This window comes from Electrona antarctica, assembly GCF_951216825.1.
Source record: "Electrona antarctica genome assembly, chromosome: 13".
Taxonomy (NCBI): Eukaryota; Metazoa; Chordata; class Actinopteri; order Myctophiformes; family Myctophidae; genus Electrona; species Electrona antarctica.
In genome coordinates, this window is record NC_136794.1 from 6,422,911 (window position 1) to 6,494,999 (window position 72,089).

The window sequence follows — 72,089 nt, forward strand, 5'->3', positions numbered from 1 at the left end:
TTCAAAGTTGGCCTGTGTTTTTGTTATAATCTACATAAATGTACGGCGCGATGTGCTTGAACGATGATTTTAAGTGTTGTTTGGTACACCGAGGAGCGACGGACGGCCGTGCGGGCGACGGGCGTGTGGTCTCGGCTCCTACAAAAGTGGAGCTCCGTGTCTCGGCGTGGTGGAGGACCAGACAACAACCGAGCGACACGTGTAATGTGTCCAACTATTATAGCAACATATTTCTATATTTCCGACCACATGGAGGTTGTTAAGACTCCCCTGCTTATAGTTTTTTGTACAATAATGGCCTAGCATTTGGCCTTTCGACGTGAGTGAAGCCTCGCCCTCGAGTTGGCTAACGTTAGCACTTAAAGCACACTGTAAACTGTCCCAGACGGCCAATGATGAGTCGAGGCTGAAGCGGCCCTTCCATTTCAAACTGCTTTGTACTACATTGTTATTACACATTATACACAATAACATACAGCAATCCAAACTATTCTCGAATGCTTTGTAGTAGCATCACATGTGAATATATATATATATATATATATATATATATATATATATATATATTATATTATATTTTTATATATTGATTTGTATATATATATATATATATATATATATATATATATACACATATATTTTATATTATATATATTTTTATATATTGATTTGATTGATTGATTGAAATATTAACAGTTTGCAGAATTACAGTACATTTCAAGCACAACTCAATACAAAGACTGTTAACTGTGAGTGGATGACCCAATAAAGCATTACACTTGTTTACAAGAGGCTCCACCTTGTTCAATTCATTACATTTTCAGGACAGCATTATCATTTATATGCAGACTCTATCACATATAATATTTTATTACCTTTTTAATTGATACCCAGATGATGTTTATTGATATCAATCTGTTTTTGCAAATTAGTTCCCCGTAATCCACAGCATCATTCAGTGTAGTGGAATTGATAGAAGGCAGAGTATGTTTGTTTTTATTTCAAGTGCCTTTCATGTGTTAAATGTTTACTTGTTTCAACCTTTGCTGTTTTGGGTTCAGTTTTGTCCGTTATGATTATTGAATGATAATGACATATTTAACATTCTCACCTTTCTACAACAGCTTGCCTCTTGGGCGCCTAAAAGAAAATGTCTAAAAGCGAGACCGAAGAGATGATAGAGATTGAGATTGATGGCCAGGATAAACAGGAGTGCCTGGAGGAAGGGTGAGCATTATGAAATTAGAATATGCATAGTCCATACAGGATTCCCATTATTTGAAATAAACCTTTTCCCCTCTAAATATATGCACTCCTTCTGTTATTTCCCATTTAGTGTTGAAGAACATACCATCACTGCTGCAGATTTGATCCAGCAAGATATTGACATCAATGAGCCAATCGGCAACTTGAAGAAGCTCCTAGAGCCCCGTATCCAGGTGTCACTTGATGCATATGAGATCTGCCTACAAGACATACAGGTAGCAAACAAATGCAGAACGGAATATCTGCCAGACAGTTTTCCCTTTGTGTAACTAAAGTTGTAAACTGATTTTTATTTTCAAAGAAAGATTTTCTTGTGTTATGGATGATTTAAAAGAATGCAAATATCACCTCTCATTCACCTCTTCCTATATTTTTTTAGTTGCATCCTGATCACAGCCTCTTTGATCAGGGAGTGAAGACTGATGGCACCGTGCAACTCAGCCTGCAAATCATAACCAAACCAGGTATAGATTTGCTTAACTACCATAATATATGGTAGTTTTCCTTCTTTATCTAATAGTGACAAAAGGAAATATGCAAGCTTTAAAATAAGTATAAAACCACTCCCGTATGCTTATCTTCTTGCCCAGGTGAGGAGAAGTTGAACATCCTGGAAATCGTGAAGCCGGTGGAGACGGTGGAGGTGGTGATCGATCCGGATGCGGCGGGCGAGGATGGGACTATGATGGAGGAGGGACAGCTCATTGCCGTGGAGCGCTCTGCCCTGAATGACGACACCTCGGAACAGGTCACCCGCTGGGCTGCAGCCCTAGAAGGCTACCGCAAGGAGCAGGTCCGCCTGGGAATACCATATGGTAAGGAACCCACGCAGGATTATTGCACAGTAAAATCTTCAGTGTTCATTTATCCATTTGAAACTCTTGAGAGTGTACTAACATTTATAGGGGTCCGTTACATTTATACACTCAGGGTTTTATGAACACTCCGTATTCTGACTGTGTATACAGTATACCACAATGAGAGATAAAGATCTGCTCTGAATGTTTTGTATTCAAGTGTGAATTTGTGCTTTTTATCCATTCTTCAGACCCAGTTCTGTGGTCAGCTGACCAGGTGATCCACTGGGCTGTGTGGGTCATGAAGGAGTTTAATATTGACGAGATGGAGGTAGGGGGAATCCACATCCCCGGACGAGACCTCTGCTCATTCAGCCAGGATGAATTCCTTCAAAAAGTACCCAATGGAGAGATACTCTGGAGCCACCTTGAACTGCTACGCAAATGTAAGTCAGAAGGGTTTGGGTTTTTTAATGGGCCTCAAGAAACTGAACTGAACTTGGTCAACATGAACTTGAGATGGGCTTTGACCTTATCGTTTTCGTCTTTATTTCAGATGTGTTGGCCAGCCAGGACCAGGTTGGACAGGATGGTGCTGTCACCATTGATCAACGTAAGGCCCTTCCCAAAAATGAAATGAGTTGATATGATATGATTCATAGTATCCCTTTTATAAGACACATTTGTGAGGCATTTCATTTTCTGACTTTTATTATTTATTTTGGTCTGTTTTTGAACGTGAAAAGTAGCCAGATTAAAGCTTAAAACAAATAGCCTAATTCATCATTTAAATATAGGTCAAGGTCAAGTTTATTTGCATGTCCCAAATTGGGCCCAAATTGGGCTAGGCTCTAAAAACTCAGTTAAACATACAAAAGACAAGAACAGACAAATACAGAGTACTTATAGTAAACTTGTATTATGAAGATAAAGACATTGCTGTTGAACATTTCTTCTGATTGGAAATTATTGTAATAATTCTGATCCAGAAATGTACAAATAGTTTTGAATGTTAAAATACTATACATTTGCTTTGGTTCTGTCTGTATGTGGCTCCAGCTGTGCAGATAATCCCAGCCCCAGTTCAACCTATTATAAAGGTGTTGAAGCAGAACCGTGCCCCCAGAACTCCTCGCATCTCAGGTGGTGAGGAGCGCAGCTCACCTGGCAACCGCACAGGTACTCGTAATAAACAATAACACTTTATACAGAACACGGAACACTCTATACAGTGCAATATGCATACACTGTGTGTGTGTGTGTGTGTGTGTGTGTGTGTGTGTGTGTGTGTGTGTGTGTGTGTGTGTGTGTGTGTGTGTGTGTGTGTGTGTGTGTGTGTGTGTGTGTGTGTGTGTGTGTGTGTGTGTGTGAGAGATAATGCAATTCTGGCAGAAATATTAAACGTTCCAACTTTTGCATAGTATGTGTATATAATGTGTGCATATGTGTGCCGTCTAAGTACAATATGGTGTCATTTTGTTGAGGGTGTGTGAGGGGTGTCATGTACAATTGTGTGTATATAGCTGCCTCTGTGTATGTACTGTAGTAGGCAAATAGTTGGATATTTAATTTTACTGGATCTTTTTGCCATTTAGCATGCTACCACAAACTGCTGTTTTCAGGGAATCTAGGAATATAATACATAGTACATTTTAGAAAGAAAAAAACCCCCACTATACAACTATACTTCAAAATGTTTTTTATAAAAGGTATAATTTTGCCTGAGACAGGCAATAACTCAAGGCTCACAGTTTGTAAAAAGTAAAAGCCCATGTACGTGAGGTACGTACTGCATGCTAAATAATGCAAATGTTTCAGCAAAGTGATGCCATTCTAGGGATGAAATGTCAGTATTAATATCTCATATTAATACTAGATGTATTTCACCGTTACTAGGTAACAACGGTCAAATTCAGCTATGGCAGTTTCTGCTGGAGCTGCTGACCGACAAGGATTCAAGAGACTGCATCTCCTGGGTGGGTGAGGAAGGGGAGTTCAAACTCAACCAGCCAGAGCTTGTGGCTCAGAAATGGGGCCAGCGTAAGAACAAGCCCACCATGAATTACGAGAAACTCAGCAGAGCCCTCAGGTTTGTGTAATATTTGGTCTCCATTTGTGTTAAAAAATTGGCTTGTAAGTAAAACATTTTGTTTTCTCAAACAATCTTTAATATTTTCAATAGAGGGTATGCGCATGACATCATCATCATACCAGGAAGTTATGCAGGATGGCTACTGAGTGGCAAAAAACTACTTTCTGGCCTTGACAGCCCATACATCCAAACAGAAAAGTTCTGTTTCATTGCATGAAATGACTTTTAACAACATTAAATTCACGTTGTCACTCACTTTGCCACTCGGTCTGTCATTCAATATATGCATGCACATACTCTATATACTATCACTTCTCACATTCATGCGTTTGTTTTGACATAATGTATATAACCTATACAATTTTTATTTATATGTATAATAAATGGAGACTCCATACAACAGAGTACTTGTAGCAATTTATCATGCCTCGTATGTGTGGTAATTCTTGTTATTCCATATTCTTACCCAGGTATTACTACGATGGAGACATGATCAGCAAGGTACAAGGCAAGCGCTTTGTGTACAAGTTTGTGTGTGACCTGAGGACTCTGATTGGCTACAGTGCTGCGGAGCTCAACACATTAGTGACAGAGTGTGAACAGAAGAAGATGGCTCGGATGCAACTGCATGGGCTCGGAGCGCTCGGTCAGCCCATCACTACAGTGACGCTGTCCACCACTGCAATGGACAAGGACAGTTGAAGGAAGCAGGGCACAACAGCGCTCTTTGACTGCTCTGGGCATAGTAGGTTGCCGTCTCCCACTCATCAGCAAATTGGTTGACTCGTTCCTGTAAGGCAATGATCTCTAATCCTTGAGAAGAGTGGATTGACAACTTAGAAGAGTGGGGCGGAGGCAAGCGGAGTGCGCCTTTAAGTTGCTTTTTCTGTTCTTTTATTCTTTCTTTTTTGTTTGTTTTTTCTAACCCCAAGGAGAGAATCTTGTTCAGGAGAGAATGCATGTGACGTGAGATGTTTCGAGATGAGAAACCTCACTATTGTACGTGTGTCTGGATGTTTGAATGTGAATCGACAACCCAACTTTGAGCTCTGCATCATATGTTCCGTCTGTAGCTTAGCTTTGTTTCCATTGTATATACCGGTACTCCATGTTTTTGATAGCCACATGGGCAATTGTATTTTCATATTTTCCATTCATAGAGGATCTGTTTTTGTATTTTTATTTGGTGTCTTTTCCCTATATTGTGGACCCTTTTTGTCCACCAGGGGGAATAAAGTGGAGAGCATTTTTCTTAATGACTAGGATTCTATTCATTCAATGTTATAAAGTAGCTTTACTAGCTATTAAGAGGTGCCACGCGCACGCACACTCTCACACACTTATAATTTATTTTTCCTCCAATAAATCCCTAGTAATAACTTAGGAAAACCAGAAAAAGTGCATCTTGGAGCACATGTCTCCACCAGGTCAGGTAGGTTATTGTGGGCCAGCAATGTTCAGAAATCAATGATATGGAATATGAATCGGACACATCCGTCTTGATTACATGGCTATAAAGATGTGTATAATTTTGCATGATGTTTGGTCAAAATCTAGGAGTAATATCTAAAAATCAAGCCTCCTGGTGGTGCTATAACGGGACAATGTGAAAAGGGTGGCATTTCTTCCTCGGCCTAGTGGGAATGTGAGTGCAAAGTTTCCCAGCAATTTCACAGCTGTGTTTATGATTGAGACATTTTGTTCAAAATGAGCCACTCCAAACTTGGATCAAAGTCATATGATTTGTCACACGTTACCGCAGTGAAAATTGTTCTCCGCATTTGACCCATCTCTTGGAGCGGTGAGCTGCAGCTGTGCCGCGCTCGGGAATCATTTGATTAGTAGATTTGACCCCCCAATCCAACCCTTTGATGCTGAGTGTCAAGCAGGGAGGCATTGGGTCCCATTTTTACCCGGCCGGGGATCGAACCCCAACCTCCCAGTTTCAGGGCGGACACTCTAACCACAAGGCCACTGAGCTGGTCTTGTCAATCAGGGTGGAAAAATCTGACTGATCTGTGTTGATCACCTGTCTGTGGAGATAATGTGTACTGATTTGCGTGGTTTGGACAAGATTTGTAGGAGTAATATAAAAAAAAGTATTTTGCAAAAATGGCCTCCTGGTGGCGCAATAACAGGCTGAGGTGAAAAATGTGGGGCAGACGTTCGGCCATCCAGGGAGTGTGTGCAGTTTCACATAAATTCATATCGGGCCAACCGTTCCGGAGATTAGCCGTTTACGGGCGGACAGGGTGCACAACATAGTCTCGGCCTGGCGGAGATAAAGTACAGAGCCAGATGGTTATATGTACATTCAAAATTTTATTCATGGGATAGTGAGTGTCGAAACCTTTTCTCACGTCTAAGCAAATGGTTCATTTAGATACTCGGGGAGAGAAAAGTGACTGGAGAAGAAAAAGAAATACTACCCTCCAAAGGATACCCAGAATGAGAATCCACACAAAATTTAAACATTCACCTGATTAAGAGCTTCAGTTAGTGTCTTGTGTATGTACATGTAAGTGGAAAGGGGGTGTGAAGGTGATGAGTGAAGTGCATGTGTCATCATTGCACAATATGCATGTCACATTCATGTTTATTGGAGGCGGTCGGTAATCTGGCCATTTTGGGGAGAAGGAAATGGCTCGTCTCAATATACTGCTCAGATATGTGCTTCCAAACTTTAGAGAAGCCATTCATTTGGTGGTGATGCTTTACTTAACCCTACATGATGTCTAAATACTGGCATACAAGTAACATTAGTGTTAGCCTCCATTTTAACACAAAAGGCCTGAGACTTGAAAAGAGACAACAAATACTAGGCAAGCAAGGGATATCCACCACAGACAGACACTGTACATGTATAAACAACCTAAGAAATATAGAAAAATAGAATGTGTTTGTGCAACATGGAGAAGGGAATGTGAGACATAGTAATGTATTGAGTGTAAAAGGGAAGGGCCAAGGCAGAGAATGTTGGTTTGACACATTATAATCTCTAAACTAAGACATAAGTCCCATCTCCTAATCAAATTCTTGCACTGCCTCCAGGGTGCTGCACTGCACAGTGCTGCTGACGCAGCTAAAACAGAGGAGATGGGTTGTGGGGGGGGAATGGGGGATCATTCAGAATATTCGGAGCAAGATCGAGGAGAACAGAAAACGAATGAGAGATGGAGAGTTAAGAGTTTGATATTGAAAATGAGCTATTTTCATCTGGAATGTATGTATGATCCAAATATTTACAGGCAAGGTGTGGAATGTTGATTCTGGAATGATTGGAGGAAGAACGCAGAATGGCAATGTCATAAAAAAACAACAAAAGAAAACAGAGAAATGGAACATCTTCAGACTTTCTAAATGAAATTTGGAGTGCATAGAACGCAAACAGTAACACAACTGACTTCCTTTCGGACACTATCACACTTCATAATATTATATTACAATATAGATAAGAGCATTCTGCCCATGCAGCGAACACAGAGTGAGTCATGGAGACAAACTTAAAAAGAGCAAAGAGATTCAGTTAAAGCACGTCTCTGTGTGACAACAAAGCAGACCAGATTCTAAATACTCTTTTTTTCTTTTTTTCCTTCTTCATATCACAAGATCACAAAGAAGACACTAGAAATGTACAATCCTGCTAAAACGTCTAGTACGATGAGGGCCGCAGTCTCACGGGTGGAGCCGAGGACCTCAATGTACAGAATACTGTATCTGTCATCAATATTGCCATGCACTACATGTACTTACAGCTAATCTCTGTCTTAAATTCAATACATTACACAAATTAAAAAATAAAATAAGAAAACAAAACATTCAATATTTTTTCAACTTTTACATATTCGGATGATGTGTAGATATACTGTATGCATTTTTTCCCCCCGTCGTTCTCCTTTCTTTGAAAAAAAACAAACCTGTAACGCTTGGGGGTATCTTAATCCTGCAGAGAGACGCTCAGAGAGCCCCTCCTCCCATTGCCAGCTCTAAAGAGCTCGTTATGTCACCAAACACAGCACAGCTGTTATCTGAGGGAACGGGAATGCGTGGGAGAGATGGAGGGACAGAGCTGGACCAATGAGCGAGTAAGGGAATATTGAAATAGTGGCGCTTTGCAGGATTTTGTGGTTTACCTTTGAGGTTTGAGTGCAGAACTGTAGGGGGGGTGTCTGAACTCTCGATAAATGACTTGATATAAATAGTAGATATGGTGTTGGCTTCTCTGTACAAACACTATGGCATATCTTCTTTGATTGGCTAAAAATGTGCGGGTGAAACAGGGTGCCCTTGTCTGACCAAATTGCCGATTGTATGGATGTCGAAGTGCTGCTCTTTTAAGAAGGCGTTCCATTTAAGTTCCATGCCGTTTCGTTTAAACAAATCCACCAAGTTATAACCATGCCTTCCAACAGGATGAAAAGCGATAAACGGGTAAGAAGTGAGCTGGAAGGGGAAATGGCAGGGAACCAGGATGAAACGGCGGCAACAAGCAGGATAGTGACACGGGAGTAAGCCAAAAAGAAACATGAGTATGAGCAGCTTCTTAGTTCTGTATCTGCTCAAAGAATTTGTAGGTGGGGTTCTCATAGCCGTTCTGCTGCATCTTGTTCAGATGGCGCTCCTCCGGTGTCACTGCAGCATCCACCTACCCAACACACAAAACATCACGGTTAGCAAAACAGAAACGACCATATTTCCTATAGCCCTTGTACTACAAAGAGTCATGGAAAGGAATAGAATAGTGTTAATTCAAGCATCTTATACATGTTCACAATCTTCAACAGTATAGTATATGGTCTCACACACACTTCCCCCAAGTTTAGAAGTGCTCTCCTTTACCTCAATGACTCCATGGTGGATGGAGGTGTACTGCTTCTTCCTCAACATCACCAGGGTGATGACGATGACGGTCGCAATGACCACTCCTCCGACCATCAGTCCGATGATGGCGCCCTTGTTGGACCCTACGTCTTCCGCGAAGAACACCTGTGAATCAAAATTAAGGAAACAAAACCTTCAGTCAAACCAGACACTGGCACATGAAAGCTCAAAATAATGAGTGATTCTGTTCCACTTCAGCGAGGCCAAGGTTAAGGTGAAGTTATAACATTTAAATAGAACAAATGATAGGAGGTGAAGTACTGACATTTAAATAGAACAAATGATGGGTTTTCATACCAGTTTTTGATGGTGAACTTCATAGCCGGCACTTATTCTCTCCTCCGTGTCCATCCGCACTTTTGGCATCTCCTCTGGCTTAAGAGCAGATACTGAACACGCAGTCATTTGGGAGAATATAGAGAAAATATATGGTCAAAAGTTAAACACACACAGAGGTTAAGATGTATGAGAACTAAAACACTAATGATGTTTTAGCATGCATAGTTGATGTGCAATCAATGACATAAAAGCAGCATTATATTGCCGAATATAGATTATGTGTAAACAGCCCGAAACATCGCAGCACTAAATGGTAAATGGTAAATGGTGCATTTATATAGCGCCTTTATCCAAGGCGCTTTACATAGATTGTGCATTACATTCACCCATTCATACACCGATTGCGGCGGAAGCCATGCAAGGTACCAACCAGCACATGGGGAGCAATTTGGGGTTCAGTGTCTTGCCCAAGGACACTTCGACATGTAGACAGGAGGAGCCGGGATTCGAACCGCCGACCCATGGATCATTGGACGACCTGCTCTACCTGCTCTACCTCCTGAGCCACAGTCGCACTCTAACCCATTTGGTGCCAGGTCTAGCCAGTAATTAATTCCTGTATGCGCACGCCACTGCCAGGAAAATGAGGAAGTAACCTCAACATAATTTGGGTCTTTTATTTGTAAATCTGTGTATATAAAACATATATGCCATGTCTCTGGGGTCCACAAATCTGGGCCCCAAGGCCACCCCCCCTCGTTTAAACTATTAAATAGGTCATTTGTTCATTATTAATCACCAATGTAAGCTAAATCACATTTGACTGTCTTAATATTTACAAAATAATGTTTAAGTAAGCGATTAAACATTAATCTCTTTTAATTAAACAGCAATGTATATAACATTTTACGGTCTTCTTTTTACATAATGGGGATGGTATCCCAGTGAAAAATAAACAAACACTTCCACAATGATGGGCTCCATTTAAAGAAAAAATGTGTACCCTTAGCACATGTGCACACACTGGTATCCCAGTCACACAATGACATTTATGTCATTTGTTTGTTCTGGTTCTTAAGTTATTTTTTGCTCAGAACCTGCCCGACACAGGGCAGGTGCCTGTGTTGGGCAGCTTCTCAGGTGCCTCTTTTCCTCTAAACTACAAAACTGTGCATATTCACAGCCATATCAGACAAACTACCAGAAAATAGACCACACACAACCACACATGCACGTCACATACACACCAGGTCGTGTGGGGAGGCCTCTGTCTGGTACTGCAGGACGAGCATCAACAGGCTCCACTGCAGCAAATGACAGGCAAAACAGTCAGAAAGTGTCAATGTAAAACAAACATTTTGGAGGATAAAATAATCATGTATACCTAATATTCCTTAGTTAAAATCCCAGATGACAACAACCTCTCAATTACTTAAAGACCATATAAAGCAGTAATAATATATATACTCAGTTCTTCATACTGTACAATGTGTTAACAACCAGCCAGACACATTTGAATGACTATTATTATAGGCTTTAAAATTGTGGGGAAAAAACAAGCAGTATTCTCTGATCTCCCTGCTCTGAATGCTGGGGGGGGAAGTTAACTGAAGCTCACAATGTTGATTCCCCAGGTTGCCCCTGGGTGCAGGAAGTGTGTATTATTGTGTTCTTACTTCTTAAGTGTTATTTGAATATGGGAATGCGTTGGGTGAATATGTTGTGGGACTTTATGTCTAGTGTTGTGTTACGGTCCGTTTCATGTCATGGTTCATTTGGTGATTTTCGATATAAGTGTTTTGGTGTAACACAATGACTGTGATTTCTGTTTGCACTGGGATTACCCCCTCTCCCCTTTCCCTTTGATGTCGAGTTGGTTTGTGTGTGGTAATGTCGTATGCAGTTCCCACAATCAAGGCTAAAACTATATAAACGAAGATGGCTTCCAATATTTATTATTTTTGACGCTGCTGGATCGTCACTTGCACCGATGGTGGCGGCAAGTTGCTGCCTACGTGTCATGTGTGAAGGGAGCGTTGTATTATACAGAGGTATTATTTGGGCGTAGCTGAAATCATGATTGATGATGCATTGCAGTAATGATTGGAATACTGTAGCTACAATTTAGGCATTTAGCAGACGCTCTTAATACAGTAAGACTTACAAGAACACATTAGCTTAAATAATTGTGGTGATGAGATGAGAAAGAAGTCCAAGGCATGCGGATGCAATAATGGAGAAAAACACACAAGCTAAACTTGACTTGATTTATTAGACGTAATAATTGCATGCTAAATGCTTCTCGCGGAAACATCAACATACAGATGAATTACTGGAACAGGTTACCGTGAGAGACAGAACAGATAAACATGAGGAGTGATTAACGGAGGGCCATGCCAGGAGTTTAAGAGAATGCATTGTCAACATAGTTTAATTAAGCAATATTACACAAGAGGGTGTGGGTTAACGTGATTATCGCAAGCATCACTGAAGTGGCAATAATTATACAACATCAAATACATAAAAGTAACCAGATGACCCCTTCCAGGTCCATTTGGTTACATTTGTACACTCTCAAGGCCCTATTTTGCATGGCGTCTTATGCCTTATGACATTTATTTTATTTAGATTTTTTTTCACAATAGTGAAAATAGCCGATCTACATGTAGACATGTTAAAATGCGATGTGCAAAATAGGTAACCCGACTCCGCCAGATTGTGGCAGTATTGAGTTCACCAGTTCCCTCCTCCTGCCTGCATCTGGGCTCTCTCAAGCAGAAACGATGAACCGGAAGCCTCGGGACAACAATCTGATATCTCCATAATAATTTTGAGTTGTAGTTGTAGGTTGTGTTTACATTTGTGCTGTGGCACAGCTTCAATATGTCATCAGTCTCGCGTTGATCCCGCCTCTAGCGGCCGCATACGGCTTGCATATCGCTCCGGTCTGATTTGGTACATCGTCTCTGCCCGAGTAGCCTGGAACTCACCTATGCTTTTTACGGCAGGATCCAACGGGAGAAACTATGCGCAGCTGCGCGACATGAGACTAATTACTTAGAGCGACAGAGAGAGAGAGGAGTGTGTGTGTGTACATGTGTGCGTGTGTGTGAATTTAACAAAGGTGCAGACGATCAGAAATCAGCAGAGAGTGAGCGATGTTTGCGCTACTCTATGCCGAATTGAAGTGGACTCGGACCCAGACTTTTTTTTCCCTCCCTGGAAATAAAAACGTCTGGGTTTCGAGAGACACCAGACTCTCCCTTCTGGCAGAATGCAAATATCGTCCAGCAGGGGGAGTGGTTTTACCAGGCTACAAAATAGGGCCCTCTGAGCTAAATGAACACTGAGGATTGTACTGTCTATCATTGTGTGTAGGAAGGTGTGTTTTACCGTGGTTCTCTGTGTTGGGCTGGTTGAAGCTCTCTGGGTGGATAAAGCCCAGTCGGTCAAGGTCAAAGCCAGGCTCCATCGGAGCAGAGCTGTAGGTCTGATCGGGCATCAGGGCGTCGTTACCATAACTCACTCTGCTGTCCACCTGGAACGACCACATACATAATTATTACTTTGTGTACGTGTAGACAGTGTTAATTAAACCCTGTTGACCGCAGTCCCCCAGGGGTCTATACTAGGCACCCAACCTTCTTACCACACCAATGATTCACCACGCAACTTCTTGCAACTACTTGCAACTGTTATCCCCAATGGCAGGTGCAAGGAGTTGCATTGGTGTGGTTGACCTTAAAACAGTTTTGTTGCAAGGAGTTGCGACTAGTTGCAAAGGAGTTGCAACTGGTGTGGTTTGGGCTTAAGAAATAGCCGACCTACAAGCTCACAACGCGTCACGCTGTGAGTGTGCCACGTTGTTGTGAGGTTGTAGATATGCCGTTTTTTGCAGAATGATTGCCCCAGAATAGGGATGCTTCAGCGGTGTGGTTCCATTTTCAGAGGTGGGGGTGCGCACCTACGTATATAATGCATGTGCATGCTCGTGGCCGCAATATGAAAACAGTGTGAGAGTGCGGGCATCTTTGCAAATGTAAAATCATTACATTGGCATACAGTTGGAGGCCATCGATATTGTCCTTTTCTTTTTGCTGAGGTTTGCGTGATCTGCGCAAAAGGACAGTTAACCCATTTTGGGCGGGAACCCCTTTTGGTGTTTTAAACATTGTTATAATTTAGCTATTGAAAAATAGCAGATCTACAAGCTCATAGCGCGCCACCTAGTGGCGCGCTACGAGCTTGTAGGTCTGCTATTTTTGAAAAATCGTGAAAATATTTATTTCAGAAAACTGGAGAATTTAGAAGGATTTTTTTAAATTTTGAGGTCAGGCCTAAATGGGTCAAATGATAAGGGACAATATCGGTGGCACCCAACTGTACATACATTATGAATAGTATTAGATTGTCAGTACAATCAGTAAATATACGATGATAACAATAACAGTGTGTATGTGTGTATGTGAAACTTGCAACTGCTGCTAATAAGAAAGAACTGCCGAATAGATTAATTATTTGACCGGATGAATTGAAACACTCACTTTAAACTATTGTATGAAAAGCTCACCAGATGGGGAAGTTATTCCTCCGGGGAAAGAGGAATAACTGTGGGATTCTGTGGTTGATTTAATATTTTCTTCTAAGGGCACAGTTACATTTTGAGATGACTGTGCGTGCGTAGTTCTTTCTATTTCGTGTAATTCATCATTCCCCCCATGTGAGGTGCAAGTGAGCACATGCTCGTGCTGTATAGCTTCTCCCTCCTGTGTTACCTTGAGAGAGAGGTGGTGCTATTTATGTCTCAAGAGAGAGACAGAGAGAGGCCTGACTCACACCTTTCGATCTAGCATACAACATTGATGCATGCTAGATGTATACAAAGGTTTTGCTTACATCTTGCCCCAATGCATTTCCAATGGAAGTCACATGGTTTGACACAACATTTGTGTTGTACGGCTTTCGCCTGTGTTTCGACTGCCCCCCACCCCCTCATTCAACACAAATGTTGTGTCAAACCATGTGACTCCCATTGGAAATGCATTGTGAGCTTGCATCAGTCAATACGTCTCATGCATCAGCTATACATCAATCTGTTGTGTACGTGTGAGTCAGGCCAGAGAGAGATAGAGAGAGAGAGAGAGAGAGAGAGCAGTTTGTATGAGAGGAGAGAGAGAGTGTGTGCATTATGTGAGTGGGTGCAACTCAACTCACCCTCCCATCGCTCTGCAGGGAGGAGACTTGCTGAGACAGCTCAGACTGAACCCTCTGCATCAGAGCAGCTAGAGTGAGAGAGAGAGAGAGAGATAGAGAGAGGTAGGGGTAGAATGAAGTTAAGCTGGAAAGGAAAATGCAAGCTTGATGAAGTCCAGATTTACGACACCTATTCTACTTACTCGACATTACAGAAAGCCTGACAATAGAATACTATACTAGTGCCAGCAAGGCGTATACCACGATTCAAAGTGCTTCATTATAGTGTTGTAGGCTTTAGTCCTCCGTAAAGTAGCCGAGGTTGGGTTCATGAAGCATTTATGCATTAGATATTAAAGCAGTGCTGTAGTCTATAGGTTCTTTTCAGACGGTATACCATAATTATTCCCTGCGCGACATGCGCATGTATAGGCTATACCAGTGCCGGCTCCAGGGGGCACTTTATTTTTCAAACCCCCCCTATGTATAACAAATGCTCGCCTATTAACACAGTGATGTGTTGAAAAAGATTACAAGTAGGCTACAATTATGCAGCAGCACCAACAACAAACAAACAAATACAATACCTTATTAATTAATTACGTCGGGTGCCCACTGTTATGATTCATGCCATGTACACAGTGTTGCCAGTGTTGCCAGAAATAAGCTAACCAACCTCCGAAAACCAGGCAAGCAACTGTGGGAAAAAACAATCCAAGTTTTGCTGGAAATAAGTGGACTTGGCAACCCTGCATGTACAGCTAAGTAAGTCTGTGTACTGAACTTGAGATACAGTGTACTTCATAGGTGACAGTGCAGCTTGCATTGCGATACGTTTCTCTGTCTGCATTGTACTGTCTAGATATGTGAGGCATCCCGTTAGGTGGCACCCATAAGGTCCGCCTGGTATGCCGACAGTAAGGCTAGCCTTGTACATCGTGAGGGTCAACCTTGCACATCATCATGCCCACGTTCCTATGTCGCGCATCTTCATATCTTACTGTCTCGGTTCTATGATCCAGCACTATAAATATTCCCTGTCTGTCTAATAAACTTTGTGAACCGATAGTGTGATACTGCCTCAGCGTCTCATTGTTTGTTCTCCCGGGCCCGTCTCCGTACCAACAGAGCTACTTCAACTGGATCATCACACACCACCCAGCCTACACACACTACCTGCCTGTCAGAGCCAGACCGAAGTAATCATAGCTCCGGTTGCTGTCGATCCTCCAAAGGGTATTTTGGCTACATCTATCTACTTCTAGCTACTTCCAAGATGGCGCCATGCCACCTTGAAATGGGCTCTGAAGCTGCAAATCGCTGGGCACGCTGATTTACTGGTTCCAACCGACGATAACGGTATACGCTTTTTAAAAAAAAACGTTGTCAGGGCATACTACGTATATAGCGTATAACGGTAGACTACTACACCACTGTATTAAAAGATTTCAAACCAAAACTCACAGACTTGGTCCTGGATCTCGCTGGCAACACCAGGCACCTTGTATAGCAGCCCCAGTGATTGGTTCATCCTCTCGTCAATCACACGCAGGTGGGTCAGGATCTGATGACCGGAGAGAAAGATAATTTCAGTCCAAATAAAGATAGAACACAGGCTAAACAAGTAAACAGTTTAAAAAGCAGGTGGCTTGTGCACATCCAGTTCTTTGCTGGTGCTGGACAAAAGGTAGATACATAGAGAAGAAGTAGGCCGCACACAATCTTTGCTCCAACAGTGTTTATTTTGTTAAAACACCATTTAACTCAGGACACGACGTTTCGGCCGTGAGCGGCCTTCATCAGGTGATAGTAGTAGACACTATCACCTGATGAAGACTGTGTGCCTGTGACTACTTCTTCTCTGTAAACAAGTAAACAGCACTAGATTATTGATTTAGGTGTACCAACTTAAATTGGGATTAATTTGATTTACCTCTTAGTGCACCCTAAAATAACACATTTTAAATTAGCTAATTTCTGATTAAATAAAAGGTGGAATTGTTTTTTTATATAATAAATAAATAAGCCTTTTTTCAGAGGCGTCTTCTTTTTATTTTCCCACCAAGGAGTTGTTCCTGAGTGAGTTTTAAACAAATGGCTTTTGGGTTGTTTCCTTTGCCCATTTAGACCTGAGGAGGATTCTACAAAATGTCTTCTAAATCAAACCAGTTTTCTGAAAAACCTATGTATCTATGAGATACCCCAGAATTATTAGTTTTTGGCCACGGACCCCCATCTGAAAATATGTTCTTCCAGGGACTCCCTGGAAGCAAAGATTTGAGTTAAAACGCTCTGAAAGAATATATATATATTCAAAGATTTGCGCCACATTTTCACGATTTTTCAAATATTGCAGACCTACAAGCTCGTAGCGTGGCACTCGGTGCCGCGCTATGAGCTTGTAGATCTGCTATTTTTCAATAGCTAAAGTATGACATAATGCTTAAAACACCAAAAGGGGTTCCCGCCCATAATGTGTTAAATGTGGGCCTTTGTGACCCACAGTACCTGGGGTCGGATCTGTGCAGCTTTCTTGGGGTCCACGGTGCGGACATGCTCGTAGTGTTTCAAGGTGTGCTGCCTGTCCTTCTGCTCAGCACGTACGTACTTCTTCAGTAGACTCAACACCTGGCGAGGCTGGTTGTATAGGAGAGGCATATAGGTTATTATATCACACTGTATTGTAACCAATTAGTCACTAGTTATATAGCCTCAGAAACCCAGACGTTTTTATTTCCAGGGAGGAAAAAAAAGTCTGGGGCCGAGGCCACTTCAATTCAGCATAACGTAGCGCAAACGTCGCTCACTCTCTGCAGATTTCTGATCGTCTGCACCTTTGATAAATTGACACACGTACACACACACACTCCTCTCTCTCTCCGTCAGTCTAATTAATTAGTCTCATTTAGTCTCAATTAGTCACAGTCACGCAGCTGTGCCTAGTTTCTCCCGGCAGGAGCTGCCATAAAAAGCATACAGTAGGCGAGTTCCAGTCTACTAGTTATATAACTTCTCAAGGTATCATCACTGCCACTTGGTATTTGCAGAGTGTTGATCAGAATCATACATTGACGATGATGTATGCTTTTATACAAAACTAATTAGTAATTAGCTTCAGTGATAAAAAAAACAACTCGGCATTCAGAGCAATGTGTCAGAGTGTGTGTGCGTGTGTGTGTGTGTGTGTGTGTGTGTGTGTGTGTGTGTGTGTGTGTGTGTGCATGCGTGCGTACCCGTGGAGGGCTAGCCTGCAGAGCACTGAGGTAATTTTCCAGAGCCAGGCGACGGCGGCTGTTGAGCAAAGCCTCCACCCTCGCCATGTGAGTCTCCACCAGCTGCTGCCGCTCTCCTGCAGCCTCCTGCTCCAGAGCCTCCACCTTCTCCTGGAAGTGCTGCACACACAGCACAATTAAGTATTTTAGTCATCTGACATGTTTTACTTTTAGTCTAGGTGTTCCCAAGATCTGCGACACATTTCTCGAAGCGTGACGCACGCACACAGCCAACCATAAAATGACTTGTCTTAGTTCTACCGGATTTCTTCTCCAGCAGTCCCCCCCCCCCCCCCCTGACATTTTTGTCCAGATTTTATTTGTTGACGAAATTGTCCGTGTATTTACTCATAGTTTTTGTCTTCGCAGCTTAGTTTTTATTTCGTTTTTATTTAGTCTTCGTCAGCGAAAAAAGGTAGTCCTCGAACATTTTTCATCATAGTTTTAGTCAACAAAATGAACACTTCTAGACCTAATATACACAGTGTTAATTTAACACAGTTAAATTAGTTACAGACATGTAAAGGTTCTTAAGTATCACTCCTTTAGCTGGGAACCCCCTCAAGGCTCTTGCTGCCCGGAACCCATGTTGAGAATAAATGTTCTAAATATCTAAACACATATTCCTTCACACCTCATAATGCATAATACACTTGCATATGCATAAATCAGATTAAATATAGACATATATGCATAACATACCCATGCAAATACGTTCAAATATTTAAACCGAACGGCTTGAATAGATTCATTACATAATAAGCTAAACACAGGATACATGATAAAAGATATGAATTTGGAACCATAGGAAAATGTCCGTGTGTGTGTCATCCTACCTGGATGACAGCTTTCTTGTCAGCACGAGGAAGACTCTTGGCCTGCCTCTCCGCCTCCTCCCACTCCCTCATCACCTAGAGACAGACAGAGTCTCATGTCATGGTGCAATAATATATCTCTCTGCCTTCAAAATATGACTGGACGACGCCCTTCAGTCAGGCAACATGATGTTGCAACGTATACCCGAATTATGGACACACACACACACACACACACACACACACACACACACACACACACACACACACACACACACACACACACACACACACACACACACACACACACACACACACACACACACACACACACACCTGGGACATCCTTTCGTGGTGCTTGGCCTCGAGGCTCTCTTTGGCCTTCTGGAAGTCTGCATGTTCGCTGTCATCTCCAGGAGATTCCAGGTAGCGGTCCACGGCACCTAGTGGGCTGGGAGCCATGGTGGGCACTGGAGTAGGGGACGGAGGAATGGAATGGAATGAAATGGAATGGAAGACAGGGTAGAGTGTGGTGTAGGAATAAAGAGGACACAAAGGGAGAGAGATGCAGAGGATGACGGGGGAGGGAAAGAGAAGGATTCATGAAAGGGAAAGAAGGCAAAAAAAAACATCAATCAGACGGAGTGGAGTGTGAAACATGCATTACATTGCAACGTATATCAGTCGTTCAAGTTTAGTTCAACACACACTAAGACATTTTAAAATAAATAAATAAGTAAATCAGTGAGAGCGAAAAGATGAACAACGTTAGCTTGTGCTAACATCGTTTGCAGTAAAATATGTGATTAGAAGACTAGACCATCAGATAGTGTGTGTCACTGTGTGTGTGTGTGTGTGTGTGTGTGTGTGTGTGTGTGTGTGTGTGTGTGTGTGTGTGTGTGTGTGTCTCGTTTGTTTTATGTGGGAGAGTAGAGATAAGATGAATACTGCTTCGTCAGGATCAGGGTAAGCGCTGCGTCATCCTCTCCCACTGAGAGAGAGTTGTGCTTAACTGGGCAGAAATTGTCAAAGACTAAAGCAAGCAAGACACTGGGAAACAGAGTCTAAATCTATTGCCCTTTACAACACACACACAAAACTATGCAAAGATTACATCACTCTGCTAGTCAGGACATGTCATTAATAGACAGACAACTGACAGGTATAGTAGCAAGTTAGGGAGTGAAGGCCTGAGTATTTAATTTCTTGAAGAGATAGTATTATTTGAAAAGAAGAGTGAATGAATTAATTGTGTTAATGTGACAGGTAGAGCATTGTGGCCGTTTTCCACCAGGGACACTGGGGCTTGATGAGCTTGAGCTTTGCTTTTGTTTTTTTCAGACCATAGATTAATATCGAGGGTTATTTTCTATGCTCATGTCGTAAGACACAACCGAACCTGTTGTTCCAGGGGAGGAGCCGTGAGCCTTTTTCCGTCGTCTGTTTACGTTTCAGATCAAAAGGCACAGCAGCCAAGTATTAGCTTGTTGAGAAACGAACGCGATAACATCCTGCCCTTTGTTTGCTAGTGTGCCATAATGCACCACACACCTATAGCATCGGCCCAAGTGGTTAAGAGCCATCAGACACTCAAGAGAAGGAGAGAGTGAAAGAGAGAAGGCATGGGGGGGGTGCAGAGGAAAAGGATGGAGTAAGAGACCCCAGCCTAGAGAGCCTATAGGGATCAGGCCAGTTCAAGGCATCAGAGGGCTTCAAATCCTCAAGGCACTTACAGGAACTGCTGCAGACAGACAGGCAGTACTCCTCCGAGTCAAAGTTATTTCTGTTTCCCCCACAGCCCCCAAATAGGAACTGGGCACAGGTACCCTTCTTGGGCATGAAGTACCAACGCTCCAGCATGGCGTGACACGGGCCAGAGTCAGCACGTGCCCAACATACCGCTGAGGTACATACAGACAGCCAGCAAAAAAAAAAACACACACACAAATGAAACGTAAATAATAAAACAACATGATGTGGACATTTTCAAAGAAAACATCTTGACGATTACACAATGATGGAATATCAACTCCATGCAAGCACACGACGTCTCCCGAGTTCCCTTACCTCGAACAACTTCCTCGACCGATTCAGTGGTGGTTGTGGTGGTGGTCGTCATGGCGACATTGGCGTTGCGCTCGTCGCTATCGCGCTCGTCCGTCACGTCGTCCTCCTCATCCTCGTCGTCGTCGTCGTCCTCGATGTCTTCGTCGCCGTCTCCGTTCTCGTCCCTGTCAGAGGGCTCCTCCTCTTCGTCCTCGTCTTCGTCGTCCTCCGTGGTGGCAGGCTCCGTGTCTGCCTGGCGGGACATGCTATAAGAGACAGTGGCAGTGGTAAATAACCCATTTAGACCTGACGTCGATTCTTAAAAGAATGTCTTCTAAATCTTGACAGTTTTCTGAAAAACCTATGTTTCTATGTCAGTGGTGCTCAACCTTTTTCATGTCAAGGACCCCCAGAATTATCTGTATTTGGCCGCCGGCCCCCATCTGAAAATATGTTGTTCCAGGGACCCCCCAGAAGCAAAGATTTTAGTTAAAAATGTTTGCTCTGAAAGAATATATTCAAAGATTTGTGCCGCATTTTCAAAAATAGCAGACCTACAAGCTCGTAGCGCGGCACTCGGTGCCGCGCTATGAGCTTGTAGATCTGCTATTTTTCAATAGCTAAAGTATAACATAGTGCTTAAAACACCAAAAGGGGTTCCCGCCCAGAATGGGTTAAAGGCATCCGTGTACGCACAGTTACAGTATGTCATGCTTATTAGAGCCAGATCAATATATTGGTTTGGCTTATATATATCGTCCGTTATTTGACTTCATGCTGTCGATGTGTCCCACTTTGTAACGCTGTAGCACCTTGACAGCACGCTGTAGCACACCATACTCTTTTGGGCATGTCATCATAGGTGACAACATACGTTTTTGTAATGTTGAAAAACTAGAATTTCGCGGGCCTTCGGCCCGCTCATCCCAGAGTTGCGTTGCCCCGCGTTGCGAGACAGAAGTCCACAGGTACAGAAGTCCACAGTGACACGCGTTGTATGCAGCTGTTTTGTGTTGCAGCGCGTGCGCGCGTGTGCGTGTAGTGTTGTTGGTGTTGTTGTTATCCATATATGCGCCTTGGTTGGTCCCGTTTGTTCCACGCCAGGTGTAGAGTTTTTCTGTGCTTGTTTTCATAGACGTGGCAACAAATTAACAACATAGCCAATGGGAAAAAAGGATGCAGTGTTGCCAGGTCCGCGAGTTTTAAGCGTGTTGTAGTGTGTGTGAGCAGGGCTCGACGCTTAGCATTTTTCCAAGTAGCACGCAAATTATTTTAGGAGCACGATGAAAAGTTATGAAATCATGTGTGTGAGGGCCCTCCTATCCTATATACAGCTTTAGTCCCCACATGTGTCAATATTTGCCATTGACAATGAACAGAGAAAGTAGGTGAAAAATCCGCAAATTATGACGTAAATTCAAAGATATTATTATATATATATGTTTTGGAATTTAATTTGTTTTGTTTTGAATACTTGACTTATAAAAAAACCTGGCAACCCGCACCCCGCGGTCATTTTCCGCTAACCTGAGCGGGGCTCCCTAGCCTGCTGGAGGGGGTGACATCATCCCATGCACCGTCGAGAGGGAGAAAAAGGGAAATAAATGCAGCCTTGAGTCACCAATGTGGTGTTGTGGAGCTTGAGCACCTCCTCCTCCTCCTTTCCCCAAATTGCCAATCCCAATAAATCCAAAAGTAGTCTATTGTGAATACTTCCACAGCCTAATTACTAAAGGATGAACTATCAGTCTTCTCCAAAATGTTGACAACGCATTGTAAACAGAGACAGGAGCCGTGTGTGTCACACCAAAAGTGGTGACCTATAGAATCCTGTACATATAAGCATCACGCAATCGTCACCCCTACACAGCAGGCAGTAATTAATGGTCTTGACTTGATTGCCTATGCGTTGAAGTTATATAGGGTGAAAAGCGTGAAATGCACAGGCTCATCTTACATCGCTGCTGGCTGCCACTGCCACTCTCTCTCTCTCGCTCTCTTCTCTCTCCTCCCTCGCTGGGGGGGGGGGGGGGGGGATTAGTTGCGCTGCCTTCGACAGTGCTATACTTCTCCAGCAGCGGTGCAGAACCGAGAGAGTGACACATTCTTTTGGATGTAAACTGCGCAACGTTTAGCTTTAAAGATCGGATTGTGTAGTCGCACCGGTGCTACAAAGTGAATTGTACAACTTGCACGGTGATATGTGAACTCGCAAATGCGACTACGTACTACGTAGTCGCACTGTCGAGCCCTGTGTAGTGTAGTGCAATTGGCGCTGCATCGCGCGGCGATCCAAATCCCCCCCCCCGCGCGCGCGCGCGCGCACACACACACACACACACACACACACTGTACGTAGCTTTTTGTTGTTGCAGCGCGCGCGTGTGCGTGTGGTGTTGCTGTTGTTGTTCGTATCCATATATGCGCCTCGGGTGTGGGGATCGCCATGTGAGGGGGCTGGCCAATAAGGGCCCTGTGTTGCATGTGGAGAATTGTGTAGGTTAGTGTGTGTGGTGTAGCCGAACGGGGTGGTGAGAACATGAGGGGGATGTAGCACAGCAATCGGTGACCCCTACATTAAGCTGTGTTGCTCCCAAGATGCAGTGCAAATGCGTGTTGTATCAACCGTAGCCAATGGGAAAACAGGATGCAGTGTTGCCAGGTCCGCGAATTGTAAGCGAGTTGTAAGTAGCGTGTTGAATGGCATTTTTTCTGGGCTTGTTTTCATAGATCTGGCAACAAATTAGGCGGGGGTGTCGGTGCTTGTGGCGTGTTTGTGTTTATTATTGATATTGATGTTGTTTGTGAGTGTGGACGGGAGGTGGCTCTAGTGGCAGTGCAATGACAGTTTTTACGCGGGTGTTGTTGAGTGTGGCCGTGCGGCGCGACATGAGGAGATAGCCGTGGATCGACGCGGAGGGTAAGGCTGTGTCGTGTTAGTGTGTTGTTGCAGTGTGTGTTGCAGCGTGTTGCAGCGTGTCAGTGACGTAGTAGCTGGTGGCTTTATTTTCCTGGTGTGGGCACACGTTTTGGGCACACCTTTTCAAATGTATAATAGATAGCAGATCTAGTAGTACAACCTCCCAACACACTTTCACAAACTGCCGGTTTGTGATCTTGTAAATCACCTATTTTTTAATTGTCTGTCTTGTAACCCCCCCCCGCCCAACCTCCGTTGTGGTGGGCAGGTACTTTAGCAAAATATCGGTCAAAGCATCTGTAATCGGTGCTAGGACTCTCCAAAATCGGGATTGGCATCGGACCCAAAGATCTGGCATTGGTGGGACATAAGCAGATGCACCCTTAGTGGAGTCTGTATAGACATAGAGAGTGAATGACAATACCTGTTGTCGCCATACTCGTTCTCGGCTCCACCCCACCAGACGTCCGACTCCTCCCCCTCCACTTCCACGCTGTCGGATTCCCGCTCTGCCTCCACCGGACAGCAGACGAATTCCACCCCTCGGAAACGATCGATGCCACACGGCAACAGCATCCCGTAGTCGTGGAGATTCATGGAGCGGTCACCACAGGACTAATAATAATAATAATAACAGCCGTTAATCATAATGCCGCTACAGCACTCCTCCTAAAGCACTGACTTCTCCCACTCAACTATAAACAGCACGTGAAACGAGAGTAGAGAATGATAAATCATAACGGGCCTTTTGAGGGCTCATACTATTGTGGTAAAACCTCAGTGACTGACAAAAAAACAGCAATAAAGATCATGACAGCATCGACCATATCGGGTGGGGACTAGAAGGAAGGTGGAGATAAGGAATCATTGAGTAATTTGAGAAAACACAAGAGTCTACAGAGAGGACCAGAAATTGAGTACGACTGACAGCCTAGCTGTGACTCTAAGCAAGGTAGTGCAAGATATACATGACTCTGTCACCTCACCTCTTTGGCTACCGTGTGCCAGTGCAGGTGACTCTCACACTGGTCCATGCGTTCCTGGTGCAGGAACTTGCACTTGTCCGGAACAAGAAGAGCATCGCTGACAAACTCCCCGACTGCAACATCATGGATACGTTTCAGTTCCCCACATAGTAATAGTAATACAGTATTGCAAACAGGCACGCATGCACGCACGCACGCACGCACGCACGCACGCACGCACGCGCACGCATGCATATACACATTGTTATAGGAATGCTTACCCAGGCAGCGGTACGGGACCACAATGTGTACAGGACTGCGGTACTGCTTGCGTCCCTTCTTGCTCCAGTTGTGGATGCTGACGGGCTGGTTGGCCTCCACAACGTTCGTTATCTGCAGCTCAGGGTACACCTGGAGAAAAGCTGAGAGCTTGAGTTTTCTGCACAGACACCAGGTCTTTGCTCTGCACCCCTTACAGCCATTTCCTCTAATCTCACACACACACATGCCAAAATGTTTTAATATCACGTTCCCTCCTTCTGTAACAAATGTTGTTTTATGGTTTTTTTTCCCAATTCTTCTATGCCGTCTCCTCTGCATAGATTTCAGACATCTCCTATCCAATACCCTGCCTCATTTTTCTCTCTCTCAAGTATCTCGCTCTCCCTCTTTGTCTCTCACCTCTTGGCAGTACTGCAGGATTCCCTCCTTGGTGCCAATGCAGCTTTTGGTGCCTGAGGGATCCGACTCCCATTTGCCGCTCTGCACGTTGACGTGCATGTTGAGCTTCCCACAAAACATGGCCACCTGGGGCTCCGCTAGCAGACCCACAGAGTCATCAGCAGGCACCTGGAAAGACAAGATATAGTGGTCAAGAGGGCAGAGGCATGGGAAAAGTCCAGGACGAGTAACGAATGGCACTACTGTTGATTATTTACAATATTTAGTTACAGTTAAATACAGTATAACTATAAAACAATGTTCCTTCATTCACATCCCTAGGCATTATACTTCGAGGGTTGTGGCGTTTGAATCACAATAATGCCACTCCTTGAGTTGTGCTTTTAAAGCAGTATGAAGCTTCTCTTCATAATAATAATAATAATAATAATAATAATAATAATAATAAAACTTTATTTGTATAGCACCTTTCATGACATGAAATGCAGCTCAAAGTGCTTTACAGAGCAATGGAGAAAGAAAAAAAAGAAAAGCAAGTCATAAAACATTAAAAAATAATAGTGACATGAATAACAAAACATTTAAAAGATCAATTAAAAGCAAGAGTGTAGAAGTGGGTCTTGATCTGTGCTTTAAAAATGTCTACAGAGGCTGCCTGTCGAAGGTACAGTGGGAGTTTGTTCCACGCCGTCGGCCCGTAGAAGCAAAAAGCTGCTTCACCGTATTTTTTAGTTGCCATTTTTTTAGGCAAAGCGAGCAGGCCAACAGTGGAAGACCTTAGGGGGAGGTTTGGGACATATTTAGCCAGTCATGTAGGTAGGAAGGTGTGAGACCATTGAGAGCTTTATAAACAAGTAAAATTATTTTAAAATCAATCCTAAAAACAACCAGAAGCCAATGCAGTGAAGCTAAAACTGGAGTAATATGTTCTCTCATCTTAGTTTTAGTTAAAACTCTGGCTGCCGCATTTTGGACAAGTTGTAATCTGTCAGTTGTTTTCGTAGGCAGTCCAGAGGAAGTGCATTGCAGTAATCAAGCCGAGAAAAAACAAAGGCGTGGATTAGCGTTTTTGCATCGTCCAATGACAAATAGGCTCTGATTCGTGCAATATTTCTACGGTGAAAAAAGGCAATCTTGGTAACATGATTAATGTGTGAATTAAAATTCAATTCAGAATCAATAATGACCCCCAAGTTCTTTACTGTACTGTTACTTTCTACAGTCAGGTTGCCAAGTCTGCTTATTATTGATTCGTTCTGCTCACTAGAACCGATTATGAGAGCTTCTGTCTTATCCTCATTTAGCTTGAGAAAGTTCTCACTCATCCAGCATTTGATACTAGACAGACAGGTCAACAACGGGTCTAAAGCACTCTTGTTATATAAGTTATATCCTACCATTATCAAAGACAATACTCACCACGGTTTTGCACAGAGCACCTAGCTTTTAGCATGAATAGTCATTTTAGCCAGAGCAGTGTGCACAAAGCAGTTAGCATTCATACAGCAGGATGTGTGAAAACTGTGAATGTGTGTCCACCTTTATTAGGCCCATTGTCTCACTGAGTCAATAAGGTGTGAGAGAAATGTCACAAATAAAGGGGAGAGTGATGAGGTCGTGGCTTAATATAGGATGTTGTTAAGTGTTAGTATTATAACCTATATAAGCTATAGAAATGTGGCTCTGGGCAAATACCTTGTACTCTCTGACAAGGCCACAAAAGAATCATGGGCTAGTTCCTACTACCCAGCTGAACGAACCACATTCTGGGACATTGGTTTTTCCCCTCTTTTTGTTTGCCAATACAATTGGAGGAAGTCTCAGACTAGCTTACCTTCTGGTCCTCCCATTTATCTTCAAAACACTGACAAAAAACACTGACACGGCAAGCTAACAAAACACTTGCCACCAAGCCATCTGTTGCCATTCTAATGGAAGGTGGAAGGAGAAGGGTGGAAGAGTAATGGTACACTTATTGCACGCACCAAATGGAGGAAAAAAAACAAAAAAGATAGACGGACATACATTTTAAGTATTAAAACCAACATTTAACAGCATTGTCTAGTTTGTTCCGCTACATAACATTAACCATAAGTGATTCATGATGGGATGTCGTAAAACTATTTTCTGTAGAAATGAGGCATTTCTCAACTTATCACCCTGTAGTCTATGTGATCAATCAATCATATTCATATCGTGACATAGCATAGGTTGGACCACTTTATGTGTAGAGCATCTCTCTTGCCCTTTAGGTTCTAATCATAGCAGTGGCGCAGAAACAAAACTGCAATAGTAAGCAGACTAAGTGCAGGAACCAACACCCTAGTAGTGTGGGGATATCGGTTATGCTATTGAAACCTTGTTCTTATGGCATTTGTCACGACATTTTCACTAATTTGGTGATCAAAGCCATTTAAAGCAATGTGACAATCTTTACTTCATTACCACTGTATTCTATGATCTTAATTCTACTAATTAATATGAATTGATATATGTTTTACTAATACCAATACCAATACTAATTTTACTAATATCTCCAAGAAAAAAAGCTTAATGTAACTCCCCTATTTTCACAGAATGTGTAGACCCAAAAACATTTCAGTATTAGCTCCATATAGGTCCATATAAAGTTCTTCAATGCTACAAATTATAACAATGCATGTCGCTCTGAGCATTTGGCCAAGTACAACCAGATTCTCAGAATTGAAGAGGAGATTGGAGGCAACTTCAGGCAAGGCTCATTTTGCTGGGAAGAATGAGATGTATTTAATTTGATTTTATTGTCTGGGAATGGGATAGTCGATAGTGGGATATGCAGAGGTTTAGCTTGGAATGCAGCAGTGTGTGTTATCTCTGAACATACCACAGTATCTAGTCTCGCAAGACACATCCGCACATTCCGCATGTAGAAAAATGCTCATACTGTAATTCATACAACGTGTGTGTCGATGACTCTTCACTCTTCCAACTAGGATTGACTGTGTGATCTGTTTAGACTGCCGTGGTCCAACGCAGCAGCCAGCAGGCAGGCAGTCGACGCCATCTTGCTTGTGTCAAACAGTGCTACATCCTTTTCCATTCTCCTCTGCACAGCCAGGCCTGCGTTATAACTATCCCACCCTAGCTGCAGCTGGAGACGCTGCAACTGTGTAACAATCTAACAATACGACTGACTGGGCTACGTCGACGCAACGAGAAAATATGTAGCATAATTATTTAGCGGATCAAAAGCGAAGCCTCAATAAATTGCCATAAACGACTAAACAGACAAGCATGCATGCACTGTATTATCTGTGTGGCCTTTAAAGCAACTGACAAGTCACATAATTATGTAGCCTATTGAACGACACGTTGAACGGAACAATTATTATTTTATGTCAGCAAAGGTATAGCGACTGCTCAGTCGACCACCATAAACGGACAAATCGTTTGATATACTATTAAAGGATAACGGTATAACACTGATGGAAAACAAATGACCAACACGTTCTGCTATAAACAGCGGCATAAATAATCTATCTTCCCCAATCAAAACAGTGTCAAGCTGCCAATCACTGACGTTTAACGGCAGGCCCTCGATCGTAGCATTCCTGCAGTTAGGAATGCGTTGTCTACTGGTTTACACAGTATTGATTATTAGCTAATCATTGTAAATAGATCTATATGCTATCTGCTATGCGTGTGGTGTTATTATTTCAGATCTTCGTTTACCCGGACAAGCAGGCCGCCCAAGCTGAGCTGGGATTATGTTTTAGAAATAGAATTGCGCACATTAGTTGTTCAGGGTTGACCAATACGCACGCAGTAATATTCGTGTATCGACCATTTCCCCATAAAATAGTAAGCCGTGACGTGCTCGTGTTTCAGTTTTTGAAGCTATCTTCCAACTCTTAGTTCTGGGCCTGTAGTGTAGACACGACTCTCGGGAGAAATGTTAAGAATTCCGAGATTTCTTCCATTTACTCACCTCAGATGAGAGCGTCAAGGTCGCCACCAATAACAGCAGAAATGCCGTTTGCTCGCCCATTCCGTCAACCCTATATCCAGCACGTTGTATGTTCACGATTGTTCAGGCAAATCCGTTTAGAGATTGATGCAAGCGGGCAGGCTGCTGCTCCGTTCCCGATTCCTCCCGTGTCCCGGTGATGATGATGCAGCCGCGGCCAGGGCTGTGTTTGGATGATGGAGTGCGACAGAGAGGCTGGCCAGATCAGATGCTGCCTCCAACTAATGCAGCGTCAAGAGCCCATAGCCCGGATGGACGGCCACGTGATTGGCTAGTTGATTAGGGGAAAAGATTATGAGGATCACAGTTTTATTGTTCATTCAAGTTTTGTTTATTCTCGAAATTATACACTGAGTAACTCATTGTCAGTGTCGTCGAGTAATACAATATCATATATAGAAAAAAAAACATCACAATACATCAGAATATCAGGAAAAGGTATACATGTGAATTACATAGTTTTTCAAATAAAAAGCTAAGACAAATTTTAAAACGACCTAAAAACAGTTACATATTGTGGGGGTCTGTATTCATATTGCTCACCAAGGTTTATCATAACACATTATAAAGCTTATTTGGGATGCATAGCAAGTGTTACCTGGATTTGTATTCATCTTTAGGGCCCCAAATTACACCTCAGAAAGCATTTATAGTGTCTATTTCACTAATTTTGTATTTATTTGTTGACTGGGGGGGGGGGGGGGGGGTCACAACAACTGCCTGTAATAATTTCACCCCCCTCCCTATCTAAGTATTGGACAGTATTAAGATGTTGATATTGATTTTGTAATCATCTTTAGGGCCCCAAATCATACCCTAGGAAGCACTAGTGTCTATTTAAAACACAGGTGACAACCCACAGAGCCTAGTCCTTCCATGCACCAGAAGTGTACCTCCCAGCCCTGGCAGAGTAGTTCTGGAGTAGTTCCAACGGATTATGTGGCCTAGTGGGACTGATTGAGGGTAGCTACTGGGTCGTAAGTCGGGACTTGATCACCTCGGCTGGGTCGCCTGAGTGCGGCTGGGTCGCCTGAGTGAGGGCTATGATGTTGGAAGACCCGAAACCCCGTTGACCTCAGGATACTTCACTGAGGATACGTCCCAGGTCCATCCATGCGATGTATAAGTACTTATATATATAATTATAAATGTTTATGAGAAAATTAATTTTTAAGATGTATTATAAACATGGAATACATAGCAAGTTATGAAGTATACTTGATACTTGATACTTGATATTATAAGTCATTATAATAAAGTTTATAATGTGTTATGATTAAGCTTATAAAGTATAATGATTATTTATCAGCGCTTATAAGATATTATAATCTTCTCATGAACATGCATAATTATATTGTGCTTATAATGTGTGTTTATAATGCATTATAAATGTATAAATATAAATTATAAAAGTGTTACCAAATTATTTCTGTCTCTCTTGCCGTCAGTCTCTTCTAGATGCTCCATGGGAAGAATGTGATGGTGCGTGTGGGAGGCGGGCTGGGACACGCTGACGCGGCAGGGCTTCCTGCACAAGGCCGACCCCATGCGGGTGCTCCAGTTCACCACCACGCTGGAGCAGAAGATCCTGGCCTTCCAGAAAGGCCCTCCCGGTGTGGGCGCTCGCCCCCGCCTCCCAGCATGGACCCCCTCGCCGCCGGCGACAACCTCGTCTCCTCGGACTCTTCGTCGACGTCCTCTTCCTCCTTACAAACAGCAAGCACAACACGGAAAAGGAAACATTCTCATATTCATCAGTGGACGAGCTGGAGGAAGGACAAAAATGTTCGTCTGAATTTCTCGTTGGCCTTGGGAAAATGTCATTCCATCAGCTTTCATCTTACCTCCTCTGATGGAATGAAATGTTCTCAATGCCTTCAGATCGAACTGATACCTCAACTTCTCTCCAGCTTCATGTCCACCTTCATGTCCACAAACTTCAGCCTTTCACTTCCTCGTCACTTTCATCTTCCTTTTTTCTGGATCTCAGCTTCTACCTGTAAAATGACACCCAAATGAGATGATTATAAGATCACACATTACAAACAGCAAGTGGCAAAACACAATCAAATATGCTACTGAGAACAATACAGTTAAGTGGACATTGTTACATATACCTTACCCATTTCACCTACCGTACAGGGAAAATGAAGCATATGCAGTATTGACAGGAAACATCCTCATATTTAACAGTGAACAAGCTGGAGGAAGGACAAAAATGTTCGTCTGAATTTATCGTTGGCCTTGGGAAAATGTCATTCCATCAGCGTTCCTCTTACCTCCTCTGATGGAATGAAATGTTCTCAATGCCTTCAGATCGAACTGATACCTCAAATTCTCTCCAGCTTCATGTCCACAAACTTCAGCCTTTCACTTCCTCGTCGCTTTCATCTTCCCTTTTTCTGGATCTCAGCTTCTACCTGTAAAATGACACAAAATTAGATGATTATAAGATCACACATTACAAACAGCAAGTGGCAAAACACAATACAATATGCTACTGAAAACAATACAGTTAAGTGGACATTGTTACATATACCTTACCCATTTCACCTACCGTACAGGGAAAATGAAGCATATGTAGTAATGACAGGAAACATTCTCATATTTACCAGTGAACGAGCTGGAGGAAGGACAAAAATGTTCGTCTGAATTTATCGTTGGCCTTGGGAAAATGTCATTCCATCAGCTTTCCTCTTACCTCCTCTGATGGAATGAAATGTTCTCAATGCCTTCAGATCGAACTGATACCTCAACTTCTCTCCAGCTTCATGTCCACCTTCATGTCCACAAACTTCAGCCTTTCACGTCCTCGTCGCTTTCATCTCCTCTTTATCTGGATCTCAGCTTCTACCTGTAAAATGACACAAAATGAGATGATTGTAAGATCACACATTACAAACAGCAAGTGGCAAAACACAATCAAATATGCTACTGACAACAATACAGTTAAGTGGACATTGTTACATATACCTTACCCATTTCACCTACTGTACAGGGAAAATGAAGCATATGTAGTAATGACAGGAAACATCCTCATATTTACCAGTGAACAAGCTGGAGGAAGGACAAAAATGTTCGTCTGAATTTATCGTTGGCCTTGGGAAAATGTCATTCCATCAGCTTTCCTCTTACCTCCTCTGATGGAATGAAATGTTCTCAATGCCTTCAGATCGAACTGATACCTCAACTTCTCTCCAGCTTCATGTCCACCTTCATGTCCACAAACTTCAGCTTTTCACTTCCTCGTCGCTTTCAACTTCTCTTTTTCTGGATCTCAGCTTCTACCTGTAAAATGACACAAAATGAGAAGATTATAAGATCACACATTACAAACAGCAAGTGGCAAAACACAATCAAATATGCTACTGAAAACAATACAGTTAAGTGGACATTGTTACATATACCTTACCCATTTCACCTACCGTACAGGGAAAATGAAGCATATGTAGTAATGCCAGGAAACATCCTCATATTTACCAGTGAACAAGCTGGAGGAAGGACAAAAATGTTCGTCTGAATTTATCGTTGGCCTTGGGAAAATGTCATTCCATCAGCTTTCCTCTTACCTCCTCTGATGGAATGAAATGTTCTCAATGCCTTCAGATCGAACTGATACCTCAAATTCTCTCCAGCTTCATGTCCACAAACTTCAGCCTTTCACTTCCTCGTCGCTTTCATCTTCCCTTTTTCTGGATCTCAGCTTCTACCTGTAAAATGACACAAAATTAGATGATTATAAGATCACACATTACAAACAGCAAGTGGCAAAACACAATACAATATGCTACTGAAAACAATACAGTTAAGTGGACATTGTTACATATACCTTACCCATTTCACCTACCGTACAGGGAAAATGAAGCATATGTAGTAATGACAGGAAACATTCTCATATTTACCAGTGAACGAGCTGGAGGAAGGACAAAAATGTTCGTCTGAATTTATCGTTGGCCTTGGGAAAATGTCATTCCATCAGCTTTCCTCTTACCTCCTCTGATGGAATGAAATGTTCTCAATGCCTTCAGATCGAACTGATACCTCAACTTCTCTCCAGCTTCATGTCCACCTTCATGTCCACAAACTTCAGCCTTTCACGTCCTCGTCGCTTTCATCTCCTCTTTATCTGGATCTCAGCTTCTACCTGTAAAATGACACAAAATGAGATGATTGTAAGATCACACATTACAAACAGCAAGTGGCAAAACACAATCAAATATGCTACTGACAACAATACAGTTAAGTGGACATTGTTACATATACCTTACCCATTTCACCTACTGTACAGGGAAAATGAAGCATATGTAGTAATGACAGGAAACATCCTCATATTTACCAGTGAACAAGCTGGAGGAAGGACAAAAATGTTCGTCTGAATTTATCGTTGGCCTTGGGAAAATGTCATTCCATCAGCTTTCCTCTTACCTCCTCTGATGGAATGAAATGTTCTCAATGCCTTCAGATCGAACTGATACCTCAACTTCTCTCCAGCTTCATGTCCACCTTCATGTCCACAAACTTCAGCTTTTCACTTCCTCGTCGCTTTCAACTTCTCTTTTTCTGGATCTCAGCTTCTACCTGTAAAATGACACAAAATGAGAAGATTATAAGATCACACATTACAAACAGCAAGTGGCAAAACACAATCAAATATGCTACTGAAAACAATACAGTTAAGTGGACATTGTTACATATACCTTACCCATTTCACCTACCGTACAGGGAAAATGAAGCATATGTAGTAATGCCAGGAAACATCCTCATATTTACCAGTGAACAAGCTGGAGGAAGGACAAAAAAATTCGTCTGAATTTATCGTTGGCCTTGGGAAAATGTCATTCCATCAGCGTTCCTCTTACCTCCTCTGATGGAATTAAATGTTCTCAATGCCTTCAGATCGAACTGATACCTCAACTTCTCTCCAGCTTCATGTCCACCTTCATGTCCACAAACTTCAGCCTTTCACTTCCTCGTCGCTTTCATCTTCTTTTTTTCTGGATCTCAGCTTCTACCTGTAAAATGACACAAAATGAGATGATTATAAGATCACACATTACAAACAGCAAGTGGCAAAACACAATCAAATATGCTACTGAAAACAATACAGTTAAGTGGACATTGTTACATATACCTTACCCATTTCACCTACCGTACAGGGAAAATGAAGCATATGTAGTAATGACAGGAAACATCCTCATATTTACCAGTGAACAAGCTGGAGGAAGGACAAAAATGTTCGTCTGAATTTATCGTTGGCCTTGGGAAAATGTCATTCCATCAGCTTTCCTCTTACCTCCTCTGATGGAATTAAATGTTCTCAATGCCTTCAGATCGAACTGATACCTCAACTTCTCTCCAGCTTCATGTCCACCTTCATGTCCACAAACTTCAGCCTTTCACGTCCTCGTCGCTTTCATCTCCCCTTTATCTGGATCTCAGCTTCTACCTGTAAAATGACACAAAATGAGATGATTGTAAGATCACACATTACAAACAGCAAGTGGCAAAACACAATCAAATATGCTACTGAAAACAATACAGTTAAGTGGACATTGTTACATATACCTTACCCATTTCACCTACCGTACAGGGAAAATGAAGCATATGTAGTAATGCCAGGAAACATCCTCATATATACCAGTGAACAAGCTGGAGGAAGGACAATAATGTTCGTCTGAATTTATCGTTGGCCTTGGGAAAATGTCATTCCATCAGCGTTCCTCTTACCTCCTCTGATGGAATGAAATGTTCTCAATGCCTTCAGATCGAACTGATACCTCAACTTCTCTCCAGCTTCATGTCCACCTTCATGTCCACAAACTTCAGCCTTTCACGTCCTCGTCGCTTTCAGCTCCCCTTTATCTGGATCTCAGCTTCTACCTGTAAAATGACACAAAATGAGATGATTGTAAGATCACACATTACAAACAGCAAGTGGCAAAACACAATCAAATATGCTACTGAAAACAATACAGTTAAGTGGACATTGTTACATATACCTTACCCATTTCACCTACCGTACAGGGAAAATGAAGCATATGTAGTAATGCCAGGAAACATCCTCATATTTACCAGTGAACAAGCTGGAGGAAGGACAAAAATGTTCGTCTGAATTTATCGTTGGCCTTGGGAAAATGTCATTCCATCAGCGTTCCTCTTACCTCCTCTGATGGAATGAAATGTTCTCAATGCCTTCAGATCGAACTGATACCTCAACTTCTCTCCAGCTTCATGTCCACCTTCATGTCCACAAACTTCAGCCTTTCACTTCCTCGTCGCTTTCATCTTCTTTTTTTCTGGATCTCAGCTTCTACCTGTAAAATGACACAAAATGAGATGATTATAAGATCACACATTACAAACAGCAAGTGGCAAAACACAATCAAATATGCTACTGAAAACAATACAGTTAAGTGGACATTGTTACATATACCTTACCCATTTCACCTACCGTACAGGGAAAATGAAGCATATGTAGTAATGACAGGAAACATCCTCATATTTACCAGTGAACAAGCTGGAGGAAGGACAAAAATGTTCGTCTGAATTTATCGTTGGCCTTGGGAAAATGTCATTCCATCAGCGTTCCTCTTACCTCCTCTGATGGAATGAAATGTTCTCAATGCCTTCAGATCGAACTGATACCTCAACTTCTCTCCAGCTTCATGTCCACCTTCATGTCCACAAACTTCAGCCTTTCACGTCCTCGTCGCTTTCATCTCCCCTTTATCTGGATCTCAGCTTCTACCTGTAAAATGACACAAAATGAGATGATTGTAAGATCACACATTACAAACAGCAAGTGGCAAAACACAATCAAATATGCTACTGAAAACAATACAGTTAAGTGGACATTGTTACATATACCTTACCCATTTCACCTACCGTACAGGGAAAATGAAGCATATGTAGTAATGCCAGGAAACATCCTCATATTTACCAGTGAACAAGCTGGAGGAAGGACAAAAATGTTCGTCTGAATTTATCGTTGGCCTTAGGAAAATGTCATTCCATCAGCGTTCCTCTTACCTCCTCTGATGGAATGAAATGTTCTCAATGCCTTCAGATCGAACTGATACCTCAACTTCTCTCCAGCTTCATGTCCACCTTCATGTCCACAAACTTCAGCCTTTCACGTCCTCGTCGCTTTCATCTCCCCTTTATCTGGATCTCAGCTTCTACCTGTAAAATGACACAAAATGAGATGATTGTAAGATCACACATTACAAACAGCAAGTGGCAAAACACAATCAAATATGCTACTGAAAACAATACAGTTAAGTGGACATTGTTACATATACCTTACCCATTTCACCTACCGTACAGGGAAAATGAAGCATATGTAGTAATGCCAGGAAACATCCTCATATTTACCAGTGAACAAGCTGGAGGAAGGACAAAAATGTTCGTCTGAATTTATCGTTGGCCTTGGGAAAATGTCATTCCATCAGCGTTCCTCTTACCTCCTCTGATGGAATGAAATGTTCTCAATGCCTTCAGATCGAACTGATACCTCAACTTCTCTCCAGCTTCATGTCCACCTTCATGTCCACAAACTTCAGCCTTTCACTTCCTCGTCGCTTTCATCTTCCCTTTTTCTGGATCTCAGCTTCTACCTGTAAAATGACACAAAATGAGATGATTATAAGATCACACATTACAAACAGCAAGTGGCAAAACACAATCAAATATGCTACTGAAAACAATACAGTTAAGTGGACATTTTTACATATACCTTACCCATTTCACCTACCGTACAGGGAAAATGAAGCATATGTAGTAATGCCAGGAAACATCCTCATATTTACCAGTGAACAAGCTGGAGGAAGGACAAAAATGTTCGTCTGAATTCATCGTTGGCCTTGGGAAAATGTCATTCCATCAGCGTTCCTCTTACCTCCTCTGATGGAATGAAATGTTCTCAATGCCTTCAGATCGAACTGATACCTCAACTTCTCTCCAGCTTCATGTCCACCTTCATGTCCACAAACTTCAGCCTTTCACGTCCTCGTCGCTTTCATCTCCCCTTTATCTGGATCTCAGCTTCTACCTGTAAAATGACACAAAATGAGATGATTGTAAGATCACACATTACAAACAGCAAGTGGCAAAACACAATCAAATATGCTACTGAAAACAATACAGTTAAGTGGACATTGTTACATATACCTTACCCATTTCACCTACCGTACAGGGAAAATGAAGCATATGTAGTAATGCCAGGAAACATCCTCATATTTACCAGTGAACAAGCTGGAGGAAGGACAAAAATGTTCGTCTGAATTTATCGTTGGCCTTGGGAAAATGTCATTCCATCAGCGTTCCTCTTACCTCCTCTGATGGAATGAAATGTTCTCAATGCCTTCAGATCGAACTGATACCTCAACTTCTCTCCAGCTTCATGTCCACCTTCATGTCCACAAACTTCAGCCTTTCACTTCCTCGTCGCTTTCATCTTCCCTTTTTCTGGATCTCAGCTTCTACCTGTAAAATGACACAAAATGAGATGATTATAAGATCACACATTACAAACAGCAAGTGGCAAAACACAATCAAATATGCTACTGAAAACAATACAGTTAAGTGGACATTTTTACATATACCTTACCCATTTCACCTACCGTACAGGGAAAATGAAGCATATGTAGTAATGCCAGGAAACATCCTCATATTTACCAGTGAACAAGCTGGAGGAAGGACAAAAAAGTTCGTCTGAATTTATCGTTGGCCTTGGGAAAATGTCATTCCATCAGCGTTCCTCTTACCTCCTCTGATGGAATTAAATGTTCTCAATGCCTTCAGATCGAACTGATACCTCAACTTCTCTCCAGCTTCATGTCCACCTTCATGTCCACAAACTTCAGCCTTTCACGTCCTCGTCGCTTTCATCTCCCCTTTATCTGGATCTCAGCTTCTACCTGTAAAATGACACAAAATGAGATGATTGTAAGATCACACATTACAAACAGCAAGTGGCAAAACACAATCAAATATGCTACTGAAAACAATACAGTTAAGTGGACATTGTTACATATACCTTACCCATTTCACCTACTGTACAGGGAAAATGAAGCATATGTAGTAATGACAGGAAACATCCTCATATTTACCAGTGAACAAGCTGGAGGAAGGACAAAAATGTTCGTCTGAATTTATCGTTGGCCTTGGGAAAATGTCATTCCATCAGCGTTCCTCTTACCTCCTCTGATGGAATGAAATGTTCTCAATGCCTTCAGATCGAACTGATACCTCAACTTCTCTCCAGCTTCATGTCCACCTTCATGTCCACAAACTTCAGCCTTTCACTTCCTCGTCGCTTTCAACTTCTCTTTTTCTGGATCTCAGCTTCTACCTGTAAAATGACACAAAATGAGATGATTGTAAGATCACACATTACAAACAGCAAGTGGCAAAACACAATCAAATATGCTATTGAAAACAATACAGTTAAGTGGACATTGTTACATATACCTTACCCATTTCACCTACCGTACAGGGAAAATGAAGCATATGTAGTAATGCCAGGAAACATCCTCATATTTACCAGTGAACAAGCTGGAGGAAGGACAAAAATGTTCGTCTGAATTTATCGTTGGCCTTGGGAAAATGTCATTCCATCAGCGTTCCTCTTACCTCCTCTGATGGAATGAAATGTTCTCAATGCCTTCAGATCGAACTGATACCTCAACTTCTCTCCAGCTTCATGTCCACCTTCATGTCCACAAACTTCAGCCTTTCACGTCCTCGTCGCTTTCATCTCCCCTTTATCTGGATCTCAGCTTCTACCTGTAAAATGACACAAAATGAGATGATTGTAAGATCACACATTACAAACAGCAAGTGGCAAAACACAATCAAATATGCTACTGAAAACAATACAGTTAAGTGGACATTGTTACATATACCTTACCCATTTCACCTACCGTACAGGGAAAATGAAGCATATGTAGTAATGCCAGGAAACATCCTCATATTTACCAGTGAACAAGCTGGAGGAAGGACAAAAATGTTCGTCTGATTTATCGTTGGCCTTGGGAAAATGTCATTCCATCAGCGTTCCTCTTACCTCCTCTGATGGAATGAAATGTTCTCAATGCCTTCAGATCGAACTGATACCTCAACTTCTCTCCAGCTTCATGTCCACCTTCATGTCCACAAACTTCAGCCTTTCACTTCCTCGTCGCTTTCATCTTCCCTTTTTCTGGATCTCAGCTTCTACCTGTAAAATGACACAAAATGAGATGATTATAAGATCACACATTACAAACAGCAAGTGGCAAAACACAATCAAATATGCTACTGAAAACAATACAGTTAAGTGGACATTTTTACATATACCTTACCCATTTCACCTACCGTACAGGGAAAATGAAGCATATGTAGTAATGCCAGGAAACATCCTCATATTTACCAGTGAACAAGCTGGAGGAAGGACAAAAAAATTCGTCTGAATTTATCGTTGGCCTTGGGAAAATGTCATTCCATCAGCGTTCCTCTTACCTCCTCTGATGGAATTAAATGTTCTCAATGCCTTCAGATCGAACTGATACCTCAACTTCTCTCCAGCTTCATGTCCACCTTCATGTCCACAAACTTCAGCCTTTCACGTCCTCGTCGCTTTCATCTCCCCTTTATCTGGATCTCAGCTTCTACCTGTAAAATGACACAAAATGAGATGATTGTAAGATCACACATTACAAACAGCAAGTGGCAAAACACAATCAAATATGCTACTGAAAACAATACAGTTAAGTGGACATTGTTACATATACCTTACCCATTTCACCTACTGTACAGGGAAAATGAAGCATATGTAGTAATGACAGGAAACATCCTCATATTTACCAGTGAACAAGCTGGAGGAAGGACAAAAATGTTCGTCTGAATTTATCGTTGGCCTTGGGAAAATGTCATTCCATCAGCGTTCCTCTTACCTCCTCTGATGGAATGAAATGTTCTCAATGCCTTCAGATCGAACTGATACCTCAACTTCTCTCCAGCTTCATGTCCACCTTCATGTCCACAAACTTCAGCCTTTCACTTCCTCGTCGCTTTCATCTACCCTTTTTCTGGATCTCAGCTTCTACCTGTAAAATGACACAAAATGAGATGATTGTAAGATCACACATTACAAACAGCAAGTGGCAAAACACAATCAAATATGCTACTGAAAACAATACAGTTAAGTGGACATTGTTACATATACCTTACCCATTTCACCTACCGTACAGGGAAAATGAAGCATATGTAGTAATGCCAGGAAACATACTCATATTTACCAGTGAACAAGCTGGAGGAAGGACAAAAATGTTCGTCTGAATTTATCGTTGGCCTTGGGAAAATGTCATTCCATCAGCGTTCCTCTTACCTCCTCTGATGGAATTAAATGTTCTCAATGCCTTCAGATCGAACTGATACCTCAACTTCTCTCCAGCTTCATGTCCACCTTCATGTCCACAAACTTCAGCCTTTCACGTCCTCGTCGCTTTCATCTCCCCTTTATCTGGATCTCAGCTTCTACCTGTAAAATGACACAAAATGAGATGATTGTAAGATCACACATTACAAACAGCAAGTGGCAAAACACAATCAAATATGCTACTGAGAACAATACAGTTAAGTGGACATTGTTACATATACCTTACCCATTTCACCTACTGTACAGGGAAAATGAAGCATATGTAGTAATGACAGGAAACATCCTCATATTTACCAGTGAACAAGCTGGAGGAAGGACAAAAATGTTCGTCTGAATTTATCGTTGGCCTTGGGAAAATGTCATTCCATCAGCTTTCCTCTTACCTCCTCTGATGGAATGAAATGTTCTCAATGCCTTCAGATCGAACTGATACCTCAACTTCTCTCCAGCTTCATGTCCACCTTCATGTCCACAAACTTCAGCCTTTCACGTCCTCGTCGCTTTCATCTCCCCTTTATCTGGATCTCAGCTTCTACCTGTAAAATGACACAAAATGAGATGATTGTAAGATCACACATTACAAACAGCAAGTGGCAAAACACAATCAAATATGCTACTGAAAACAATACAGTTAAGTGGACATTGTTACATATACCTTACCCATTTCACCTACCGTACAGGGAAAATGAAGCATATGTAGTAATGCCAGGAAACATCCTCATATTTACCAGTGAACAAGCTGGAGGAAGGACAAAAATGTTCGTCTGAATTTATCGTTGGCCTTGGGAAAATGTCATTCCATCAGCGTTCCTCTTACCTCCTCTGATGGAATTAAATGTTCTCAATGCCTTCAGATCGAACTGATACCTCAACTTCTCTCCAGCTTCATGTCCACCTTCATGTCCACAAACTTCAGCCTTTCACGTCCTCGTCGCTTTCATCTCCCCTTTATCTGGATCTCAGCTTCTACCTGTAAAATGACACAAAATGAGATGATTGTAAGATCACACATTACAAACAGCAAGTGGCAAAACACAATCAAATATGCTACTGAAAACAATACAGTTAAGTGGACATTGTTACATATACCTTACCCATTTCACCTACCGTACAGGGAAAATGAAGCATATGTAGTAATGCCAGGAAACATCCTCATATTTACCAGTGAACAAGCTGGAGGAAGGACAAAAATGTTCGTCTGAATTTATCGTTGGCCTTGGGAAAATGTCATTCCATCAGCGTTCCTCTTACCTCCTCTGATGGAATGAAATGTTCTCAATGCCTTCAGATCGAACTGATACCTCAACTTCTCTCCAGCTTCATGTCCACCTTCATGTCCACAAACTTCAGCCTTTCACTTCCTCGTCGCTTTCATCTTCCCTTTTTCTGGATCTCAGCTTCTACCTGTAAAATGACACAAAATGAGATGATTATAAGATCACACATTACAAACAGCAAGTGGCAAAACACAATCAAATATGCTACTGAAAACAATACAGTTAAGTGGACATTTTTACATATACCTTACCCATTTCACCTACCGTACAGGGAAAATGAAGCATATGTAGTAATGCCAGGAAACATCCTCATATTTACCAGTGAACAAGCTGGAGGAAGGACAAAAAAATTCGTCTGAATTTATCGTTGGCCTTGGGAAAATGTCATTCCATCAGCGTTCCTCTTACCTCCTCTGATGGAATTAAATGTTCTCAATGCCTTCAGATCGAACTGATACCTCAACTTCTCTCCAGCTTCATGTCCACCTTCATGTCCACAAACTTCAGCCTTTCACGTCCTCGTCGCTTTCATCTCCCCTTTATCTGGATCTCAGCTTCTACCTGTAAAATGACACAAAATGAGATGATTGTAAGATCACACATTACAAACAGCAAGTGGCAAAACACAATCAAATATGCTACTGAAAACAATACAGTTAAGTGGACATTGTTACATATACCTTACCCATTTCACCTACTGTACAGGGAAAATGAAGCATATGTAGTAATGACAGGAAACATCCTCATATTTACCAGTGAACAAGCTGGAGGAAGGACAAAAATGTTCGTCTGAATTTATCGTTGGCCTTGGGAAAATGTCATTCCATCAGCTTTCCTCTTACCTCCTCTGATGGAATGAAATGTTCTCAATGCCTTCAGATCGAACTGATACCTCAACTTCTCTCCAGCTTCATGTCCACCTTCATGTCCACAAACTTCAGCCTTTCACTTCCTCGTCGCTTTCAACTTCTCTTTTTCTGGATCTCAGCTTCTACCTGTAAAATGACACAAAATGAGATGATTGTAAGATCACACATTACAAACAGCAAGTGGCAAAACACAATCAAATATGCTACTGAAAACAATACAGTTAAGTGGACATTGTTACATATACCTTACCCATTTCACCTACCGTACAGGGAAAATGAAGCATATGTAGTAATGCCAGGAAACATCCTCATATATACCAGTGAACAAGCTGGAGGAAGGACAATAATGTTCGTCTGAATTTATCGTTGGCCTTGGGAAAATGTCATTCCATCAGCGTTCCTCTTACCTCCTCTGATGGAATGAAATGTTCTCAATGCCTTCAGATCGAACTGATACCTCAACTTCTCTCCAGCTTCATGTCCACCTTCATGTCCACAAACTTCAGCCTTTCACGTCCTCGTCGCTTTCATCTCCCCTTTATCTGGATCTCAGCTTCTACCTGTAAAATGACACAAAATGAGATGATTGTAAGATCACACATTACAAACAGCAAGTGGCAAAACACAATCAAATATGCTACTGAAAACAATACAGTTAAGTGGACATTGTTACATATACCTTACCCATTTCACCTACCGTACAGGGAAAATGAAGCATATGTAGTAATGCCAGGAAACATCCTCATATTTACCAGTGAACAAGCTGGAGGAAGGACAAAAATGTTCGTCTGAATTTATCGTTGGCCTTGGGAAAATGTCATTCCATCAGCGTTCCTCTTACCTCCTCTGATGGAATGAAATGTTCTCAATGCCTTCAGATCGAACTGATACCTCAACTTCTCTCCAGCTTCATGTCCACCTTCATGTCCACAAACTTCAGCCTTTCACTTCCTCGTCGCTTTCATCTACCCTTTTTCTGGATCTCAGCTTCTACCTGTAAAATGACACAAAATGAGATGATTGTAAGATCACACATTACAAACAGCAAGTGGCAAAACACAATCAAATATGCTACTGAAAACAATACAGTTAAGTGGACATTGTTACATATACCTTACCCATTTCACCTACCGTACAGGGAAAATGAAGCATATGTAGTAATGCCAGGAAACATACTCATATTTACCAGTGAACAAGCTGGAGGAAGGACAAAAATGTTCGTCTGAATTTATCGTTGGCCTAGGGAAAATGTCATTCCATCAGCGTTCCTCTTACCTCCTCTGATGGAATTAAATGTTCTCAATGCCTTCAGATCGAACTGATACCTCAACTTCTCTCCAGCTTCATGTCCACCTTCATGTCCACAAACTTCAGCCTTTCACGTCCTCGTCGCTTTCATCTCCCCTTTATCTGGATCTCAGCTTCTACCTGTAAAATGACACAAAATGAGATGATTGTAAGATCACACATTACAAACAGCAAGTGGCAAAACACAATCAAATATGCTACTGAAAACAATACAGTTAAGTGGACATTGTTACATATACCTTACCCATTTCACCTACTGTACAGGGAAAATGAAGCATATGTAGTAATGACAGGAAACATCCTCATATTTACCAGTGAACAAGCTGGAGGAAGGACAAAAATGTTCGTCTGAATTTATCGTTGGCCTTGGGAAAATGTCATTCCATCAGCTTTCCTCTTACCTCCTCTGATGGAATGAAATGTTCTCAATGCCTTCAGATCGAACTGATACCTCAACTTCTCTCCAGCTTCATGTCCACCTTCATGTCCACAAACTTCAGCCTTTCACTTCCTCGTCGCTTTCAACTTCTCTTTTTCTGGATCTCAGCTTCTACCTGTAAAATGACACAAAATGAGATGATTGTAAGATCACACATTACAAACAGCAAGTGGCAAAACACAATCAAATATGCTACTGAAAACAATACAGTTAAGTGGACATTGTTACATATACCTTACCCATTTCACCTACCGTACAGGGAAAATGAAGCATATGTAGTAATGCCAGGAAACATCCTCATATTTACCAGTGAACAAGCTGGAGGAAGGACAAAAATGTTCGTCTGAATTTATCGTTGGCCTTGGGAAAATGTCATTCCATCAGCGTTCCTCTTACCTCCTCTGATGGAATGAAATGTTCTCAATGCCTTCAGATCGAACTGATACCTCAACTTCTCTCCAGCTTCATGTCCACCTTCATGTCCACAAACTTCAGCCTTTCACGTCCTCGTCGCTTTCATCTCCCCTTTATCTGGATCTCAGCTTCTACCTGTAAAATGACACAAAATGAGATGATTGTAAGATCACACATTACAAACAGCAAGTGGCAAAACACAATCAAATATGCTACTGAAAACAATACAGTTAAGTGGACATTGTTACATATACCTTACCCATTTCACCTACCGTACAGGGAAAATGAAGCATATGTAGTAATGCCAGGAAACATCCTCATATTTACCAGTGAACAAGCTGGAGGAAGGACAAAAATGTTCGTCTGAATTTATCGTTGGCCTTGGGAAAATGTCATTCCATCAGCGTTCCTCTTACCTCCTCTGATGGAATGAAATGTTCTCAATGCCTTCAGATCGAACTGATACCTCAACTTCTCTCCAGCTTCATGTCCACCTTCATGTCCACAAACTTCAGCCTTTCACTTCCTCGTCGCTTTCATCTTCCCTTTTTCTGGATCTCAGCTTCTACCTGTAAAATGACACAAAATGAGATGATTATAAGATCACACATTACAAACAGCAAGTGGCAAAACACAATCAAATATGCTACTGAAAACAATACAGTTAAGTGGACATTGTTACATATACCTTACCCATTTTACCTACCGTACAGGGAAAATGAAGCATATGTAGTAATGCCAGGAAACATCCTCATATTTACCAGTGAACAAGCTGGAGGAAGGACAAAAATGTTCGTCTGAATTTATCGTTGGCCTTGGGAAAATGTCATTCCATCAGCTTTCCTCTTACCTCCTCTGATGGAATTAAATGTTCTCAATGCCTTCAGATCGAACTGATACCTCAACTTCTCTCCAGCTTCATGTCCACCTTCATGTCCACAAACTTCAGCCTTTCACGTCCTCGTCGCTTTCATCTCCCCTTTATCTGGATCTCAGCTTCTACCTGTAAAATGACACAAAATGAGATGATTGTAAGATCACACATTACAAACAGCAAGTGGCAAAACACAATCAAATATGCTACTGAAAACAATACAGTTAAGTGGACATTGTTACATATACCTTACCCATTTCACCTACCGTACAGGGAAAATGAAGCATATGTAGTAATGCCAGGAAACATCCTCATATATACCAGTGAACAAGCTGGAGGAAGGACAATAATGTTCGTCTGAATTTATCGTTGGCCTTGGGAAAATGTCATTCCATCAGCGTTCCTCTTACCTCCTCTGATGGAATGAAATGTTCTCAATGCCTTCAGATCGAACTGATACCTCAACTTCTCTCCAGCTTCATGTCCACCTTCATGTCCACAAACTTCAGCCTTTCACGTCCTCGTCGCTTTCATCTCCCCTTTATCTGGATCTCAGCTTCTACCTGTAAAATGACACAAAATGAGATGATTGTAAGATCACACATTACAAACAGCAAGTGGCAAAACACAATCAAATATGCTACTGAAAACAATACAGTTAAGTGGACATTGTTACATATACCTTACCCATTTCACCTACCGTACAGGGAAAATGAAGCATATGTAGTAATGCCAGGAAACATCCTCATATTTACCAGTGAACAAGCTGGAGGAAGGACAAAAATGTTCGTCTGAATTTATCGTTGGCTTTGGGAAAATGTCATTCCATCAGCGTTCCTCTTACCTCCTCTGATGGAATTAAATGTTCTCAATGCCTTCAGATCGAACTGATACCTCAACTTCTCTCCAGCTTCATGTCCACCTTCATGTCCACAAACTTCAGCCTTTCACGTCCTCGTCGCTTTCATCTCCCCTTTATCTGGATCTCAGCTTCTACCTGTAAAATGACACAAAATGAGATGATTATAAGATCACACATTACAAACAGCAAGTGGCAAAACACAATCAAATATGCTACTGAAAACAATACAGTTAAGTGGACATTGTTACATATACCTTACCCATTTTACCTACCGTACAGGGAAAATGAAGCATATGTAGTAATGCCAGGAAACATCCTCATATTTACCAGTGAACAAGCTGGAGGAAGGACAAAAATGTTCGTCTGAATTTATCGTTGGCCTTGGGAAAATGTCATTCCATCAGCTTTCCTCTTACCTCCTCTGATGGAATGAAATGTTCTCAATGCCTTCAGATCGAACTGATACCTCAACTTCTCTCCAGCTTCATGTCCACCTTCATGTCCACAAACTTCAGCCTTTCACGTCCTCGTCGCTTTCATCTCCCCTTTATCTGGATCTCAGCTTCTACCTGTAAAATGACACAAAATGAGATGATTGTAAGATCACACATTACAAACAGCAAGTGGCAAAACACAATCAAATATGCTACTGAAAACAATACAGTTAAGTGGACATTGTTACATATACCTTACCCATTTCACCTACCGTACAGGGAAAATGAAGCATATGTAGTAATGCCAGGAAACATCCTCATATTTACCAGTGAACAAGCTGGAGGAAGGACAAAAATGTTCGTCTGAATTTATCGTTGGCCTTGGGAAAATGTCATTCCATCAGCGTTCCTCTTACCTCCTCTGATGGAATGAAATGTTCTCAATGCCTTCAGATCGAACTGATACCTCAACTTCTCTCCAGCTTCATGTCCACCTTCATGTCCACAAACTTCAGCCTTTCACTTCCTCGTCGCTTTCATCTACCCTTTTTCTGGATCTCAGCTTCTACCTGTAAAATGACACAAAATGAGATGATTGTAAGATCACACATTACAAACAGCAAGTGGCAAAACACAATCAAATATGCTACTGAAAACAATACAGTTAAGTGGACATTGTTACATATACCTTACCCATTTCACCTACCGTACAGGGAAAATGAAGCATATGTAGTAATGCCAGGAAACATACTCATATTTACCAGTGAACAAGCTGGAGGAAGGACAAAAATGTTCGTCTGAATTTATCGTTGGCCTAGGGAAAATGTCATTCCATCAGCGTTCCTCTTACCTCCTCTGATGGAATTAAATGTTCTCAATGCCTTCAGATCGAACTGATACCTCAACTTCTCTCCAGCTTCATGTCCACCTTCATGTCCACAAACTTCAGCCTTTCACGTCCTCGTCGCTTTCATCTCCCCTTTATCTGGATCTCAGCTTCTACCTGTAAAATGACACAAAATGAGATGATTGTAAGATCACACATTACAAACAGCAAGTGGCAAAACACAATCAAATATGCTACTGAAAACAATACAGTTAAGTGGACATTGTTACATATACCTTACCCATTTCACCTACTGTACAGGGAAAATGAAGCATATGTAGTAATGACAGGAAACATCCTCATATTTACCAGTGAACAAGCTGGAGGAAGGACAAAAATGTTCGTCTGAATTTATCGTTGGCCTTGGGAAAATGTCATTCCATCAGCTTTCCTCTTACCTCCTCTGATGGAATGAAATGTTCTCAATGCCTTCAGATCGAACTGATACCTCAACTTCTCTCCAGCTTCATGTCCACCTTCATGTCCACAAACTTCAGCCTTTCACTTCCTCGTCGCTTTCAACTTCTCTTTTTCTGGATCTCAGCTTCTACCTGTAAAATGACACAAAATGAGATGATTGTAAGATCACACATTACAAACAGCAAGTGGCAAAACACAATCAAATATGCTACTGAAAACAATACAGTTAAGTGGACATTGTTACATATACCTTACCCATTTCACCTACCGTACAGGGAAAATGAAGCATATGTAGTAATGCCAGGAAACATCCTCATATTTACCAGTGAACAAGCTGGAGGAAGGACAAAAATGTTCGTCTGAATTTATCGTTGGCCTTGGGAAAATGTCATTCCATCAGCGTTCCTCTTACCTCCTCTGATGGAATGAAATGTTCTCAATGCCTTCAGATCGAACTGATACCTCAACTTCTCTCCAGCTTCATGTCCACCTTCATGTCCACAAACTTCAGCCTTTCACGTCCTCGTCGCTTTCATCTCCCCTTTATCTGGATCTCAGCTTCTACCTGTAAAATGACACAAAATGAGATGATTGTAAGATCACACATTACAAACAGCAAGTGGCAAAACACAATCAAATATGCTACTGAAAACAATACAGTTAAGTGGACATTGTTACATATACCTTACCCATTTCACCTACCGTACAGGGAAAATGAAGCATATGTAGTAATGCCAGGAAACATCCTCATATTTACCAGTGAACAAGCTGGAGGAAGGACAAAAATGTTCGTCTGAATTTATCGTTGGCCTTGGGAAAATGTCATTCCATCAGCTTTCCTCTTACCTCCTCTGATGGAATTAAATGTTCTCAATGCCTTCAGATCGAACTGATACCTCAACTTCTCTCCAGCTTCATGTCCACCTTCATGTCCACAAACTTCAGCCTTTCACGTCCTCGTCGCTTTCATCTCCCCTTTATCTGGATCTCAGCTTCTACCTGTAAAATGACACAAAATGAGATGATTGTAAGATCACACATTACAAACAGCAAGTGGCAAAACACAATCAAATATGCTACTGAAAACAATACAGTTAAGTGGACATTGTTACATATACCTTACCCATTTCACCTACCGTACAGGGAAAATGAAGCATATGTAGTAATGCCAGGAAACATCCTCATATATACCAGTGAACAAGCTGGAGGAAGGACAATAATGTTCGTCTGAATTTATCGTTGGCCTTGGGAAAATGTCATTCCATCAGCGTTCCTCTTACCTCCTCTGATGGAATGAAATGTTCTCAATGCCTTCAGATCGAACTGATACCTCAACTTCTCTCCAGCTTCATGTCCACCTTCATGTCCACAAACTTCAGCCTTTCACGTCCTCGTCGCTTTCATCTCCCCTTTATCTGGATCTCAGCTTCTACCTGTAAAATGACACAAAATGAGATGATTGTAAGATCACACATTACAAACAGCAAGTGGCAAAACACAATCAAATATGCTACTGAAAACAATACAGTTAAGTGGACATTGTTACATATACCTTACCCATTTCACCTACCGTACAGGGAAAATGAAGCATATGTAGTAATGCCAGGAAACATCCTCATATTTACCAGTGAACAAGCTGGAGGAAGGACAAAAATGTTCGTCTGAATTTATCGTTGGCTTTGGGAAAATGTCATTCCATCAGCGTTCCTCTTACCTCCTCTGATGGAATTAAATGTTCTCAATGCCTTCAGATCGAACTGATACCTCAACTTCTCTCCAGCTTCATGTCCACCTTCATGTCCACAAACTTCAGCCTTTCACGTCCTCGTCGCTTTCATCTCCCCTTTATCTGGATCTCAGCTTCTACCTGTAAAATGACACAAAATGAGATGATTATAAGATCACACATTACAAACAGCAAGTGGCAAAACACAATCAAATATGCTACTGAAAACAATACAGTTAAGTGGACATTGTTACATATACCTTACCCATTTTACCTACCGTACAGGGAAAATGAAGCATATGTAGTAATGCCAGGAAACATCCTCATATTTACCAGTGAACAAGCTGGAGGAAGGACAAAAATGTTCGTCTGAATTTATCGTTGGCCTTGGGAAAATGTCATTCCATCAGCTTTCCTCTTACCTCCTCTGATGGAATTAAATGTTCTCAATGCCTTCAGATCGAACTGATACCTCAACTTCTCTCCAGCTTCATGTCCACCTTCATGTCCACAAACTTCAGCCTTTCACGTCCTCGTCGCTTTCATCTCCCCTTTATCTGGATCTCAGCTTCTACCTGTAAAATGACACAAAATGAGATGATTGTAAGATCACACATTACAAACAGCAAGTGGCAAAACACAATCAAATATGCTACTGAAAACAATACAGTTAAGTGGACATTGTTACATATACCTTACCCATTTCACCTACCGTACAGGGAAAATGAAGCATATGTAGTAATGCCAGGAAACATCCTCATATTTACCAGTGAACAAGCTGGAGGAAGGACAAAAATGTTCGTCTGAATTTATCGTTGGCCTTGGGAAAATGTCATTCCATCAGCGTTCCTCTTACCTCCTCTGATGGAATGAAATGTTCTCAATGCCTTCAGATCGAACTGATACCTCAACTTCTCTCCAGCTTCATGTCCACCTTCATGTCCACAAACTTCAGCCTTTCACTTCCTCGTCGCTTTCATCTACCCTTTTTCTGGATCTCAGCTTCTACCTGTAAAATGACACAAAATGAGATGATTGTAAGATCACACATTACAAACAGCAAGTGGCAAAACACAATCAAATATGCTACTGAAAACAATACAGTTAAGTGGACATTGTTACATATACCTTACCCATTTCACCTACCGTACAGGGAAAATGAAGCATATGTAGTAATGACAGGAAACATCCTCATATTTACCAGTGAACAAGCTGGAGGAAGGACAAAAATGTTCGTCTGAATTTATCGTTGGCCTTGGGAAAATGTCATTCCATCAGCGTTCCTCTTACCTCCTCTGATGGAATTAAATGTTCTCAATGCCTTCAGATCGAACTGATACCTCAACTTCTCTCCAGCTTCATGTCCACCTTCATGTCCACAAACTTCAGCCTTTCACGTCCTCGTCGCTTTCATCTCCCCTTTATCTGGATCTCAGCTTCTACCTGTAAAATGACACAAAATGAGATGATTGTAAGATCACACATTACAAACAGCAAGTGGCAAAACACAATCAAATATGCTACTGAAAACAATACAGTTAAGTGGACATTGTTACATATACCTTACCCATTTCACCTACCGTACAGGGAAAATGAAGCATATGTAGTAATGCCAGGAAACATCCTCATATTTACCAGTGAACAAGCTGGAGGAAGGACAAAAATGTTCGTCTGAATTTATCGTTGGCCTTGGGAAAATGTCATTCCATCAGCTTTCCTCTTACCTCCTCTGATGGAATGAAATGTTCTCAATGCCTTCAGATCGAACTGATACCTCAACTTCTCTCCAGCTTCATGTCCACCTTCATGTCCACAAACTTCAGCCTTTCACTTCCTCGTCGCTTTCAACTTCTCTTTTTCTGGATCTCAGCTTCTACCTGTAAAATGACACAAAATGAGATGATTGTAAGATCACACATTACAAACAGCAAGTGGCAAAACACAATCAAATATGCTACTGAAAACAATACAGTTAAGTGGACATTGTTACATATACCTTACCCATTTCACCTACCGTACAGGGAAAATGAAGCATATGTAGTAATGCCAGGAAACATCCTCATATTTACCAGTGAACAAGCTGGAGGAAGGACAAAAATGTTCGTCTGAATTTATCGTTGGCCTTGGGAAAATGTCATTCCATCAGCGTTCCTCTTACCTCCTCTGATGGAATGAAATGTTCTCAATGCCTTCAGATCGAACTGATACCTCAACTTCTCTCCAGCTTCATGTCCACCTTCATGTCCACAAACTTCAGCCTTTCACGTCCTCGTCGCTTTCATCTCCCCTTTATCTGGATCTCAGCTTCTACCTGTAAAATGACACAAAATGAGATGATTGTAAGATCACACATTACAAACAGCAAGTGGCAAAACACAATCAAATATGCTACTGAAAACAATACAGTTAAGTGGACATTGTTACATATACCTTACCCATTTCACCTACCGTACAGGGAAAATGAAGCATATGTAGTAATGCCAGGAAACATCCTCATATTTACCAGTGAACAAGCTGGAGGAAGGACAAAAATGTTCGTCTGAATTTATCGTTGGCCTTGGGAAAATGTCATTCCATCAGCGTTCCTCTTACCTCCTCTGATGGAATGAAATGTTCTCAATGCCTTCAGATCGAACTGATACCTCAACTTCTCTCCAGCTTCATGTCCACCTTCATGTCCACAAACTTCAGCCTTTCACTTCCTCGTCGCTTTCATCTTCCCTTTTTCTGGATCTCAGCTTCTACCTGTAAAATGACACAAAATGAGATGATTATAAGATCACACATTACAAACAGCAAGTGGCAAAACACAATCAAATATGCTACTGAAAACAATACAGTTAAGTGGACATTGTTACATATACCTTACCCATTTTACCTACCGTACAGGGAAAATGAAGCATATGTAGTAATGCCAGGAAACATCCTCATATTTACCAGTGAACAAGCTGGAGGAAGGACAAAAATGTTCGTCTGAATTTATCGTTGGCCTTGGGAAAATGTCATTCCATCAGCTTTCCTCTTACCTCCTCTGATGGAATTAAATGTTCTCAATGCCTTCAGATCGAACTGATACCTCAACTTCTCTCCAGCTTCATGTCCACCTTCATGTCCACAAACTTCAGCCTTTCACGTCCTCGTCGCTTTCATCTCCCCTTTATCTGGATCTCAGCTTCTACCTGTAAAATGACACAAAATGAGATGATTGTAAGATCACACATTACAAACAGCAAGTGGCAAAACACAATCAAATATGCTACTGAAAACAATACAGTTAAGTGGACATTGTTACATATACCTTACCCATTTCACCTACCGTACAGGGAAAATGAAGCATATGTAGTAATGCCAGGAAACATCCTCATATATACCAGTGAACAAGCTGGAGGAAGGACAATAATGTTCGTCTGAATTTATCGTTGGCCTTGGGAAAATGTCATTCCATCAGCGTTCCTCTTACCTCCTCTGATGGAATGAAATGTTCTCAATGCCTTCAGATCGAACTGATACCTCAACTTCTCTCCAGCTTCATGTCCACCTTCATGTCCACAAACTTCAGCCTTTCACGTCCTCGTCGCTTTCATCTCCCCTTTATCTGGATCTCAGCTTCTACCTGTAAAATGACACAAAATGAGATGATTGTAAGATCACACATTACAAACAGCAAGTGGCAAAACACAATCAAATATGCTACTGAAAACAATACAGTTAAGTGGACATTGTTACATATACCTTACCCATTTCACCTACCGTACAGGGAAAATGAAGCATATGTAGTAATGCCAGGAAACATCCTCATATTTACCAGTGAACAAGCTGGAGGAAGGACAAAAATGTTCGTCTGAATTTATCGTTGGCTTTGGGAAAATGTCATTCCATCAGCGTTCCTCTTACCTCCTCTGATGGAATTAAATGTTCTCAATGCCTTCAGATCGAACTGATACCTCAACTTCTCTCCAGCTTCATGTCCACCTTCATGTCCACAAACTTCAGCCTTTCACGTCCTCGTCGCTTTCATCTCCCCTTTATCTGGATCTCAGCTTCTACCTGTAAAATGACACAAAATGAGATGATTATAAGATCACACATTACAAACAGCAAGTGGCAAAACACAATCAAATATGCTACTGAAAACAATACAGTTAAGTGGACATTGTTACATATACCTTACCCATTTTACCTACCGTACAGGGAAAATGAAGCATATGTAGTAATGCCAGGAAACATCCTCATATTTACCAGTGAACAAGCTGGAGGAAGGACAAAAATGTTCGTCTGAATTTATCGTTGGCCTTGGGAAAATGTCATTCCATCAGCTTTCCTCTTACCTCCTCTGATGGAATTAAATGTTCTCAATGCCTTCAGATCGAACTGATACCTCAACTTCTCTCCAGCTTCATGTCCACCTTCATGTCCACAAACTTCAGCCTTTCACGTCCTCGTCGCTTTCATCTCCCCTTTATCTGGATCTCAGCTTCTACCTGTAAAATGACACAAAATGAGATGATTGTAAGATCACACATTACAAACAGCAAGTGGCAAAACACAATCAAATATGCTACTGAAAACAATACAGTTAAGTGGACATTGTTACATATACCTTACCCATTTCACCTACCGTACAGGGAAAATGAAGCATATGTAGTAATGCCAGGAAACATCCTCATATTTACCAGTGAACAAGCTGGAGGAAGGACAAAAATGTTCGTCTGAATTTATCGTTGGCCTTGGGAAAATGTCATTCCATCAGCGTTCCTCTTACCTCCTCTGATGGAATGAAATGTTCTCAATGCCTTCAGATCGAACTGATACCTCAACTTCTCTCCAGCTTCATGTCCACCTTCATGTCCACAAACTTCAGCCTTTCACTTCCTCGTCGCTTTCATCTACCCTTTTTCTGGATCTCAGCTTCTACCTGTAAAATGACACAAAATGAGATGATTGTAAGATCACACATTACAAACAGCAAGTGGCAAAACACAATCAAATATGCTACTGAAAACAATACAGTTAAGTGGACATTGTTACATATACCTTACCCATTTCACCTACCGTACAGGGAAAATGAAGCATATGTAGTAATGACAGGAAACATCCTCATATTTACCAGTGAACAAGCTGGAGGAAGGACAAAAATGTTCGTCTGAATTTATCGTTGGCCTTGGGAAAATGTCATTCCATCAGCGTTCCTCTTACCTCCTCTGATGGAATTAAATGTTCTCAATGCCTTCAGATCGAACTGATACCTCAACTTCTCTCCAGCTTCATGTCCACCTTCATGTCCACACACTTCAGCCTTTCACGTCCTCGTCGCTTTCATCTCCCCTTTATCTGGATCTCAGCTTCTACCTGTAAAATGACACAAAATGAGATGATTGTAAGATCACACATTACAAACAGCAAGTGGCAAAACACAATCAAATATGCTACTGAAAACAATACAGTTAAGTGGACATTGTTACATATACCTTACCCATTTCACCTACCGTACAGGGAAAATGAAGCATATGTAGTAATGCCAGGAAACATCCTCATATTTACCAGTGAACAAGCTGGAGGAAGGACAAAAATGTTCGTCTGAATTTATCGTTGGCCTTGGGAAAATGTCATTCCATCAGCGTTCCTCTTACCTCCTCTGATGGAATGAAATGTTCTCAATGCCTTCAGATCGAACTGATACCTCAACTTCTCTCCAGCTTCATGTCCACCTTCATGTCCACAAACTTCAGCCTTTCACTTCCTCGTCGCTTTCATCTTCCCTTTTTCTGGATCTCAGCTTCTACCTGTAAAATGACACAAAATGAGATGATTATAAGATCACACATTACAAACAGCAAGTGGCAAAACACAATCAAATATGCTACTGAAAACAATACAGTTAAGTGGACATTTTTACATATACCTTACCCATTTCACCTACCGTACAGGGAAAATGAAGCATATGTAGTAATGCCAGGAAACATCCTCATATTTACCAGTGAACAAGCTGGAGGAAGGACAAAAAAATTCGTCTGAATTTATCGTTGGCCTTGGGAAAATGTCATTCCATCAGCGTTCCTCTTACCTCCTCTGATGGAATTAAATGTTCTCAATGCCTTCAGATCGAACTGATACCTCAACTTCTCTCCAGCTTCATGTCCACCTTCATGTCCACAAACTTCAGCCTTTCACGTCCTCGTCGCTTTCATCTCCCCTTTATCTGGATCTCAGCTTCTACCTGTAAAATGACACAAAATGAGATGATTGTAAGATCACACATTACAAACAGCAAGTGGCAAAACACAATCAAATATGCTACTGAAAACAATACAGTTAAGTGGACATTGTTACATATACCTTACCCATTTCACCTACTGTACAGGGAAAATGAAGCATATGTAGTAATGACAGGAAACATCCTCATATTTACCAGTGAACAAGCTGGAGGAAGGACAAAAATGTTCGTCTGAATTTATCGTTGGCCTTGGGAAAATGTCATTCCATCAGCTTTCCTCTTACCTCCTCTGATGGAATGAAATGTTCTCAATGCCTTCAGATCGAACTGATACCTCAACTTCTCTCCAGCTTCATGTCCACCTTCATGTCCACAAACTTCAGCCTTTCACTTCCTCGTCGCTTTCAACTTCTCTTTTTCTGGATCTCAGCTTCTACCTGTAAAATGACACAAAATGAGATGATTGTAAGATCACACATTACAAACAGCAAGTGGCAAAACACAATCAAATATGCTACTGAAAACAATACAGTTAAGTGGACATTGTTACATATACCTTACCCATTTCACCTACCGTACAGGGAAAATGAAGCATATGTAGTAATGCCAGGAAACATCCTCATATTTACCAGTGAACAAGCTGGAGGAAGGACAAAAATGTTCGTCTGAATTTATCGTTGGCCTTGGGAAAATGTCATTCCATCAGCGTTCCTCTTACCTCCTCTGATGGAATGAAATGTTCTCAATGCCTTCAGATCGAACTGATACCTCAACTTCTCTCCAGCTTCATGTCCACCTTCATGTCCACAAACTTCAGCCTTTCACGTCCTCGTCGCTTTCATCTCCCCTTTATCTGGATCTCAGCTTCTACCTGTAAAATGACACAAAATGAGATGATTGTAAGATCACACATTACAAACAGCAAGTGGCAAAACACAATCAAATATGCTACTGAAAACAATACAGTTAAGTGGACATTGTTACATATACCTTACCCATTTCACCTACCGTACAGGGAAAATGAAGCATATGTAGTAATGCCAGGAAACATCCTCATATTTACCAGTGAACAAGCTGGAGGAAGGACAAAAATGTTCGTCTGAATTTATCGTTGGCCTTGGGAAAATGTCATTCCATCAGCGTTCCTCTTACCTCCTCTGATGGAATGAAATGTTCTCAATGCCTTCAGATCGAACTGATACCTCAACTTCTCTCCAGCTTCATGTCCACCTTCATGTCCACAAACTTCAGCCTTTCACTTCCTCGTCGCTTTCATCTTCCCTTTTTCTGGATCTCAGCTTCTACCTGTAAAATGACACAAAATGAGATGATTATAAGATCACACATTACAAACAGCAAGTGGCAAAACACAATCAAATATGCTACTGAAAACAATACAGTTAAGTGGACATTGTTACATATACCTTACCCATTTTACCTACCGTACAGGGAAAATGAAGCATATGTAGTAATGCCAGGAAACATCCTCATATTTACCAGTGAACAAGCTGGAGGAAGGACAAAAATGTTCGTCTGAATTTATCGTTGGCCTTGGGAAAATGTCATTCCATCAGCTTTCCTCTTACCTCCTCTGATGGAATTAAATGTTCTCAATGCCTTCAGATCGAACTGATACCTCAACTTCTCTCCAGCTTCATGTCCACCTTCATGTCCACAAACTTCAGCCTTTCACGTCCTCGTCGCTTTCATCTCCCCTTTATCTGGATCTCAGCTTCTACCTGTAAAATGACACAAAATGAGATGATTGTAAGATCACACATTACAAACAGCAAGTGGCAAAACACAATCAAATATGCTACTGAAAACAATACAGTTAAGTGGACATTGTTACATATACCTTACCCATTTCACCTACCGTACAGGGAAAATGAAGCATATGTAGTAATGCCAGGAAACATCCTCATATTTACCAGTGAACAAGCTGGAGGAAGGACAAAAATGTTCGTCTGAATTTATCGTTGGCTTTGGGAAAATGTCATTCCATCAGCGTTCCTCTTACCTCCTCTGATGGAATTAAATGTTCTCAATGCCTTCAGATCGAACTGATACCTCAACTTCTCTCCAGCTTCATGTCCACCTTCATGTCCACAAACTTCAGCCTTTCACGTCCTCGTCGCTTTCATCTCCCCTTTATCTGGATCTCAGCTTCTACCTGTAAAATGACACAAAATGAGATGATTATAAGATCACACATTACAAACAGCAAGTGGCAAAACACAATCAAATATGCTACTGAAAACAATACAGTTAAGTGGACATTGTTACATATACCTTACCCATTTTACCTACCGTACAGGGAAAATGAAGCATATGTAGTAATGCCAGGAAACATCCTCATATTTACCAGTGAACAAGCTGGAGGAAGGACAAAAATGTTCGTCTGAATTTATCGTTGGCCTTGGGAAAATGTCATTCCATCAGCTTTCCTCTTACCTCCTCTGATGGAATTAAATGTTCTCAATGCCTTCAGATCGAACTGATACCTCAACTTCTCTCCAGCTTCATGTCCACCTTCATGTCCACAAACTTCAGCCTTTCACGTCCTCGTCGCTTTCATCTCCCCTTTATCTGGATCTCAGCTTCTACCTGTAAAATGACACAAAATGAGATGATTGTAAGATCACACATTACAAACAGCAAGTGGCAAAACACAATCAAATATGCTACTGAAAACAATACAGTTAAGTGGACATTGTTACATATACCTTACCCATTTCACCTACCGTACAGGGAAAATGAAGCATATGTAGTAATGCCAGGAAACATCCTCATATTTACCAGTGAACAAGCTGGAGGAAGGACAAAAATGTTCGTCTGAATTTATCGTTGGCCTTGGGAAAATGTCATTCCATCAGCGTTCCTCTTACCTCCTCTGATGGAATGAAATGTTCTCAATGCCTTCAGATCGAACTGATACCTCAACTTCTCTCCAGCTTCATGTCCACCTTCATGTCCACAAACTTCAGCCTTTCACTTCCTCGTCGCTTTCATCTACCCTTTTTCTGGATCTCAGCTTCTACCTGTAAAATGACACAAAATGAGATGATTGTAAGATCACACATTACAAACAGAAAGTGGCAAAACACAATCAAATATGCTACTGAAAACAATACAGTTAAGTGGACATTGTTACATATACCTTACCCATTTCACCTACCGTACAGGGAAAATGAAGCATATGTAGTAATGACAGGAAACATCCTCATATTTACCAGTGAACAAGCTGGAGGAAGGACAAAAATGTTCGTCTGAATTTATCGTTGGCCTTGGGAAAATGTCATTCCATCAGCGTTCCTCTTACCTCCTCTGATGGAATTAAATGTTCTCAATGCCTTCAGATCGAACTGATACCTCAACTTCTCTCCAGCTTCATGTCCACCTTCATGTCCACAAACTTCAGCCTTTCACGTCCTCGTCGCTTTCATCTCCCCTTTATCTGGATCTCAGCTTCTACCTGTAAAATGACACAAAATGAGATGATTGTAAGATCACACATTACAAACAGCAAGTGGCAAAACACAATCAAATATGCTACTGAAAACAATACAGTTAAGTGGACATTGTTACATATACCTTACCCATTTCACCTACCGTACAGGGAAAATGAAGCATATGTAGTAATGCCAGGAAACATCCTCATATTTACCAGTGAACAAGCTGGAGGAAGGACAAAAATGTTCGTCTGAATTTATCGTTGGCCTTGGGAAAATGTCATTCCATCAGCTTTCCTCTTACCTCCTCTGATGGAATGAAATGTTCTCAATGCCTTCAGATCGAACTGATACCTCAACTTCTCTCCAGCTTCATGTCCACCTTCATGTCCACAAACTTCAGCCTTTCACTTCCTCGTCGCTTTCAACTTCTCTTTTTCTGGATCTCAGCTTCTACCTGTAAAATGACACAAAATGAGATGATTGTAAGATCACACATTACAAACAGCAAGTGGCAAAACACAATCAAATATGCTACTGAAAACAATACAGTTAAGTGGACATTGTTACATATACCTTACCCATTTCACCTACCGTACAGGGAAAATGAAGCATATGTAGTAATGCCAGGAAACATCCTCATATTTACCAGTGAACAAGCTGGAGGAAGGACAAAAATGTTCGTCTGAATTTATCGTTGGCCTTGGGAAAATGTCATTCCATCAGCGTTCCTCTTACCTCCTCTGATGGAATGAAATGTTCTCAATGCCTTCAGATCGAACTGATACCTCAACTTCTCTCCAGCTTCATGTCCACCTTCATGTCCACAAACTTCAGCCTTTCACGTCCTCGTCGCTTTCATCTCCCCTTTATCTGGATCTCAGCTTCTACCTGTAAAATGACACAAAATGAGATGATTGTAAGATCACACATTACAAACAGCAAGTGGCAAAACACAATCAAATATGCTACTGAAAACAATACAGTTAAGTGGACATTGTTACATATACCTTACCCATTTCACCTACCGTACAGGGAAAATGAAGCATATGTAGTAATGCCAGGAAACATCCTCATATTTACCAGTGAACAAGCTGGAGGAAGGACAAAAATGTTCGTCTGAATTTATCGTTGGCCTTGGGAAAATGTCATTCCATCAGCGTTCCTCTTACCTCCTCTGATGGAATGAAATGTTCTCAATGCCTTCAGATCGAACTGATACCTCAACTTCTCTCCAGCTTCATGTCCACCTTCATGTCCACAAACTTCAGCCTTTCACTTCCTCGTCGCTTTCATCTTCCCTTTTTCTGGATCTCAGCTTCTACCTGTAAAATGACACAAAATGAGATGATTATAAGATCACACATTACAAACAGCAAGTGGCAAAACACAATCAAATATGCTACTGAAAACAATACAGTTAAGTGGACATTGTTACATATACCTTACCCATTTTACCTACCGTACAGGGAAAATGAAGCATATGTAGTAATGCCAGGAAACATCCTCATATTTACCAGTGAACAAGCTGGAGGAAGGACAAAAATGTTCGTCTGAATTTATCGTTGGCCTTGGGAAAATGTCATTCCATCAGCTTTCCTCTTACCTCCTCTGATGGAATTAAATGTTCTCAATGCCTTCAGATCGAACTGATACCTCAACTTCTCTCCAGCTTCATGTCCACCTTCATGTCCACAAACTTCAGCCTTTCACGTCCTCGTCGCTTTCATCTCCCCTTTATCTGGATCTCAGCTTCTACCTGTAAAATGACACAAAATGAGATGATTGTAAGATCACACATTACAAACAGCAAGTGGCAAAACACAATCAAATATGCTACTGAAAACAATACAGTTAAGTGGACATTGTTACATATACCTTACCCATTTCACCTACCGTACAGGGAAAATGAAGCATATGTAGTAATGCCAGGAAACATCCTCATATATACCAGTGAACAAGCTGGAGGAAGGACAATAATGTTCGTCTGAATTTATCGTTGGCCTTGGGAAAATGTCATTCCATCAGCGTTCCTCTTACCTCCTCTGATGGAATGAAATGTTCTCAATGCCTTCAGATCGAACTGATACCTCAACTTCTCTCCAGCTTCATGTCCACCTTCATGTCCACAAACTTCAGCCTTTCACGTCCTCGTCGCTTTCATCTCCCCTTTATCTGGATCTCAGCTTCTACCTGTAAAATGACACAAAATGAGATGATTGTAAGATCACACATTACAAACAGCAAGTGGCAAAACACAATCAAATATGCTACTGAAAACAATACAGTTAAGTGGACATTGTTACATATACCTTACCCATTTCACCTACCGTACAGGGAAAATGAAGCATATGTAGTAATGCCAGGAAACATCCTCATATTTACCAGTGAACAAGCTGGAGGAAGGACAAAAATGTTCGTCTGAATTTATCGTTGGCTTTGGGAAAATGTCATTCCATCAGCGTTCCTCTTACCTCCTCTGATGGAATTAAATGTTCTCAATGCCTTCAGATCGAACTGATACCTCAACTTCTCTCCAGCTTCATGTCCACCTTCATGTCCACAAACTTCAGCCTTTCACGTCCTCGTCGCTTTCATCTCCCCTTTATCTGGATCTCAGCTTCTACCTGTAAAATGACACAAAATGAGATGATTATAAGATCACACATTACAAACAGCAAGTGGCAAAACACAATCAAATATGCTACTGAAAACAATACAGTTAAGTGGACATTGTTACATATACCTTACCCATTTTACCTACCGTACAGGGAAAATGAAGCATATGTAGTAATGCCAGGAAACATCCTCATATTTACCAGTGAACAAGCTGGAGGAAGGACAAAAATGTTCGTCTGAATTTATCGTTGGCCTTGGGAAAATGTCATTCCATCAGCTTTCCTCTTACCTCCTCTGATGGAATTAAATGTTCTCAATGCCTTCAGATCGAACTGATACCTCAACTTCTCTCCAGCTTCATGTCCACCTTCATGTCCACAAACTTCAGCCTTTCACGTCCTCGTCGCTTTCATCTCCCCTTTATCTGGATCTCAGCTTCTACCTGTAAAATGACACAAAATGAGATGATTGTAAGATCACACATTACAAACAGCAAGTGGCAAAACACAATCAAATATGCTACTGAAAACAATACAGTTAAGTGGACATTGTTACATATACCTTACCCATTTCACCTACCGTACAGGGAAAATGAAGCATATGTAGTAATGCCAGGAAACATCCTCATATTTACCAGTGAACAAGCTGGAGGAAGGACAAAAATGTTCGTCTGAATTTATCGTTGGCCTTGGGAAAATGTCATTCCATCAGCGTTCCTCTTACCTCCTCTGATGGAATGAAATGTTCTCAATGCCTTCAGATCGAACTGATACCTCAACTTCTCTCCAGCTTCATGTCCACCTTCATGTCCACAAACTTCAGCCTTTCACTTCCTCGTCGCTTTCATCTACCCTTTTTCTGGATCTCAGCTTCTACCTGTAAAATGACACAAAATGAGATGATTGTAAGATCACACATTACAAACAGCAAGTGGCAAAACACAATCAAATATGCTACTGAAAACAATACAGTTAAGTGGACATTGTTACATATACCTTACCCATTTCACCTACCGTACAGGGAAAATGAAGCATATGTAGTAATGACAGGAAACATCCTCATATTTACCAGTGAACAAGCTGGAGGAAGGACAAAAATGTTCGTCTGAATTTATCGTTGGCCTTGGGAAAATGTCATTCCATCAGCGTTCCTCTTACCTCCTCTGATGGAATTAAATGTTCTCAATGCCTTCAGATCGAACTGATACCTCAACTTCTCTCCAGCTTCATGTCCACCTTCATGTCCACACACTTCAGCCTTTCACGTCCTCGTCGCTTTCATCTCCCCTTTATCTGGATCTCAGCTTCTACCTGTAAAATGACACAAAATGAGATGATTGTAAGATCACACATTACAAACAGCAAGTGGCAAAACACAATCAAATATGCTACTGAAAACAATACAGTTAAGTGGACATTGTTACATATACCTTACCCATTTCACCTACCGTACAGGGAAAATGAAGCATATGTAGTAATGCCAGGAAACATCCTCATATTTACCAGTGAACAAGCTGGAGGAAGGACAAAAATGTTCGTCTGAATTTATCGTTGGCCTTGGGAAAATGTCATTCCATCAGCGTTCCTCTTACCTCCTCTGATGGAATGAAATGTTCTCAATGCCTTCAGATCGAACTGATACCTCAACTTCTCTCCAGCTTCATGTCCACCTTCATGTCCACAAACTTCAGCCTTTCACTTCCTCGTCGCTTTCATCTTCCCTTTTTCTGGATCTCAGCTTCTACCTGTAAAATGACACAAAATGAGATGATTATAAGATCACACATTACAAACAGCAAGTGGCAAAACACAATCAAATATGCTACTGAAAACAATACAGTTAAGTGGACATTTTTACATATACCTTACCCATTTCACCTACCGTACAGGGAAAATGAAGCATATGTAGTAATGCCAGGAAACATCCTCATATTTACCAGTGAACAAGCTGGAGGAAGGACAAAAAAATTCGTCTGAATTTATCGTTGGCCTTGGGAAAATGTCATTCCATCAGCGTTCCTCTTACCTCCTCTGATGGAATTAAATGTTCTCAATGCCTTCAGATCGAACTGATACCTCAACTTCTCTCCAGCTTCATGTCCACCTTCATGTCCACAAACTTCAGCCTTTCACGTCCTCGTCGCTTTCATCTCCCCTTTATCTGGATCTCAGCTTCTACCTGTAAAATGACACAAAATGAGATGATTGTAAGATCACACATTACAAACAGCAAGTGGCAAAACACAATCAAATATGCTACTGAAAACAATACAGTTAAGTGGACATTGTTACATATACCTTACCCATTTCACCTACTGTACAGGGAAAATGAAGCATATGTAGTAATGACAGGAAACATCCTCATATTTACCAGTGAACAAGCTGGAGGAAGGACAAAAATGTTCGTCTGAATTTATCGTTGGCCTTGGGAAAATGTCATTCCATCAGCTTTCCTCTTACCTCCTCTGATGGAATGAAATGTTCTCAATGCCTTCAGATCGAACTGATACCTCAACTTCTCTCCAGCTTCATGTCCACCTTCATGTCCACAAACTTCAGCCTTTCACGTCCTCGTCGCTTTCATCTCCCCTTTATCTGGATCTCAGCTTCTACCTGTAAAATGACACAAAATGAGATGATTGTAAGATCACACATTACAAACAGCAAGTGGCAAAACACAATCAAATATGCTACTGAAAACAATACAGTTAAGTGGACATTGTTACATATACCTTACCCATTTCACCTACCGTACAGGGAAAATGAAGCATATGTAGTAATGCCAGGAAACATCCTCATATTTACCAGTGAACAAGCTGGAGGAAGGACAAAAATGTTCGTCTGAATTTATCGTTGGCCTTGGGAAAATGTCATTCCATCAGCGTTCCTCTTACCTCCTCTGATGGAATGAAATGTTCTCAATGCCTTCAGATCGAACTGATACCTCAACTTCTCTCCAGCTTCATGTCCACCTTCATGTCCACACACTTCAGCCTTTCACGTCCTCGTCGCTTTCATCTCCCCTTTATCTGGATCTCAGCTTCTACCTGTAAAATGACACAAAATGAGATGATTGTAAGATCACACATTACAAACAGCAAGTGGCAAAACACAATCAAATATGCTACTGAAAACAATACAGTTAAGTGGACATTGTTACATATACCTTACCCATTTCACCTACCGTACAGGGAAAATGAAGCATATGTAGTAATGCCAGGAAACATCCTCATATTTACCAGTGAACAAGCTGGAGGAAGGACAAAAATGTTCGTCTGAATTTATCGTTGGCCTTGGGAAAATGTCATTCCATCAGCGTTCCTCTTACCTCCTCTGATGGAATGAAATGTTCTCAATGCCTTCAGATCGAACTGATACCTCAACTTCTCTCCAGCTTCATGTCCACCTTCATGTCCACAAACTTCAGCCTTTCACTTCCTCGTCGCTTTCATCTTCCCTTTTTCTGGATCTCAGCTTCTACCTGTAAAATGACACAAAATGAGATGATTATAAGATCACACATTACAAACAGCAAGTGGCAAAACACAATCAAATATGCTACTGAAAACAATACAGTTAAGTGGACATTTTTACATATACCTTACCCATTTCACCTACCGTACAGGGAAAATGAAGCATATGTAGTAATGCCAGGAAACATCCTCATATTTACCAGTGAACAAGCTGGAGGAAGGACAAAAAAATTCGTCTGAATTTATCGTTGGCCTTGGGAAAATGTCATTCCATCAGCGTTCCTCTTACCTCCTCTGATGGAATTAAATGTTCTCAATGCCTTCAGATCGAACTGATACCTCAACTTCTCTCCAGCTTCATGTCCACCTTCATGTCCACAAACTTCAGCCTTTCACGTCCTCGTCGCTTTCATCTCCCCTTTATCTGGATCTCAGCTTCTACCTGTAAAATGACACAAAATGAGATGATTGTAAGATCACACATTACAAACAGCAAGTGGCAAAACACAATCAAATATGCTACTGAAAACAATACAGTTAAGTGGACATTGTTACATATACCTTACCCATTTCACCTACTGTACAGGGAAAATGAAGCATATGTAGTAATGACAGGAAACATCCTCATATTTACCAGTGAACAAGCTGGAGGAAGGACAAAAATGTTCGTCTGAATTTATCGTTGGCCTTGGGAAAATGTCATTCCATCAGCTTTCCTCTTACCTCCTCTGATGGAATGAAATGTTCTCAATGCCTTCAGATCGAACTGATACCTCAACTTCTCTCCAGCTTCATGTCCACCTTCATGTCCACAAACTTCAGCCTTTCACGTCCTCGTCGCTTTCATCTCCCCTTTATCTGGATCTCAGCTTCTACCTGTAAAATGACACAAAATGAGATGATTGTAAGATCACACATTACAAACAGCAAGTGGCAAAACACAATCAAATATGCTACTGAAAACAATACAGTTAAGTGGACATTGTTACATATACCTTACCCATTTCACCTACCGTACAGGGAAAATGAAGCATATGTAGTAATGCCAGGAAACATCCTCATATTTACCAGTGAACAAGCTGGAGGAAGGACAAAAAAATTCGTCTGAATTTATCGTTGGCCTTGGGAAAATGTCATTCCATCAGCGTTCCTCTTACCTCCTCTGATGGAATTAAATGTTCTCAATGCCTTCAGATCGAACTGATACCTCAACTTCTCTCCAGCTTCATGTCCACCTTCATGTCCACAAACTTCAGCCTTTCACTTCCTCGTCGCTTTCATCTTCTTTTTTTCTGGATCTCAGCTTCTACCTGTAAAATGACACAAAATGAGATGATTATAAGATCACACATTACAAACAGCAAGTGGCAAAACACAATCAAATATGCTACTGAAAACAATACAGTTAAGTGGACATTGTTACATATACCTTACCCATTTCACCTACCGTACAGGGAAAATGAAGCATATGTAGTAATGACAGGAAACATCCTCATATTTACCAGTGAACAAGCTGGAGGAAGGACAAAAATGTTCGTCTGAATTTATCGTTGGCCTTGGGAAAATGTCATTCCATCAGCGTTCCTCTTACCTCCTCTGATGGAATTAAATGTTCTCAATGCCTTCAGATCGAACTGATACCTCAACTTCTCTCCAGCTTCATGTCCACCTTCATGTCCACAAACTTCAGCCTTTCACGTCCTCGTCGCTTTCATCTCCCCTTTATCTGGATCTCAGCTTCTACCTGTAAAATGACACAAAATGAGATGATTGTAAGATCACACATTACAAACAGCAAGTGGCAAAACACAATCAAATATGCTACTGAAAACAATACAGTTAAGTGGACATTGTTACATATACCTTACCCATTTCACCTACCGTACAGGGAAAATGAAGCATATGTAGTAATGCCAGGAAACATCCTCATATTTACCAGTGAACAAGCTGGAGGAAGGACAAAAATGTTCGTCTGAATTTATCGTTGGCCTTGGGAAAATGTCATTCCATCAGCGTTCCTCTTACCTCCTCTGATGGAATGAAATGTTCTCAATGCCTTCAGATCGAACTGATACCTCAACTTCTCTCCAGCTTCATGTCCACCTTCATGTCCACACACTTCAGCCTTTCACGTCCTCGTCGCTTTCATCTCCCCTTTATCTGGATCTCAGCTTCTACCTGTAAAATGACACAAAATGAGATGATTGTAAGATCACACATTACAAACAGCAAGTGGCAAAACACAATCAAATATGCTACTGAAAACAATACAGTTAAGTGGACATTGTTACATATACCTTACCCATTTCACCTACCGTACAGGGAAAATGAAGCATATGTAGTAATGCCAGGAAACATCCTCATATTTACCAGTGAACAAGCTGGAGGAAGGACAAAAATGTTCGTCTGAATTTATCGTTGGCCTTGGGAAAATGTCATTCCATCAGCGTTCCTCTTACCTCCTCTGATGGAATGAAATGTTCTCAATGCCTTCAGATCGAACTGATACCTCAACTTCTCTCCAGCTTCATGTCCACCTTCATGTCCACAAACTTCAGCCTTTCACTTCCTCGTCGCTTTCATCTTCCCTTTTTCTGGATCTCAGCTTCTACCTGTAAAATGACACAAAATGAGATGATTATAAGATCACACATTACAAACAGCAAGTGGCAAAACACAATCAAATATGCTACTGAAAACAATACAGTTAAGTGGACATTTTTACATATACCTTACCCATTTCACCTACCGTACAGGGAAAATGAAGCATATGTAGTAATGCCAGGAAACATCCTCATATTTACCAGTGAACAAGCTGGAGGAAGGACAAAAAAATTCGTCTGAATTTATCGTTGGCCTTGGGAAAATGTCATTCCATCAGCGTTCCTCTTACCTCCTCTGATGGAATTAAATGTTCTCAATGCCTTCAGATCGAACTGATACCTCAACTTCTCTCCAGCTTCATGTCCACCTTCATGTCCACAAACTTCAGCCTTTCACTTCCTCGTCGCTTTCATCTTCTTTTTTTCTGGATCTCAGCTTCTACCTGTAAAATGACACAAAATGAGATGATTATAAGATCACACATTACAAACAGCAAGTGGCAAAACACAATCAAATATGCTACTGAAAACAATACAGTTAAGTGGACATTGTTACATATACCTTACCCATTTCACCTACCGTACAGGGAAAATGAAGCATATGTAGTAATGACAGGAAACATCCTCATATTTACCAGTGAACAAGCTGGAGGAAGGACAAAAATGTTCGTCTGAATTTATCGTTGGCCTTGGGAAAATGTCATTCCATCAGCGTTCCTCTTACCTCCTCTGATGGAATTAAATGTTCTCAATGCCTTCAGATCGAACTGATACCTCAACTTCTCTCCAGCTTCATGTCCACCTTCATGTCCACAAACTTCAGCCTTTCACGTCCTCGTCGCTTTCATCTCCCCTTTATCTGGATCTCAGCTTCTACCTGTAAAATGACACAAAATGAGATGATTGTAAGATCACACATTACAAACAGCAAGTGGCAAAACACAATCAAATATGCTACTGAAAACAATACAGTTAAGTGGACATTGTTACATATACCTTACCCATTTCACCTACCGTACAGGGAAAATGAAGCATATGTAGTAATGCCAGGAAACATCCTCATATTTACCAGTGAACAAGCTGGAGGAAGGACAAAAATGTTCGTCTGAATTTATCGTTGGCCTTGGGAAAATGTCATTCCATCAGCGTTCCTCTTACCTCCTCTGATGGAATGAAATGTTCTCAATGCCTTCAGATCGAACTGATACCTCAACTTCTCTCCAGCTTCATGTCCACCTTCATGTCCACACACTTCAGCCTTTCACGTCCTCGTCGCTTTCATCTCCCCTTTATCTGGATCTCAGCTTCTACCTGTAAAATGACACAAAATGAGATGATTGTAAGATCACACATTACAAACAGCAAGTGGCAAAACACAATCAAATATGCTACTGAAAACAATACAGTTAAGTGGACATTGTTACATATACCTTACCCATTTCACCTACCGTACAGGGAAAATGAAGCATATGTAGTAATGCCAGGAAACATCCTCATATTTACCAGTGAACAAGCTGGAGGAAGGACAAAAATGTTCGTCTGAATTTATCGTTGGCCTTGGGAAAATGTCATTCCATCAGCGTTCCTCTTACCTCCTCTGATGGAATGAAATGTTCTCAATGCCTTCAGATCGAACTGATACCTCAACTTCTCTCCAGCTTCATGTCCACCTTCATGTCCACAAACTTCAGCCTTTCACTTCCTCGTCGCTTTCATCTTCCCTTTTTCTGGATCTCAGCTTCTACCTGTAAAATGACACAAAATGAGATGATTATAAGATCACACATTACAAACAGCAAGTGGCAAAACACAATCAAATATGCTACTGAAAACAATACAGTTAAGTGGACATTTTTACATATACCTTACCCATTTCACCTACCGTACAGGGAAAATGAAGCATATGTAGTAATGCCAGGAAACATCCTCATATTTACCAGTGAACAAGCTGGAGGAAGGACAAAAAAATTCGTCTGAATTTATCGTTGGCCTTGGGAAAATGTCATTCCATCAGCGTTCCTCTTACCTCCTCTGATGGAATTAAATGTTCTCAATGCCTTCAGATCGAACTGATACCTCAACTTCTCTCCAGCTTCATGTCCACCTTCATGTCCACAAACTTCAGCCTTTCACGTCCTCGTCGCTTTCATCTCCCCTTTATCTGGATCTCAGCTTCTACCTGTAAAATGACACAAAATGAGATGATTGTAAGATCACACATTACAAACAGCAAGTGGCAAAACACAATCAAATATGCTACTGAAAACAATACAGTTAAGTGGACATTGTTACATATACCTTACCCATTTCACCTACTGTACAGGGAAAATGAAGCATATGTAGTAATGACAGGAAACATCCTCATATTTACCAGTGAACAAGCTGGAGGAAGGACAAAAATGTTCGTCTGAATTTATCGTTGGCCTTGGGAAAATGTCATTCCATCAGCTTTCCTCTTACCTCCTCTGATGGAATGAAATGTTCTCAATGCCTTCAGATCGAACTGATACCTCAACTTCTCTCCAGCTTCATGTCCACCTTCATGTCCACAAACTTCAGCCTTTCACTTCCTCGTCGCTTTCAACTTCTCTTTTTCTGGATCTCAGCTTCTACCTGTAAAATGACACAAAATGAGATGATTGTAAGATCACACATTACAAACAGCAAGTGGCAAAACACAATCAAATATGCTACTGAAAACAATACAGTTAAGTGGACATTGTTACATATACCTTACCCATTTCACCTACCGTACAGGGAAAATGAAGCATATGTAGTAATGCCAGGAAACATCCTCATATATACCAGTGAACAAGCTGGAGGAAGGACAATAATGTTCGTCTGAATTTATCGTTGGCCTTGGGAAAATGTCATTCCATCAGCGTTCCTCTTACCTCCTCTGATGGAATTAAATGTTCTCAATGCCTTCAGATCGAACTGATACCTCAACTTCTCTCCAGCTTCATGTCCACCTTCATGTCCACAAACTTCAGCCTTTCACGTCCTCGTCGCTTTCATCTCCCCTTTATCTGGATCTCAGCTTCTACCTGTAAAATGACACAAAATGAGATGATTGTAAGATCACACATTACAAACAGCAAGTGGCAAAACACAATCAAATATGCTACTGAAAACAATACAGTTAAGTGGACATTGTTACATATACCTTACCCATTTCACCTACTGTACAGGGAAAATGAAGCATATGTAGTAATGACAGGAAACATCCTCATATTTACCAGTGAACAAGCTGGAGGAAGGACAAAAATGTTCGTCTGAATTTATCGTTGGCCTTGGGAAAATGTCATTCCATCAGCTTTCCTCTTACCTCCTCTGATGGAATGAAATGTTCTCAATGCCTTCAGATCGAACTGATACCTCAACTTCTCTCCAGCTTCATGTCCACCTTCATGTCCACAAACTTCAGCCTTTCACTTCCTCGTCGCTTTCAACTTCTCTTTTTCTGGATCTCAGCTTCTACCTGTAAAATGACACAAAATGAGATGATTGTAAGATCACACATTACAAACAGCAAGTGGCAAAACACAATCAAATATGCTACTGAAAACAATACAGTTAAGTGGACAT

At 41.4% G+C, this 72,089-nt stretch overlaps 2 protein-coding genes across 5 annotated transcripts in view; one reads left to right on the plus strand and one right to left on the minus strand.

Annotated features, from left to right (window-relative positions):
• The window catches only part of gabpa (GA binding protein transcription factor subunit alpha), a 6,295-nt gene extending 889 nt beyond the window's left edge, over nucleotides 1–5,406 (plus strand). For both annotated transcript variants that reach the window (XM_079518386.1, XM_079518385.1), the window contains exons 2-10: nucleotides 1,125–1,227; nucleotides 1,337–1,481; nucleotides 1,646–1,730; nucleotides 1,857–2,081; nucleotides 2,315–2,509; nucleotides 2,620–2,676; nucleotides 3,123–3,242; nucleotides 3,960–4,152; nucleotides 4,626–5,406. In XM_079518386.1, coding sequence (XP_079374512.1) covers nucleotides 1,151–1,227; nucleotides 1,337–1,481; nucleotides 1,646–1,730; nucleotides 1,857–2,081; nucleotides 2,315–2,509; nucleotides 2,620–2,676; nucleotides 3,123–3,242; nucleotides 3,960–4,152; nucleotides 4,626–4,857 — 1,329 coding nt within the window. In that variant the 5' untranslated portion in view covers nucleotides 1,125–1,150 and the 3' untranslated portion in view covers nucleotides 4,858–5,406. The remainder of the gene's footprint in view (nucleotides 1–1,124; nucleotides 1,228–1,336; nucleotides 1,482–1,645; nucleotides 1,731–1,856; nucleotides 2,082–2,314; nucleotides 2,510–2,619; nucleotides 2,677–3,122; nucleotides 3,243–3,959; nucleotides 4,153–4,625) is intronic.
• Nucleotides 5,407–6,457: 1,051 nt separating this feature from the next.
• appb (amyloid beta (A4) precursor protein b) lies at nucleotides 6,458–29,389 on the minus strand. 3 transcript variants are annotated; one of them, XM_079517587.1, is made up of 18 exons: nucleotides 29,175–29,389; nucleotides 25,208–25,375; nucleotides 24,808–24,937; nucleotides 24,548–24,660; nucleotides 23,986–24,176; nucleotides 20,663–20,907; nucleotides 20,329–20,496; nucleotides 18,932–19,065; nucleotides 18,617–18,691; nucleotides 17,742–17,891; nucleotides 17,017–17,145; nucleotides 15,973–16,072; nucleotides 14,530–14,597; nucleotides 12,709–12,853; nucleotides 10,563–10,619; nucleotides 9,334–9,425; nucleotides 8,995–9,141; nucleotides 6,458–8,800 (listed from the first exon to the last, which is right to left on the minus strand). In XM_079517587.1, the coding sequence occupies exons 1-18, from the start codon at nucleotides 29,232–29,234 to the stop codon at nucleotides 8,699–8,701; spliced, it is 2,274 nt and encodes a 757-aa protein (XP_079373713.1). In that variant the 5' UTR covers nucleotides 29,235–29,389; the 3' UTR covers nucleotides 6,458–8,698. The 3 variants fall into 3 exon arrangements, with proteins under 3 accessions (XP_079373713.1, XP_079373712.1, XP_079373714.1); XM_079517586.1 differs by having other exon boundaries at nucleotides 17,742–17,900; XM_079517588.1 differs by lacking the exon at nucleotides 20,329–20,496 and having other exon boundaries at nucleotides 17,742–17,900.
• Between the last annotated feature and the right edge of the window lie 42,700 nt (nucleotides 29,390–72,089).

Excerpts from the sequence above, each read along its gene's own strand:
- appb (XM_079517586.1), bottom strand. The coding sequence starts at position 29,234 with ATGGGCGAGCAAACGGCATTTCTGCTGTTATTGGTGGCGACCTTGACG. Across the intron at positions 19,066-20,328 it reads GTCTGTCTGCAGCAGTTCCT|TGCCCACCATGGCTCCCAGC; the intron begins GTAAGTGCCTTG and ends CCCCTACTCCAG. Across the intron at positions 16,073-17,016 it reads CTGCACAGATCCGACCCCAG|ATCCTGACCCACCTGCGTGT; the intron begins GTACTGTGGGTC and ends TCCGGTCATCAG.